Genomic DNA, 72,089 nt, shown 5'->3' with positions numbered 1-72,089 from the left:
TTTGGTTTTATGGGAATGGCAAAGAGGGTGGGAGGACATTTAAATGCTTAGTCCTGTTTTTTTTTCTGTTGTTGGTGAGTCTGGAGAGACAAGTCTCCAAGATGTGTAACTTCATCTCAGAGAGGAGTTGAAGGTGCTGCAAACTGGTGCAGGGTGAACCCACACACATATGGACTTTGTTACCATTTGTCTTTTGTTTTACATTCATGCCAGCAAGGCTGAGTTTAGTTTTGCTGAAGTCTGCAGTGCTTTATGCTGACATAATAAACCTGCAGACAAAACCGTTCCTGTGTCTACTTCCGACTGCAGCCGAGTGAGTCGTCTTGCCACACAATGTTAGACGATTCTGTGAGGCATCTGTGGGTTCAAAATACTCACTACAACTCTATGTGAGTTGCTTAAGCAGTGATAATTTCAAGATTACGATTTTTTTTTATTTATTGCAAAGGTTCATATATGGGAAAGGGAAGGTATTTGTATTAATAATTATTATTGAATCAATTATTTTCAATTCAAAATTAAATGTAATGCTTTAATAGTTATTTTTTTATTCATTTTTATTTCTGCCTCTGGGGGCTGCCATTTTCATTTAGGGGGTGTGTAATTATCCGAGCTGATGAGTTACACACCTCACTTACGGCAGCCATAAGCATATGAGACTGAAGTCGGCCGGCGACCGCATCTCTAACATTAGAGGCCGCTCTTCCTGCCTCTAGCTCTGACCTGTGCATGCTCCCTGGGCTGTCCAGGTCCCAGCTGTGGGAGGAGATCAGCCATCTTTGTGAATCCCACAGTGTATGCTGTGGGCTTCATTTTCCCCTGTCATCACACACACTAACCAGTGCATGCTATGACAGAAGCTGCTGGGGAGAGGAAGTGCTGAAGAGCTGAGGTCCCGGGGAAGATGAGTATCTGAGCGGCAGCTGTGATCACAGATCACAGCTCACCATCAACCTGTTCAGGGCACAGCAGGGAGATCATCCTTCTGCTGTGCCTTGAACACACTGAACAGGATGCAGCGCTGCGTGGGAGTGCCAAGAGGGTAAGAATATGTGCTTTTTTTATGTAGTGAATATATGGGGCCACATATACCATGATGGGGGTGATATACCAGGAGGATGGGGTTTAAATACCATGATAGGGGCAATATATACCAGGAGATGGAGCTTATATACCAGGAGGAGGGGGACACATAAATATCAGTTAGACAGGGAAATATAAATACCAGAAGGAGGGGGACGTATATACCAGGAGGATGGGGGCCATATATACCAGGAGGATAAGGGCCTTATATACCAGGGGAATGGGGGCTATATATACCAAGAGGATGGGGACTATATATACCAGGAAGAGGCAGACATATATGCCAGGAGCATGAAGGCCAAATATACCAGGAGGATGAGGGCCATATATACCAGGAGGATGGGGACCATATATACCAGGAGGATGGGGGCCATATATACAAGGAGGATGGGGACCATATATACCAGGAGACTGGGACCCATATTTACCAGGAGGATGGGGACTATATATATTACGATGCACTATATGGGGCCATTTACTGTGGGAGGCACATTATACTGTGGTGCAATATATGTGACCATTATACTGTGGGAAACTATATGATGCCATTATACTATGGGGAACTATATGATACCAGTATACTGTGGGGAATTATATGATGGCATTATAATGTGGGGAACTATATGACGCCATTATACTGTGGGTAACTATATGATGTCATTATACTGTGGGTCACTATATGGGGTCATTATACTGTGGAGCAGTATATGGGGCCAGTACACAGAGGTCACTGCTCATCACAGCCTCCGGGTCTCGTGGAGTGCAGCAGGACCCAAAGTGGCTGCTGCTACAACCTATGGAACCTCGTTCTCTGAACAAGGCTCCATAGCCTATGGATGTAGGATTCGGGGAACATCGTGGGATTGTCATGGACTATGGTGGACCTGCATATATATTTTTTCAAAAATAAATTGGTGAAAGTGTGGGGGAATCTTTATTCACATATAATTTACTTTTCTGTCTGTTATTTCTTTTATTAGTGGGTTAGTAATGGGGGTGTCTCATAGACAAAGTTGTCATCAACTCCAACTATCATTACCCAGATTGCCACCGCACCAAAGCAATTGGGAAAAGGCGGGCAAAGCGCCATCTAATGTAATGCACCAATTCTCGGGTGGCTGCTGGCTGGTATTTTTAGGCTGAGAAGGGCCCAATAACCAGGGACCTTTGCAACGTCATAATATCAGCCCGCAGCTGTCTTCTTTACATTGACTGGTTACCAAAAATTGGGGGGAAACCCAAGTCTGTTTTTTTTCATTTAATAGAGTAAACTCACCCTTTAATGCCACATAATTGCCTCTAAAGGGTGCCAGTTTATTATATGTAGTATGTATTATTGTGAAATTCTATATCTACTGGATGTTTCTTCTATTAGACCCCTGCTCCCATAGAAGTGGACATAGCAAGGATACACATTTCTAAGGGAGCAGTGGTGTAATGTGTGACACCGTTCTATCCACTTCTATGTGATCAATAGTGTAATATGTCACGCCACTCGGTCCACTTCTATGGAAGTAGTAATATAGTGGATGGAGCAGGGGTCACACATTACACCACTGCTCTCATAGAAGTGCATGGAGTGGGGTCACATTTTACATACATTTGATACTGTTTATCTAATACCATCCTGTGTTATACACTGCGTTGAGCTCAATATCTAATTCCATCATGTGAACCATTACATTGAGCCCAGTATCTAAGTGTAGCAAGGGTTTTGGTATGGGATGGTGAAACTTCTGAGTGGACACCTAACCAGGTAACCGTGATTACAACTATGGTGGTGCACCCTAATAGTAGAACCTCAGTAGATGACCAGGCTGTTACTAAAAATATAAAATACTCTACAGTGCTGGCCAAAAGTATTGGCACCCCTGCAATTCTGTCAGAAAATACTCAGTTTCTTTCTGAAAATGATTGCAATCACAAATTCTTTGGTATTATTCTCTTCATTTAATTTGCTTGCAAGGAAAAAGCACAAAAGAGAATGAAGCAAAAATCAAATCATTGATCATTTCACACAAAACTCCAAAAAAGGGCCGGACAAAAGTATTGGCACCCTCAGCCTAATACTTGGTTGCACAACCTTTAACCAAAATAACTGCGAACAACCGCTTCTGGTAACCATCAATGAGTTTCTTACAATGCTCTTCTGGAATTGTAGACCATTCTTCTTTGGCAAACTGCTCCAGGTCCTTGATATTTGAAGGGTGCCTTCTCCAAACTGCCATTTTGAGATCTCTCCACAGGTGTTCTATGGGATTCAGGTCTGGACTCATTGCTGGCCACCTTAGAAGTCTCCAGTGCTTTCTCTAAAAACATTTTATTGTGCTTTTGGAAGTGTGTTTTTGGTCATTGTCCTGCTGGAAGACCCATGACCTCTGAGGGAGAACCAGCTTTCTCACACTGGGCCCTAGATTATGCTGCAAAATTTGTTGGTAGTCTTCAGACTTCATAATGCCATGCACACGGTCAAGCAGTCCAGTGCCAGAGGCAGCAAAGCAACCGCAAAACATCAGGGAACCTCCGCCATGTTTGACTGTAGGGACCGTGTTCTTTTCTTTGAATGCCTCTTTTTTTTTCCCAGTACACTCTATGTTGATGCTTTTTCCCAAAAAGCTCTACTTTTGTCTCATCTGACCAGAGAACATTCTTCCAAAACGTTTTAGGCTTTCTCAGGTAAGTTTTGGCAAACTCCAGCCTGGCTTTTTTATGTCTCGGGGTAAGAAGTGGGGTCTTACTGGGTATCCTACCATACAGTCCCTTTTCATTCAGACGCCGACTGATAGTACGGGTTGACACTGTTGTATCCTCGGACTGCACGGCAGCTGGAACTTGTTTGGATGTTAGTCGAGGTTCTTTATCCACCATCCGCACAATCTTGCGTTGAAATCTCTCGTCAATTTTTCTTTTCCGTCCACATCAAGGGAGGTTAGCCACAGTGCCATTGGCTTTAAACTTCTTGATGACACTGCGCACAGAAGACACAGGAACATTCAGGTCTTTGGAGATGGACTTGTAGCCTTGAGATTGCTCATGCTTCCTCACAATTTGGTTTCTCAAGTCCTCAGACAGTTCTTTGGTCTTCTTTCTTTTCTCCATGCTCAATGTGGTACACACAAGGACACAGGACAGAGGTTGTGTCAACTTTAATCCATGTTAACTGGCTGCAAGTGTGATTTAGTAATTGCCAACACCTGTTAGGTGCCACAGGTAAGTTACAGGTGCTGTTAATTACATGAATTAGAGAAGCATCACATGATTTTTCAAAGGGTGCCAATACTTTTGTCCACTCCCTTTTTTAGGTTAGGTGTGGAATTATATCCAATTTGGCTTTAGGACAATTCTTTTTGTGTTTTTTTCATTGAAGACAAATTAAATGAAGATAATAATACCAAAGAATTTGTGATTGAAATCATTTTCAGGAAGAAACTGAGTATTATCTGACAGAATTGCAGGGGTGCCAACACTTTTGGCCAGCACTGTATATAGTATAATGCACTCCCTATAGGCCTCTATACAGTATAATGCACTTCCCATAGGCCTCCATATAGCATAATGCACTCCCTATAGGCCTCCACATAGTATAATGCACTCCCCATAGGACTCCATCCAGTATAATGCACACCCCATATGCCTCAATATAGTATAATGCACTCCCCATAGGCCTCCATATAGTATAATGTACTCCCCATAGGCCTCTATTTAGTATAATTCACTCCTCCTTGAAACCTCACTGCTCCAGTCTCTGTAGCGAATGCCCACACATCTCAGCACAGATGGCTCCATGTAGTGAAGACATTGCGCCTGCTGTCAGTATCTGAATCTATGACATCAGATGCAGAGGGGAATTGATGAGAACATCACGCTTACTAACTCATCATTGCTTTTAACTGAATCGGCAACCAGTCGATATAGTTGAATTTGCGATTACGGGCAGGGGGGCCCGGAGCTGGGCCCCTCCGGCCCATCCAACTCATAGGCCCCACATCGGCCGCATGGCAGATCATGTCTCCCTGCTCTGCTGCAGTTTAACTACATTGGCGCAAGCCGATACAGTTTACAGTAGCAAAGCTCCAGGTGAGCCCCTCAGAGCGTGGGACCCAGGGCAACCCCCACCTCTACTCCCCCTACTGGGTGTCACACATTTCACCACTTCTCACAAAGAAGTGGACCGAGTGGGGTCATATTTTACATATGTTTGATACAGCGTATCTAATACCATCCTGTGTGATACACTGCATTGAGCTCCATATCTAATTTCATCATGTGATCTACTACATTGAGCCCTGTATCTAATTCCAGCATATCTAATCGCCCACATGATACACTTCACGTATCTAACCCCAGCTTTTGAAACAGCGAGCAGCACAAAATCTGCGCTGCCGGCCATCCTTAGTGACACTGTACTTGTCAGTATCAATGGCAGTCACCAGCAAAATGGCTCCACACTGTGATCCTGAACTTCATTATTTCTTTTCTTTTTACAAACACCCAGAAGGGGAGGAGAGGAATGACATCACACACATGTGAGCAGACCCAGTCCACATTTACTGCAGTCGTAATGGGAGCTAGTTTTACACTAGGTTTTCATAGCAAATTTCAGCATCTGCTCCCCCTAGTGTTTAAAAGTGGAATTAGCAAACATTTTTTAATTATTTTTCATATTTTACTTCATTAAAAACAAATGATAATATTTTTTTAGGTATGATAATCCTTAAGATGTCACAAGTGCAGTTCATTATGTGGAAGCTCACTCAGCAATGCATGATAACTTTAGCCTTGTCGCTAATGCTTCAGCAGTGTGAGTGTCGCATCTTCCATTGGATCTGCTCCTGCAACATCTGCTTCTGTCACCAGGCAGTGCTGTATTCATACTATGGGCATCGCTGGTAATATTTGAAACTTTGGAACCAGAAGTCCTGGGTGGCGCAGCTTCTGTCAAGCCACTAAGATTAGGGTGAATGGAACCTGTAGCATCTTCTAGTATGGCAGAATGGGTGTGTTTGCTGTCCAGCTCACTGTTTCAGCCTATTGGAAAGCACCACACCCTACTAAAGCTCCCAGTATATTGCTGGAAGCTGCCAGATATATCCTTGTGCTCCTTTGGTTAAGTTCTGTGTCTCTGTTTTGACCTCCGCTTGTTTATTTCTGTTTCTTCTGCTTGATGATTTTGTACCTTCTCTTCCCTCTTAGTTTTGATCCAGCTCCTAGACCATTCTCTTGCCTGGGATTGCTCCTCTGGACAGCAGCCCTTTCATGGAAGCAATCCAGTAGAACTCCTTGTAAGACCAGATTCCTGTACAAGGGTTAATGGGTGAAGTCCAGGGCTCCTTTGGTAACCACCAGGCAGAATGGTTTACGACAATTCTATCTGATGTAGCCTTTTTGAGCCTGTGGCCTCTGACAGTCGATACAGTGAGAAATGGTGCTGGGCAAGTCTTTCGTTTGCGAACTGCGAAATGTTTGATTTTGCATGAGGCTGCTAATTTAAGGATATTTCACTCAAACTTGATCTTTTACAGATCCATCCTCTCCTCTCTGTGAGCCACTGATAATAGAAAACAAAAGATAAATTGTAGTATATAATATCTTTTTTTTTTTGCTCTAAACTGACAGCTCTGTTGTAGCCATATTTAGTAAAACTCAAAACAATGAACAATCAGAAGCTATATGTCAATCTTATTAAAAATTTGCTACAGAAAAAAAATAAAAGGCATATTGGCTACTTTTAAATATTAATCATGGTAAAGATCAAAGCCGCTCAGTGTTTAGAACTGTTGGCTTGCAGAGCTGGGGTCCTGGGTTCAAATCCCACAAAGGACAACATATTCAAGGAGTTTGTATGTTCACCCCGTGTTTGTGTGGGTTTCATTCAGGTACTCCGGTTTCCTCCCACACTTCATAGACATACTTATAGGGAATTTAGATTGTGAACCTTAATCTAACAGCAATGATAATGTCTGTAAAGCGCTGCGGAATATGATGGTGCTATATAAACAAGGAATAATAAATAAACAAGTCCTTCTTTGCCTCTTTATTATGAGCTGTTTGTCTGCAGTAAGTATTTCTGTTTGTATAGAGCCTGTATGAAGATACTGACAACTTATGGACCAATTTTTATGTTTGATGATACATAATCATAATGTAAACTAGAATTGAGCTAAAAGAATTGTAGGATTTCAAATCAGAGCTCTGCAAACCTCCTATTATCGGCTGGCATGATGGGATGTTTGCAAGACTCTGGTCTTGGATTAGCAACATTGCTACTAGACATGAGTCCTGAGAATCTTTTTGCTCAACTCTAATGTAAACCTAATGTTTTATATCTTAAAATATTCACAAGTAAGTGGTGCATTTTTACAGATATTTGGTAGAGACTTGAGTTTTCAGGTTGGGGTTGCACTTGGTTCTCTTCAGCTATTGACTTTTAACTCAAAAACCTACAAGGAAAAGGAAGTATAATGCTCAAAAGTAAATTCAAATGATTTTTCTTAAATTACAAAGAGAGTAAAAACATATATAAAAAATAGAGAGCTTTTACAGAGATACAGCTTCACTCAAGTATCCCAGGTCCAGCATATAATCAAGACAATAATTAGAAACAACCAATATTATATATGTATCTGAGAATTCAAAATGTGTATGCCATCAAATAAGTGGTAACAAGAGTTGTTACAGTGTAATGCAGTGTGCAATAGTATGAATCCTTGGACTATAAAAACTAAAACCAAGTGGCTATATAAAGGTAAGTATTTTACATCACATTGATTCTATATATTATATAAAATAGTAAAAAATGCAAATATCAGACAAACAAGGGAATTAAAATTACCAATTTGCACACACACAAAGTACATGGTAAAGTATAAGCAGCTGAAGGGATGAGGCAGTGCTGGGTAAGTAATCTGAGTGGAAGTAGAGGGACCCCGACGCGCATTTCACGTATAACTTTTTTCAGCCACCTCCCATTCCGGAAGAAGCTATACTTGAAATTCTCTTCAGGATTTTACTTTTGGGCATTATACTTTATTTTCCTTGTAGCTTTTTGTATTTATTAGAAGTGCCCTTTACCCTTTTGTCATGTATAGGAATGTGTAGACTTTTAACGCAGTTTAGCAACAGGACTTTTGGAACTAAATTCCAGTCTTGGGTCATATAACATTACTATTGGTACAAAATAGTTTCAAATTAGGTATATCCTGTTTATATCATTAAATAGGATAATCCATATACTGATTTCATCACTCAGTATATTGTTAGAAAACTGTTCCAAAATTTTACAGAACAAACCACAGCATCCCCTCCCACGGAAAGATGTATATGTACTTGATAAGTCATAAGTGTGTGCCATATGGGCAGCACAGTAGCTCAGTGGTTAGCACTGCAGCCTTGCAGCGCTGTGGTCCAGGGTTCAAATCCCAACAAGGACAACATCTGCAAGGAGTTTGGATGTTCTCCCCGTGTTTGCGTGGGTTTCCTGTAAGTAAGAAAGACATACTGATAGGGAATGTAGATTGTAAGCCCCAATGGGGACAGTGCCCATGATGTCTGTAAAGCTCTGTGGAATTAATGGCACTATATAAGTGAGTAAAATAAATATTTGTGCTTATAGGTCTTCCTATGAGTTCAGTAATGACTAGAATCTGATAAAATGTTAAATATATATAACAGTAGTATCTCATGATTTCTCAATTAATAAAAGATAACCTAACAATAGTAAAACAATGAGAAAATAAATGCCTGAAGAAATACAGTACACAAAAATACAATATTGTAAACAGCTCAAAGTTTTGAGAATTACCAGTATTTCAACATCCTCTCGCCCCTTATCTTTTCTCACACATTTTCTTTCTAGACCTGTGATGTACTGTTTAACAATTTCTTCATTCCCAGGAAACCTTTTTTATCCACAATTCCAAAACGCATGGGGCAGAATAATCGTAATTCTTGCCTACTAACACTACTGCATATTCTGCCTCAGATGTGGTTACTATTAGGCCAAGTATATTCGAGCAGGCTGAAGTCACATAGCTAACACTATTGTGAATGGAAAGGCCTTGCTACTGCAATGCTCTGTAAAACCTCTGATTAGGCTCCAATGTGCATTGATTGTAAAACACTTCTAGATCCAAATGCTATATAAAAAAGGTTTGTTTACTGTATTCCCGAAGAAAGATGAATGGATGTATTGGCTGCTTTTTTTATTTTGCTCATTTGTTACTATATTGTCTCAAGACTAAAAAAAAATAGATAAAATAATATTTGTATAGTGCATAACATAGCTCTATGTGTTATTGTGTCTAGAAGGGGTTAACTTTGAAACATTATTAAGTTTACTCCTTTTGTCAGATGTTTCATTTATCTGTCACCTAGCACACTGTGAAATGTACCCAAACATTAAACAGATCATTAGTTCTTCTTTTTATTATAGTGACCTTCAAATGCTAATGAAATCATTGTTAACTTGTTGTCTTTTAGAAGCTCTCCAGTTTTGGCTGTACACAACAGCGTCATTGGGGTTAATTAGACATGACAGTTTGACAAAAGGCGCATCAAGGTGTGAAATGCATGTTGCTAGGGGGTATCTTTCTGTAAAAAAAAAATGACGTAAAACGGAAGTCACACATTGTGACCTTTGCTGTGTAGTTTAGAACAGCTGGAGCTTCAGGCATAACCATCAATTGTGCGTTGTCCCTAAAACTGACACATCGTATTTAACATTGTTTGACTTAGAACAACACAGGCAGATTTACTATCTCTTTGTTTTCTTACATGTAGGTTGTGGGAGAACTTGTCTTGTCAAGAAACAGCACACCCCCATTGCTAGAGCTCATTTTATCTTACATCTCAGAATGCAAATACTGCTAAGTGATTCAAAAAGAATAACGTCATTGAATGAAGTCCTTCACATTTACATTTGCATTTTAAATTACCAGATTTAGGCAGATAATCTAATTCTCCCTAGGGACAAGATATAATTGTAGGATAACATGCTCATCTCTGTTTTGAAAGAATACATTTTTCCATTAGAGCCTCACACAATTTCCAGCTTTACTGTTAAACAACTCTTTTAAGTATACACATTTAGCAGTAAAAATGCTTATCATATACATAAATACATCTCGATGCATAATTCAGTTAATGGTTCTCTAAGGCTTAGTTCACATATGTCCAGAAATTATCTGTTAGAAAAGGATCCAGTATTTTTGCTTATTGGATCCCTTTCAAACTGATGAAAAAATGATGCTTGTAATTTAACAAAACAGATCCAGCAGTAATCAGTTTTTTTAGCAGGACACAAAAGTTGTTCAGATACAACTTATTGTCTGGCTAAAATAGTCAATTGATAATGGATCCATTTGTTGAATTATTGAAGCCAATGTGTAAGGATGAGTTTTAAAGTGCACCAGTTTTTCATCAGTTTGAAACTGATTCAGTATTTTTCTTTACTGGATCTGCTGTCTATGGATGAATACTGGACATGTGAGGTCAGGCTTACTAGTATTTGTAACATTCATTGTAAAGTTAGAACACGGAAAATATACACCTAATGTACTAAATATGACTATTAAAGCAAATAGCAGATATGGGGGGCCCCATCATTTTGAAGCCCATACTTATAGCTTGACAAGCTCTACAATGTTATTAGCATAGTTCAGTAGTTTAATGTTAAGTCTTGGTTTATCACAATGAGCAGATATTGATATGTTTCTTAACAATCAACTCTATGAGTAAAATACATCCAAATAATCAACCTCTCTTTAGAGTACAAAAATGTATAGTCTCTTCATTAGAAAAAGTTCTTGCCCCTTCTGAACAACTATACATGAAGCAGGCACCAAGGATGCTTCTGGTGTACATGCTGCCTGGTAAAAGGAGACTTTCTAACTTCAAATTCTAAGAGATTCCCCTCTACTCAATATGCTTCATATTGCAGTTATATTGCTTTGTTCACTTTCTTTATCTATGTTAGATCTTTATCTTTGACATCGTGTACCGAGACTGATTACTACAATGCAATGTTATGAGTTTTTTTCATCTATAATATATGTTTTATGTCTCTGTCATATTGCAGGTGTTCATTTTTGCACTAAGCACTTTATCAAATGAATTTATTTACCTTAAAGAATTATTGTCTTTGATATTAGTTAATAATGGAGTCCTCTTGTGTATGTGATATATTTTATGTGTTGGTAGAGACTCTTATTATTTCTTGGCCCCATTTGGTTGACTTTGAGTGGCATGAACTTAGTCTAGACAGACTAAGGATACTCCAGGATTGTAAAATATTATGCACTACTTGGATAAATCCAATACATTTCAAGACTGTTTATGTTTGCATTGTTTAGGAATTAAAGAATAATCAATATGCCCCATTGAAAAAATTCTGTATATCACTGACAACTAGTGATGAGCGAGCACTAAAATGCTCTGGTACTCGTTGTTCGAGTTGAGCAAATTGGAATGCTCGAGTGCTCGGACCAAGTAACGAGCCCAATGTAAGTCTATGGGAAACTCGAGCACTTTTCAGGCGGCTCCTCCAGCTGTCTGCAGAGGGTCTAAAAATTGCCAAAATCGATGGGAACAATGCTAAAATTACATAAGAACAGCATGGGGAAGACCACTGGAAGCATTTCTGACTCCCAGGTCACTTCTGTCAACAACGTTGTCAGAGGAATTACACCACTTTTACGGACACCAATAAAACATACCAAAACAAAACCAAAATGAATTCTCCTGTGAAATATGTTAAGGAACATCCTTTCCAAGGTAATGACTTGTATATAAGGCAAAATAAATAGCCAAAAACAAAAATGCTCCTCCACACCTTTGGCTATGTTCACACGTAGTGTTTTTAATGCGTTTTTGCACTTTTACATTGCTTTCAACCAAGACAAATGCATTCACTGTGAAATGTCATTTTAACATTTTACAACCTTATCTGGCCATGTGGTGTGTGACACATCGTCAGACACAACCTTTTTCATTTATGATGGCGGGACACTGAAAGTCACAAAAACTATTTTTATAGGGCCATCAGGTGGCCCTTACTATTCGAAAAGTTAAAGCAGTCGGCTATGCTTTGTTGTTCCCATTATTAACGAATGGGTCTGATATACTGTTAATGCGTATGCAGTGACTGCAACGGCAGCCCAAAATTTGGAGAAACTGCAATGCCCCTTGCAAGAGACGTAGAGGTTGGAGGGCCTCCTGAAAACAATGTTCTCATTATTAGGAAGTGTGTCTCCCATACTGTTTGCCTATGCATTGAAGCAACAGCTGCCAAAAATTTGGAGGAACCCCAATGCCCCTTGCAAGAGACGTAGAGGTCAGAGGGCCTCTGGAAAAATATGTTCCCATTATTTGGAAGTGTGTCTCCCATACTGTTTGCCTATGCAGTGAAGCAATGGCTGCAAAAATATGGAGGAACTCCAATGCCCCTTGCAAGAGATGTAGATATGTTGATATGGTACATATGGTGGTGATATGGTGGTGGAGAAGGAGGAGGACAAGAGTAAATAGACAAAATCAGGAAGCGTATACCCATGTCTGGGTGTGAAGGCAGAGGTGCATTGGAATAGAGTTAGACGTCCTCAAAAAAAAGACACTGTATTTGAGTTTAAGTTACCCTGCTATCATTCGATGGTGTTGAGAAGTCTGGCCCAATTCAGCCATTGTTCATTTTTATAAGAGTCAGCCTGTCAGCATTTTCAGTTGACAGGCGGATGCGTCTACCGGTTACAATTCCACCGGCGGCACTAAAAACCCGCTGTGACAAAACGTTAGCGGCAGAGTAGGTCAAGACCTCCAGCTTGGATACCCAATAATTATAAGGCACAGAGGAATCACAGAGGACATTGGTATGGACGGCAAGGTACTACCTCACCATCTTTTGAAACTATTCCTTCCTTGCGAGAATACCCCGCGCTTCAGGGCCTGTGCGATGGAAGGGTCTGAGAAAACTGTCCCAGAACTTTGACAGTGTTCCCCTGCCTCTGCTGGATGGGAGTTGTGTCTCTCTTGTTGTACTTCTTGGTTGTCCAATGAACTGTGACCTCTGCCGCTAGCGTTATCAGATGGGAATTTTTAAAATATTTCCGCAACGAGGGCCTTCTTGTACTGCCTCATTTAATTAGGCCTGTCCTGCAATGGAATAAGAGACAGAAAGTTCTCCTCATAGCAACCTAGAAGTGTCACCAACCAGTAATGACTGTCGCCCAAAATTTGGACAACGCGAGGGTCACGGGAAAGGCAGCCTAACATAAACTCAGCAATGTGTGCCAGACTGCAAAGAGGCAAGACTTCAGTGTCCTCACCAAGAGGACGACTGACCATTCTCTCCTCCTCATCCTCCTCTTCTTCTTCCTCCTCCCTGTCCTCAGGCCATCCATGCTGAACAGACGATATGACATTTGTGCTGGTAGTACCGTATACAGAGCAGGAAACTAGTTTCTGTTCTTCCTCCTCCTCTTCCTCATTGTCATCCAATCCACATTGGGATGAGATGAGGCTGGATTGTGTGTAATCACCCTGTATGGTTCTTTGCCCCATCTCATCGTGCTCCTCCTGCAATGCATCATTTTAAATTGTGAGCAGAGAGCATTTCAGAAGACAGAGAAGTGGGATAGTGACACTAATTATGGTGCCATCACCGCTCACCATCTTGGTGGAGTCCTCAAAGTTTTGGAAGATGGTACAAATGTCTGACATCCATGTCCACTCCTAAGGTTTTATGTGTGGAGTCTGTCCTGAATACCGACGGCCTTGTTGATGCTGTTAGTCAACAACTGTCCTCTTCTGCGCACAAATCCTTCCCAACATCTGCAATGTAAAGTTCCAACGCGTGGGGACATCGCAGATCAGTCGGTGAGCTGAAAGCTGTAAACGCTGCTGAAGCATGGCAAGGGCGGAGGAAGCTGTAGCTGACTTTCAAAAATGGGCACACAGGCGGCGTACTTTGACAAGCAGATCTGACAGCTCCGGGTAGGTTTGGAGAAACCGCTTAACCACAAGGTTAAACACACGGGCCAGGCATGGTACGTGTGAGAGCTTGCTTCGCCTCAGAGCTGCCACCAGGTTCTGGCCATTGTCACACATGACCATGCCTGGTGTCAGCCACAGATCTGCCTGCTCTTTCAGAGCTGTCCATAACTCTTCAGCGTTGTGAGGTTTGTCACCTAAGCATATTAGCTTCAGCACAGCCTGTTGCCTTTGTCCAAGGCAGTGCTGAAGTGCTTCCAGCTTGCGACTGATGTGGTTATTTCAGAGATGGAGGAGGAGGAGTACGATATGCAGGACCAAGGGCACGCAATCCTCAGCTTCGGGAGGACGTGTTCCGTCCCAAGGTCCGTCTTGGTCCCGGCTTTCACTATATTAACCCAATGTACCATAAGAATAATGTACCGTCCCTGCCCACAAGCACTTGTCCACATGTCTGTGGTTAAGTGGACTTTCCCAGTAACTGCGTTGATGAGGGCACGTCTAATGTTGTGAGATATGTGCTCATGTAATGCGGGGACGGCACACCTGAAGAAATAGTGGATGGGGACCAAGTACAGTGGGACAGCCGCCGCCATCAGGTTGCGGAAAGCTTCTGTCTACACGAGCCTAAAAGGCAACATTTCGAGCGCAAGCTTTTACAAAATGTGTGAATTTAATAGTGTGGCCTTTGGAGTGTTGGATGCGTATTTGCGCTTGCGCTCCAAGTACTGGGGTACGGACAACTGATCGCTGTGCTGGGACAAGGACGTGGACTTGCTTGCTGATGGTGCTAGTTGAGAGTGTGCAACGACAAGTGCAGGGTGGGAAGCATCTTGGTACTAGCCATGGACAGGGGATTGGCATGCAAGCACAATAGCGGAAGAAGCAGTGGTGTTACTCACAGACACTGTTTCCGTACCCTAGGGTTCGGCCCGCTTAGTTATGTACTTTGCTGCCATCTGCCTGATCCTGCTAGTGGTGGTCAGGCTGCTAGTTTTGCTACGCCAGCTGATGCTGGCCTGGAAGGTGGTGCAAATGGCGTTTTTGGGGTTATCTGCAGAGTCTTTAAAAAACATCCAGACTCGGGAAAACTTAACAGTTTTACTGGTAACTTCCGTCGTGTTGGCGTTATGAGAAATGCTTTCCTTGGCCACAACACTGCTTCTTCCTACCTGTTGTGGTACTACGCGTCCCTTCCCCTGTGTGATGCTGTCCTCGCTCTGTATATCTGCCTGCCAGGTTGGGTCAGTTACTGTATCATCCACCACCTCGTCTTCCACTTCTGCACCCTGTTCCTTCTCCTGACTTTCTGGCAATTGTGTCTCATCATCCAACTCTTGCGACAGTAATTGCACTTTCCCACCATTGCCTTCATGTGACCGTGGCTGCTCAAATATTTTGGCATCTCTACATGCGTTCTCCTCTTGACTCGCTTGAAGCTGGCCAGGTGAGAGACCCGAATCTACAAATAGAAAAGTGAACAGCTCTTCTTAGGGTTCACCCGTTGGATCAGTCGTCTCCGGGAACTCGGCATGGTGGGAGGAAGGAGGATCAGGGTGAGGAATATGCGGTCCAGACTCACGGCTACTGAGACTTGACCGTGTGGAAGAGAAGGTGGTAGTGGTGGTGGCAAAGTGACTGGAAGCATTATCTGCTATCCAACCAACAACCTTTAGACACTGCTTTCGGTTCAATAGTGGCTTACTGTGGTCCCCTAGTTATTGGGACAGGAAGGTTGAGCGAAAAAATGTGGGTGTTTGTTGTGGCACAATTGCAGCTAGCCCACCGCCACATCGTCGACTTCGGCCTCTTCATTCACCATCACCATCATGCCCACTTCCCCGTCCCTTGCCACGCACCTTGCCCATTTTAAATGAAGGACAATATTTTCCATGTTCACGAGAAATGGCTGATTTTGGAACGCAGTTATATATGATACTTCTGACAGAGAGCCACGATTTTAAATAGCTGGCCGTTAATTTACTAATATTATTCTACACAGAGACCTAGTGTAAATATCTTGACCGACACACTGCAACAAAATGAAAGTGGAAGAAATGGCTGATTTTGGAACACTCTTATAGGTGTTGTCTGACAGAGAACCATGGTTTTAGATAGCAGGCCTGTAATTTACTAATACTATTCTTCACAGACACCTAGTGAGAACAGCTTGACCGATACACTGCAACAGAATGGAAAAGAAGGCCAATATTTTCCACGTTCAGTTCAAATTTCTGGATTTTTATCGCTGAAATAAGGAACAGATCTGGCTTGATTCTGCAGTGCTAACAAGCAAATGGATCAGATAAATGGTGTACTCTGTATTGCTTTTTAAGCAAATAACCAGGATTAAGATAAAAAAATATTTGCCCTGGCCCCTGATATCTGGGGCTATGTTTACAAGTATCTGTTATTATTAGAGCAGCAGCAGACAGGACGTTCAATGGACCCCCTTGCGCTATATACACTGCAGTCTGCCACATACATTGCCAGCCTGCCTAACTCCTGCTATCACCACTGAATATATGTAGCTGGATTAGTCCTCAGAAGGACGGTTAGTTCAGACAGATATATACAGTATATATGTTGTGGAATACCTATACTAACTATAAACAAGCAAATCTCTCTCTGACTCAGCAGTAGTGTTGAGCCACCCCCGTAGTGTTCGAGTTCGGTTCGGTTCGTCGAACACCCGTGTGTTCGCCGAACTGTTCGTCGAACTGTTCGTCGAACACCTTCGAACACCGTTAAAACCAATGGCAGGCAAACAAAACACATAGAAACACATAGAAAACACCTTCAAAGGTGTCCAAAAGCTGACAAACTGCTCAGAAGACATAACTAACACATGAAAAAGTGACAAGTACATATAGTCATGCGAAAATAAAAGAGGTGGAGGAGTAAAAGGAGGGGGAGACACAGATATAGGCATGTCATGCCCTTCTAAAATCCAAAAAGTGAGAAGCCGACACGGCCAGTCCGCTCCTGCCCGTGCCACCTCCGTGTCGCCGGGTTTGTGCCAGAGCCGCGGTGAACCCTGACGGCCAGCCCCCCTCTCCCAATACTGGTGCCTGTCTGCTGGTGGGTCGAGCGAGCCCCCCTGTGGTGGAGGCAGCTCTAAGCTTTTTAATTTAAATTGTCTCTCTAATTTGAATGAATACACTTTAAATCCATTTACAAGGATCTATTGGAGGGCAAGTCTCATGCCAGCAGCCGCGGTAATTCCAGCTCCAGTAGCGTCCACTAAAGCTGCTGCTGTTAAAAAGCTTTTATAAGGATCGAGCTCGGCTGTCCACCGCAAGGCATCCTACTGCCAGTCCCAGCCCCTATGCCTTGGGGTGCCTCCTGATGCTCTTCACTAAGTATCCCATGGTCCCGAAGCATTTCCTTTGAAAAAATTAAGTGTCTAAACTACAGGTGGTGCAGCTTGCTTAACAGCCGGGATAATCCGCTGACTAGCAGACACTGCTACTAGGCACAAAGTATTTCCTGGGCTAGATGCAGTTAAAAATTTGTAATTAGATACTCTCGTTGGATGCTGAGAAAGCATTCCATAGAGTCTCCTGGCACGCCATATATGATTCTCTTAAAAAGCTTGGGGTAGGGGTCTAGGGGACCCTTTTATAGCCAAAATCACGGCCCTGTATCGCAATACGTCACCTAGGCTGAAGATAAATGGAACTGTAGCACCCTGAGGGCTCGGTTGCTACAGACGTATTGCAACTCACCCAGAGGTGTGATATCTCACTCTCAGGTAAGGATGGAGTGTGGATCAGGACCCGACACCTGCATGCATTACACCAAATTGCCGTGGGGCAGGGCGACCAATATGCCCCTGAGATGGGCACGACAGTCCCTGTCCCTGGCTGGAGTGGGGGGAGGGAACACTGAGGAAGGGGAACCCTGTAGTGCAGGAGCAGGGAGGAAGCAGTTCCTGGGTGCATTGAGAAGGGAGTATAAAAGGTGGGCACCATCTTAGTTCAGTGCAGAGAAGTCTGAGCAGAAGTGGCAGGGAGCAGGGGCTCTGCATGAGCTCTGCTCCGGAGGCGGGCCTAGTAACAGAGACCCAGGCCTGCAAGAGGGAGAAGGAAGGAAGAGGAGCGGAGAAGGCTCCAGGAACGAGGAATGAAGGGATCCCAGGGGTGCGGACGGGCGAGTCGCCACCGCACGCCCGAATCCACCTGCGTGGAGGGGTCAGGCCAAAGGGGGAGACCGGTCCCCGAACTAGTGGAGGCAGGAAACGACCCTCAGCTAGAAACCGGAGGCTCTGACATTTTATGTGGCACAGCAACTCGCTACACCCGCTAGGAAGGCACCACATAGGGTCAGGGAAACTGGCGCCAAGTTTACCAAGAGGAGGCCCGAGGCAGCCGGACAGAAGTGTTGGTAAGAAAGGCCAGACAAAGGACACACAAAGGGGGTCCTGTGAAGTGCTCCAAAGTTATCTGGGAGTTGTCTGAGCCCCTCACCTGGTGAGCACAGTACGACGTGGGCAGCCGTTACCTGCAGACATGGTCTGGATAATAAGAACTGTGAGTAAAGGCCCTGAACTGCATCACTGACTCCGTGTTGTTACTGCTGCTGCCCTGCACCATCACCCCCATCCTCCGCATACACTGCCCTGAGGCTATACTCCTCCCGTGGGGAGTTATGCTACGCTCTGCTGCACCCACAACACCAGCCTCAGCGGTCTGCCCTGTAGCGGCGGTTCACTCTGACCGCAATCCACGGGTGGCGTAGTCGGACATTTAAACATCAAAACCACATAAATAGTTCCGCCACTGGTTTGACCGCCCTGAGCCACGGAACCGGGTCGCCGCCACGAAGACTACAACCACCAGCATCCACCAAAAAGGGTCCGGCTCCGGGTGTCCCAAGGCCCAGGGGGTGCGTCAGAACATTTTCATCACCTTTCACAATCACCAATGGGACAAGGCAGTGATGTCCTCTGTCCCCTCTCTTATACATCCTAGTGACGGAGCACCTGCTCTCATCAATTCGCCATAACCCCAATATTAGGTGGATTGAGGTGGGAGGCACCGAGTACAAGTGCTCTCTATTTGCTGATGATGTCCTAGTATATATCACTCAATCACATATATCCATCCATGCTGTTATGGCTGAAATAGATCACTTTGTTACATGGTAAAATTTTAAAATCAATGCAGCGAAGTCTGAGGCCCTCGATGTCTCCCTCCCCAAATCCATATAGGATTCCATCCAGTCCAACTTTCCCTTTGCCTGGCCCTCACAGGATATCAAATACTTAGGAATTCCTATTCATAGAGACCTCTCCCATCTATGTTATCTTAATTTTGGGCCCTTTATTGAACAACTCCATACAGACCACGGTTGGCAAGTTAGAACTGTAAGATTCACTACGTGAACCACTGGTGTTTTGTGGAAAAGCACATGTACACTGCGTTCCAAATTATTATGCAAAAAGTGTTTAGGAGTGATAAGGGAAGAATTTGTTTGTTTGTCAGTTAAACTCATTGATGGTGATGTGTGTCAGGGCTCTTTATATCACTGTAAGCAATTGCAGACACCTGTGCTAATTAGTTTGGCAGGTGTGTCCAATGAAAGGCAAGACTACTTAAGAAGGCTCTCTCACATTATTAAGCAGCCTACATTTTCTGCCAAAATGGGAAAGAAAAAGGATGTGTCGGCTGCTGAGAAGCAACAAATTGTGGAGTGTTTAGGTCAAGGCATGACTACAATCAACATTGTGCGATGATCAGGATGAAGTGTCTTGGCAATCAAGAAGTATGTAGCTGATTCACAGTACACACGTGTGCGTGCTGGTAAGGGCAAATTGAGGACTCTTTCCTACAGGCAATTACGTCAGGTTGAAAGAGCAGCGGCAAAAAAGCCTTGTCATAGCAGCAGACAAGTTTTTGAAGCTGCTTGTGCCTCCAACGTCCCCCGAACAACAAGATGCAGGGTCCTTCAGAGGTTTGCAGCTGTGCATGCGCCATCCTGTCGACCTCCTCTATCCACTTCACACAAGCAGAAACGGCTCCAGTGGGCCAAACATTACATGAAGACTGATTTCAAAACTGTTTTGTTCACGGATGAGTGCCGTGCAGCGCTCGATGGTCCAGATGGATGGAGTGGAGGATGGCTGGTTGATGGACACCCCACGCAAACACGGCTACAGCGCCAACAAGGAGGAGGTGGAGTAATGTTTTGGGCTGGAATCATGGGGAGAGAGATTGTCGGCCCCTTTAGGATCCCTGAAGGCGCTAAAGATGAACTCCATAATGTATGTGGATTTTCTCAAACAGCACTTCCTGCCATGGTTCAAGAAGAAGAACCGTGTATTTCACAGCAAGATCATTTTTCTGCATGATAATGCACCATCTCATGCTGCACATAAAACATCTGCATCTCTGGCAGATATGGGCATAAAAGGGGACAAACTTATGGTGTGACCCCCATGCTCCCCTGACCTCTACCCCATTCAGAACCTTTGGAGCATGATTAAAAGGAGTGTCTATGATGGCGGGAGGCAGTTCACATCTAAGCAACAGCTCTGGGAGGGTATTCTGTCCTCATGCAAAACAATTGAAGCAGAAACCATCCAAAACCTGACAAATTCAATGGACGAGAGAGTTCAGAAGCTCCTTTCGAACAAGGGGTCCTATGTGAAAATGTAACATCACCTAGAATAAAGTTTTGAGTTGAAAACTGTTTGATTTCAGTTTCTAACAACCTGCTAATGCTTATAATTTCAAAAATGACCATTTTTTTGGTCTTTATTAAAATGAAAAGGTTGATCGAAAAGTTTGGGGGATCTAAGAGTGTGGCAACCCAGTAGTCATGATTACTTCGAATTCTGACAATATGAGGGTCATGCTGCAGGTAGTGCAGCAAGAAGGCACTTATGTGCCTTGCGCATCTCGGAGCCCCAAAATTATTTTCCGGGCTAGATGCAGCTAAAAATTATTTTTAATTTTAAATCTGGTGAAGCTTTAGTATAGATGGCCTAATAGGATCAGTGCTGCACACTGCTACAAAGCCCAAATTATTTTCCAGTCAAGATACAGATAAACATGATTAGTAATTTGAAAGCTTAAAACGGTTGGTAGGGTGATTTTAACCAATCATCAAGCTTTTACTCTCCCCAGGATGACACAGGGGTAGAAAAGTCGTTTCGGATCCATGATTTGTTCATCTTTATGAACGTGAGTCTGTCTACATTATCAGTGGAGAGCCGCGTGCGCTTATCTGTCAGCACACCACCAGCAGCGCTGAACACACGTTCAGACAGAACGCTGGCTGCGGGGCATGACAAGATCTCCAAGGCGTAAGTGGCTAGCTCCGGCCATTTATCCAGATTGGAAGCCCAAAAAGAGCAAGGGTCCAGTGACACAGTCGTGGCTTCAATGTTTACTTGGAGATACTCCTGTACCATCGTCTCTAGGCGTTGACTATGTGTCAGACTTCTTGTCTCCTGTGGCCTTGCAAAGGATGGGCTAAAAAAGTGGTGAAATGATTCCGCAAAATTGATGTTACCAGCAGATACTGTGGTTCTGTTACGGTTTGAGTGCTGAACACTTGACGGTCCCACGGTTGGCAAGTTGGAACTGTGAGATTCACTACGTGCACCACTGGTATTTTGTGGAAAAGCACATGTAAGATTCTGCAACAGTCTCTGCTGATACTCCTGCATGCGTGCATCCCTTTCTATGGCAGGAATAATTTCTGCAAATTTACTTTTGTACCGGGGATCTAACAGTGTGGCAATCCAGTAGTCAGGATTATTTCTAATTCTCACAATTCGAGGGTCATGTTGCAGGTAGTGCAGCAAGCAGGCACTCATGTGTGTTGCGCATCCAGGAGCACCAAGTCCCTGTTGTGTTGGTGGCGAGGTAACAATCATGCTTCCTTCCTCTGTCCTCTCCCCCCAACCTCGCACAACAGAAATGTGATCAAGGTCTCCCTCATCTGATGAGTCTTCCATCAGTTCGTCCTCCACTTCTTCCTGGGCTCCTGCACCTTCCTCACTAGTTTGGCTGCTACCATGCGCCCTGGTAAAACCATCTCCCCCACCCTCACATGCCTGCCGCCTTGGTGCTGCCGACCGTCTGGACCTTGCAGATGTTAGCCCTTCCGCATACAACTCCTCCTCCTCTACTTCCTCCACCTCCTCTTGTGCCACCACCTGACTCCGAATTCTGTTTAACATGTGCTCCAGCATGTAAATCACCGGAATAGTCATGCTGATAATGGCATCGTCAGCACTAAACATCTTCGTCGCCATTTCAAAACTGTGCAGAAGGGTGCATAGGTCCCTCATCTGAGACCACTCCTCCAGCGTGATTTGCCCCACCTCTGAATCTCGTTGGCCCAGGCTATACGTCAGAACGTATTGCACCAGGGCTTGTCGGTGCTGCCACAGTCGCTGCAACATGTGCAGAGTTGAATTCCACCGGGTAGGCACATCGCATTTTAGCCGGTGAAGTGGCAGGCCCAACGACTTCTGTAGAGATGTAAGTCGCTGAGCTGCGGGATGCGAATGGCGGAAGTGAGCACACAGCGACCGTGCCCTCTGCAGAAGGCCATCTAGTCTGGGATAGTGGGCTAAAAATTGCTGGACAACCAGGTTCAACACGTGAGCCATACAAGGCACGTGTGTGACATTGCCCCGGCGAAGGGCCGCACCCAGGTTTGCAGCATTGTCGCACACGGCCTTCCCTGGTTTCAGGTCCAGTGGAGACAACCATTCATGAAATTGGTTCTCCAGAGCTGACCACAACTCCTCAGCTGTGTGACTCACATTTCCCAGACATTTCAATGTAAAAACCGCCTGATGACGTTGAGCCCTACTGCCAGCATAGTAAGGAGGTGTGCAGGATCCCTTCTGCGCAGTTAGAAAGCTTGTGGCATGAACAGACAGGCTTTGGGTGCAGGTCGAAGACCGAGAGGAGGTTGAGGAGGCAGAAGCAGTGGAGGAACTTTGACATAAAGAGGATTGACGCACAACTCGTGGGGATGGCAAGACTTGGACAGCAGCCCCTTGTCCTGCTGTCACCATAGTTACCCAGTGCCCAGTCAGCGACATGTAACGCCCCTGTCCATGCCTACTCGTCCAAGTGTCTGTGGTGAAATGGACCCTGTCACACACAGAGTTTCTCAAAGAAGCGGTGATGTTATGTGCGACATGCTGGTGGAGCGCAGGCACACCTTTCTTTGAGAAGTAGTGCCGACTCGGCATCTGGTACTGGGGCACTGCGACGGACATAAGGTCTCGAAAATCCTCTGTGTCCACCAGGCGGAAAGGCAGCATTTCTGTAGCCAAGAGCTTGCAGATGGTGAAATTCAACCTCTTAGCTTTCTCATGGCTAGGAGGAAATGGTCTTTTACTTGTCCACATCTGAGGGACCGAGGGCTGGCTATTGTGCTTAGACGGGGTTGATAAGGGTGTCCCCGGCAAACTGCCGGTCTGTGAGGAAGATGCAGGCGGACATGTTAGGTTGCCTTGATCCAAAGGTGGTGCTATCGATGTCGGACAGCGCTCAACACCAGCTGGTGTTACCACCTCCAAAGAAAATGATGACCTGCCAATCACGCTGGCTGTTGCGGGTAAAGAGGTGGCAGATCTGCGCCCCAAAACAGGTGTGACTGCTGTCCCCCCAGTCACAGAGGATGAAGAGGCCGCGGATGCACAAGATATGGCAGACGGTGGTTGGCCCGGCCGGCTAGGCCGCATTGTAGCACACTGAGCTTCCCACTGCAACTTATGCTTCATGTCCATGTGCCGGTTCATGCATGAAGTACTCAAACTATGTATTTTTTGGCCTCTACTTAGCTTTTGCTGACAAATGTTACAGATAACACGAGTTGGGTCATCTTTATCGATCTGAAAAAATGCCCAGGCTATGCAAGGCTTAGCACCCATGCGACCTGAAGAGCCACCACGACTTGTGGTGAGAGGCAGAGTTGTGTTTGAGGATGCAGTTGTTGACGTGCTTCCAGTACTACGTCTCTGTCAAGGAAGGCGCAACCTGACCTCGTCGTCACTAGCATCTTCCTCCACCTCCTCTGCTGACCTCATCTCTTGGCTGACTGTGGGTTGACAGTAAGTGGGATCTCCGACCTCATCATCATCACCCTGTGCGTTATCACACCCGTCGTCCTCAGAGCCAACCTGTTCCTGCCCTGACAAAAAACTAAAGTTGTCGCTCCAATCAGGTATTTGAGTCTTATCATCGTCTTCCTCATTGTCTCCACCAACAGGAGTTACAGTTTGGGAATGAGGGTCTACATTATGGTCAGAACCTTCTGCGTCTGGTCCTGGATCCGACTCATAAAGATTCTGGGCATCAGTGCAGATCATTTCCTCGTCTGGATTCACAGAAGCGCTGGAGTCGACCTCTGATTCCCAGGCTATAGTATGAGTAAACAGCTCTGCAGACTCAACCATCTGTTCTACCTCATACTCAGACGGGCAGCTGGAGATTTGGGAGCTGTGAGGAAGCAAGTGCGATTTGGGTGACACCTTTGAGGACTGGAGTATTTGTGATGTTGAAGTTGATGTGGAGGAGAGCCCACTTAAAGGAGCAGTTGATATCCGTTGAAGCACCTGCTGTTTTTGTGCCTCATCTGGAATTTGTAGCGATTGGCGTGGCCGTAAGAAAGGGATCTTATCACATTGTCCGCTAAAAGAAGTAGACATTTTAGTTTGGCTGGAAGATGGTCTTTCTTCTGCAGATGTTACTGTTGCTTTAACACCTACCCCACGGACACAACCTTTTTTCCCCTTCCCAACACGCCTATTCCCCTTTCCACCAGCAGCAGGCCTTTTTCCACTCATTTTGGTGGTTAACTAATTCACAACTCTGGAGTTGTTTGCACAAAAAAACAATGGATGGTAACCGAGCAGAGTTGAGTGGCCAAACTGTGGTATTAGGCCAAAACTATTGGTTGGGTTAGATGGAGAAAAAAATTATTTTGAATTTGCAACCTGATGGAGGTCAGTATAGATGGATTAATAGAACAAGACCCACACACAGCTAGAAGCCCAATATTTTTTCAGAGGTAGATGCAGGAAAAAAATATATTCAGTTTGCAACCTGATGGAGGTCAGTATAGATGGACTAATACAACAAGTCCCACACACAGCTAGAAGCCCAATATTTTTTCAGAGGTAGATGCAGAAAAAAATATATTCAGTTTGCAACCTGATGGAGGTCAGTATAGATGGACTAATACAACAAGTCCCACACACAGCTAGAAGCCCAAATATTTTTTCAGAGGTACTGTAGATGCAGATAAAAATTAGTTTTAATTTGCAACCTGATGGAGGTCAGTATAGATGGACTAATAGAGAAAGTCCGACACACTACTAGAAGGCCAAATATTTTTTCAGAGCTAGATGCAGAAAAAGATTATATTCAGTTTGCAACCTGATGGAGGTCAGTATAGATGGATTAATAGAACAAGACCCACACACAGCTAGAAGCCCAATATTTTTTCAGAGGTAGATGCAGGAAAAAAATATATTCAGTTTGCAACCTGATGGAGGTCAGTATAGATGGACTAATACAACAAGTCCCACACACAGGTAGAAGCCCAAATATTTTTTCAGAGGTACTGTAGATGCCGATAAAAATTAGTTTTAATTTGCAACCTGATGGAGGTCAGTATAGATGGACTAATAGAATGATGCTATGCCCAAAAGATTTTACTTCACTAGGTGCAGTAAAAAAATTGGTATTCTATACACAGGTGGTATATCTTGCAACACAGATAGGCTACTCCACTGACTAACACACTCTGCAATAGGCCAAAAAGGATTAGCTTTGCTAGATTCAGCCAAATGCTGTGAAAAAAACTTACACAGCACTGGCACAGACCTGCCTGGCAAAAACTGATAGGAACTGATGTAACCTAGTCCTGAAAAGGACTCCAATTACAATTAGTCTTTACTCCCACAACCTATCTATTTAAGAGCACAGACCTCCCTGATAAAAGTCGTAGGAAATGCTGTAACCTAGTCCTTAAAAGGACTGCAATCACAACTATTCCCTACTCCCAAGCTATCTGTATATTTGTGCGAAAATTAGCTTGAAATTAACAAGGTATAGCGCACACAGCAACAGCGGTGCCGTCTAACACGCAGCTGCAGCAGTGAGAAAATGGTGGCGACGGGGAAAATGGCTTGGTCTTATAGGGCAAGGACATGTGACATACACTGCCAATGACACATGCCCTTGCTTGTGTGAAAAAAAGCACTTCGCTCCGTGTGTGCGCTGCTGATAGGCTGACAGATTGCACCTCCCCACTGCAAATGCGGGAAAGAGAAAAAAAAATGGAGATCTTCATTGTTCCTGCAGAGATCCATCCCCTGCCCCTCCCCCCACCCCGCTGTACACTTAAACTGCGTATTAACATTAATTTTCATCATTACTGAGAAAAAATCCAGTTATGATTTTGGTGCACGAACAGTTATCGAACATAACCTCGAACAGCCGAATTTTTCTCAAATTGTTCGTGTTCGCCGAACGGCTCGAACACCGCCCAAAACAGCTCGAATTTGAGATTGGCGAACAGTTCGAGTAGAACAACGCTCATCTCTACTCTGCAGCACCTCTCACTAATCTGCCTGTTTCAAGGGTAGACTGTGACAAGCATAGCGGCTCCAGGTCTTATATAGATCTGATGATGCTGCGCGGCCAGCCAATCACTGTAATGCCCACAACCAACATGGCTATGTCATTACAGTGCGTGGCAGGCAATCCCTGCGTGTTCATTGGCTCTCTAAAGAGTGCCAAACATGCAGGGAGGGGACCCTAGGTCCCGCCCGATCAACCCAAAAATACTCGCCGAGCTTGTCGAGCACCGTGATGCTCAGGTGAGTACAGAGCAGTGGCGAGCACGTTTGCTTATCACTGATAAACATAAGATGTAATAAAAGAAAAAAACACCAATCCTCCCTTTACTACCCACATCTCTGAACGCTCCACTTCTCACTGCCTGCCACCTGGACCTCAGGGGAATTCCAGTTGTGACCAGCATGTTTTAACATCACCGGAAATCCTATTCAAGAGTGAAGACACCAGAGATACACTGCTCAACAGCCTAAAGAAGAGGCCCTAAGGACTGGACGGTGGACAGTGAGGATCAATGTGGCCAGAGAGGTGAGATGTGAGAAGGGTATTTTTTATTTTACCTTTTGCTGGACTTTTATGGTTTAGCAAACTGACAATTTGCTTGTGTCATGCCGTTGACACGTAGTTTGTAAGCGCTTTCTTACTCACTGCATGCACCACTCTTCCCCTCCCAGTGTAAGACCATCGCACTGAGCTGCCTTGTGCAAATACTTCCAGCACTGCTACATCCTTCTGTTGCTGGAAAGGCTATTGATAGATACGGACAGACTCTGCAGGAATTTAAAACTACTGTGTTCTGCAGAGTTTTTCGTCACTGGCCTATCTCGTGCCAGGAGTGGATATACAGATGCTTCTCCCAAAAGTAGAATATCATCAAAAAGTTAATTTATTTCAGTTCTTCAATATAAATAGTGAAATTCATATATTATATATAGTAATTAAAAACAGAGCGATCTATTTCAAGTATTTATAACTGTTAATGTTGATGATTATGGCTTACAGCCAATGAAGACTCAAAAGTCATTATCTCAGTAGATTAGAATAATTAACAAAAAACACCTGCAAAGGCTTCCTACGTGTTTACAAAGGTCTCTTAGTCTGTTTCAGTAGGCTCCACAATCATGGGGAAGACTGCTGACTTGACAGATGTCCAGAAAGCTGTCATTGACACACTCCACAAGGAGGGTAAGCCACAAATGGTCTTTCCTAAAAAAGTTGGCTGTTCACAGAGTGCTGTATCCAAGCATATTAATGGAAAGTTGAGTGGAAGGAAAAAGTGTGGTAGAAAAAGGTGCACAAGCAACTGGGAGACCACCACAGCCTTGAAAGCATTGTTAAGAAAAGGCCATTAAAAAAAATGGGGGGAGATTCACATGGAGAGGACTACTGCTGGAGTCATTGCTTCAAGAGTCACCACACCCAGAAGTATCCAGGATATCGGCTAGAAGTGTCGCATTCTTTGTGTTAAGCCACTCATGACCAATAGACAATGCAAGAAGCGTCTTACCTGGGCCAAGGAGAAAAAGACCTGGACTGTTGCTTAGTGGTCCAACGGGTTGTTTTCAGATGAAAATAAATTTTGCATTTCATTTGTAAATTAAGGTCCAAGAGTCTGGAGGAAGAGTGGAGAGGCACACAATCCAAACAGCTTATGGTCTAGTCTTAAGTTTCCACCATGGGTGATGGTTTGGGGAGCTACAGTGGTGGCCAAAAGTATTGGCACCCCTGCAATTCTGTCAGATAATACTCAGTTTCTTCCTGAAAATGATTGCAATCACAAATTCTTTGGTATTATTATCTTCATTTAATTTGTCTTCAATGAAAAAACACAAAAAGAATTGTCCTAAAGCCAAATTGGATATAATTCCACACCAAACCTAAAAAAGGGGGTGGACAAAAGTATTGGTACTGTTTGAAAAATCATGTGATGCTTCTCTAATTCGTGTAATTAACAGCACCTGTAACTTACCCGTGGCACCTAACAGGTGTTGGCAATAACTAAATCACACTTGCAGCCAGTTTACATGGATTAAAGTTGACTCAACCTCTGTCCTGTGTCCTTGTGTGTACCACATTGAGCATGGAGAAAAGAAAGAAGACCAAAGAACTGTCTGAGGACTTGCGAAACCAAATTGTGAGGAAGCTCGACTAACATCCAAACAAGTTCAAGCTGCCCTGCAGTCCGAGGGTGCAACAGTGTCACCCCTTACTATCCGTCGGCGTCTGAATGAAAAGGGACTGTATGGTAGGATACCCAGGAAGACTGCACTACTTACCCCGAGACATAAAAAAGCCAGGTTGGAGTTTGCCAAAACTTACCTGAGAAAGCCTAAAACGTTTTGGAAGCATGTTCTCTGGTCAGATGAGACAAAAGTAGAGCTTTTTGGGAAAAAGCATCAACATAGAGTGTACAGGAAAAAAAAGAGGCATTCAAAGAAAAGAACACGGTCCCTACAGTGAAAAATGGCGGAGGTTCCCTGATGTTTTGGGGTTGCTTTGCTGCCTCTGGCACTGGACTGCTTGACCGTGTGCATGGCATTCTGAAGTCTGAAGACTACCAACAAATTTTGCAGCATAATGTAGGGCCCAGTGTGAGAAAGCTGGAGACTTCTAAGGTGGCCAGCAATGAGTCCAGACCTGAATCCCATAGAACACCTGTGGAGAGATCTCAAAATGGCAGTTTGGAGAAGGCACCCTTCAAATATCAGGGACCTGGAGCAGTTTGCCAAAGAAGAATGGTCTACAATTCCAACAGAGCATTGTAAGAAACTCATTGATGGTTACCGGAAGCGGTTGTTCGCAGTTATTTTGGATGAAGGTTGTGCAACCAAGTATTAGGCTGTGGGTGCCAATACTTTTGTCTGGCCCATTTTTGGAGTTTTGTGTGAAATGATCCATGATTTGATTTTTGCTTCATTCTCTTTTGTGTTTTTCCTTGCAAGCAAATTAAATTAAGATAATAATACCAAAGAATTTGTGATTGCAATCATTTTCAGGAAGAAACTGAGTATTATCTGACAGAATTGCAGGGGTGCCAATACTTTTGGCCACCACTGTATGTCATCGGCTTGTGTAGGTCTACTGTGTTTTTTCAAGAGCAAAAAAAAGCGCAGCGATCTACCAGGAAATTTTAGTGTACTTCATTTTTCCCTCTGCCGACAAGCTTTTTGGAGATGGTAATTTCATTCTCCAGCAGGACTTGGCACCTGTCCACACTGCCAAAAGTACCAATACCTAGTTTAAAAACTACAGAATCACTGTGTTTGATTGGCCAATAAACTCGCCTGACCTTAACTCCATAGAGAATCTATGGGGTATTGTCAAGAGGAAGATGAGAGGCACCAGACCCAACAATGCAGAGGAGCTGAAGGCTGTTATCAAAGCAACCTTGGCTTCCATAACACCTCAGCAGTGCCACAGGCTGATCGCCTCCATGCCACACTGCATTGATGCAGTAATTGATGCAGAAGGAGCCCCGACCAAGTATTGAGTGCATTTACTGAGCATACATTTCACTAGGCCAACATTTCAGATTTTAAAATAATTTTTCAAGCTGTTGTTATAAAGTATTCTAATTTAAAGAGATAATGACTTTTGTGTTTTCATTGGCTGTAAGCCTTAATCATCAATATTAACAGAAATAATCACTTGAAATAGATCGCTCTGTTGTAATGACTCTATATAATATGAGTTTCACTTTTTGTGTTGAAGAACTGAAATAAATTAACTTTTTGATGATATTCTAATTTTGTGAGAAGCACCAGTATTTAGCAGCTCCTCCCTGCTCACCTTGCTTCAACTTAAATCCTTGCTGCAGTTCATCACTAGTTCAAATGTCTATGTGCATTTCTGGTTTGACTCTAATGTTATTGATCTGACCTGTTTACTAGTTTAGTCTGATCTCTCCACTCCTGACCGCAGGCTTTGTATTTTAAACCTGTGTGGCCTGCCCCATCCTCCGACTGTCTGACCTCATCCCTGTTCTCACCCTCTTAGCCTCATATTTGTGCCTTTGAACCGGTGGTCAGCTGCTACAGGACAGGAGACTGCCCTGGAGTGGCACCTGGTGACTAGCCTAACGGTCCAAGTCTATCGTCACCATCAGAGGCTTTAGTAAATACCAGGTAGCCACTTAGTTACACCCCTCCTGGGTAAGCTCAGTCAGTGGTGTAGTGGGTCCACACCCATCGCCCTAACAGCTTAGAGAGAGTTACAAAAAAATCCATATTTAGGAGAATACTGATTTTTGTAAAATTTGACTAGAATTCAATTCTCATCAAATACCATATTTTTCGGATTATAAGACGCACTTTTTTCCTCCAAAATTTTGGAGGAAAGTAGGGGATGCATCTTATAGTCCGAAACTTCTATTCTATACTCTCTTGTTGCTGTGAGTGGTGGGGCTATGGGAGGGCAGCAGCGGTGCAGTAGCGGGGTACAGGAGGCAGCAGCGGCTACTGCAGCCTACACTGTCCCCACTGCTTAAGAAAACAATTATTCAGTGCTCCCCACGCCCATGGGCGTGGGGACCACTGAATATTCATTGTCCTTAATCACAGGCATACAGTGTAGCTGCAGCGCTGCTCCTGCAGCTCTCGGCAGTCATTTGTGCCCGCTACTGAAGAGCATGAATATTCACCCCCTCTCCACGCCCATTGGAGTGGAGAAGGAGTGAATATTCATGCTCTTTAGTAGCGGGCACACGCAACCAGTGTGCACCCGCTATCAAGGAGCATGCAGTCACTTCTCCCCACACACACGGTCCAAGCATGGGGAGCTGTGACTCTTCCGGCACAGCATCTCCCTGTGTGAGCGCGCATGTCAGTTACGTCATGTGCGGCTCACACAGGGAGATCTGTGCTGGCTGTAGAGGAGGAGACAGCGCTGGAGGAGAGAAGAAGAAAGGTGAGTAGGAGTGTTTATTTTTTTGTGTAATGGAGATGGTGGTGCCAGGCATACCAGGATGTGGGGGTGCCAAGCATACTATTACGTGGGGGTGCCAGGCATACTAGGATGTGGGGGTGCCAGGCATACCAGGATGTGGGGGTGTCAGGCATACCAGGTTGTGGGGCTGCCAGGCATACCAGGATGTGGGGGTGCCAGGCATTCCAGGATGTGGGGGTGTCAGGCATACCAGGATGTGGGGCTGCCAGGCATACCAGGATGTGGGGCTGCCAGGCATACCAGGATGTGGGTGTGCCATGCATACCATGATGAGGAGGGGCATGCATACCAGGATGAGGGGTGGCCTTTCATTCCAGGATGAGGAGTGCCAAGCATGTCAGGATGAGGGATGCGAAGCATACCAGGATGAGGGGTGCCAAGCATACCAGGTTGAGGTGGGCCTTGCATACCAGGATGAAGGGGGCCTTGCATACTAGGATGAGGTGTGCCAAGCATACCAGGATGAGGGGTGCCAAGCATACCAGGATGAGGGGGGCCTTCCATACCAGGATGAGGAGTGCCAAGCATACCAGGATGAGGGGTGCCAAGGATACCAGGATGAGGGGTGCCATGCATACCAGAATGGGGGCTATTAGAACAGAATTAGGGGATATTACCCCTATAACAGTGTCAGCAGCAGACCCTCTCCCCCTTAAAAGGGCATCATGACCATATTTTTTGCTTACATTTTTTTCCCCTATTATCCTCCTCTAAAACTCAGGTGCGTCTTATGGTCCGGTGCGTCTTATAGGCCGAAAAATACGGTAAATCTGCTCATTCCTAATAAAGATATATCTTTATTTTTATGTGTACTGCAGTGCTTCTCTCGTAGGAATTTCAGCTATTATATTATGCAATGTTAAGTAACATTAAAGTCATATTTTCTGAGGTGCCTCATGGTAATGAACAAGACTTGCCTACAAGTCGTGTTACATATGCCTGTAGACTGCAAAATACAGGTAATTTGAAGGTCTTGGGAGCTAATTACCTCTGTATTTAGCTTCATAATTCCAAGAGAACATTGAGATGTTCATGAAAAATATCAGTTTCATTCTTGGCAGAAACTTTGCTAACTAATAGAAATTGGCAGATAAAAATTGTGAGCAGATTTTATGCAATACCCAAAAGAAACTTTATATTGTATTTCTGTAATAATGTGTGAAGAGATGAAAGCTTAATGTGTGTGTACAGGTGACTCAAATGAAGTTTAACTCTTCTCTGCCTTTCTTTTGAGAAAGGACTCATCTTTCTGTTTTTCATAGTGTGTGAATATTTATAATATATTTTCTTCCATTCCAGCTATCTGCTTTACGGAGACTGATGGCATAATTAGTTTACAAGCAGAGATGAACTTTTATGGGTGATGAGAAGACATGCTTTTAGTGATGAGTGAACAAGCTCGGGGATACTCGGGGATTGCCAGCTAGTCACTGTAATGCCATAGCCATCTTGGTAGTGACAATACTGTGATTGACTGGCCGCATTACCTCATAAGAGGTTATAAAATGACTGGCGCTGCCACTCTCGGCACACTGACGCTATTGCACAGCAAAGAGACAGTTGTTATTCGAGGAAGAGAGTAAATATCCAGGCATTTGTGTGCACAGTTTCATGAATCAGAGTCCTTTAGTGATGATACTGTTGCTGATGCTGAATAGAGATGATTGAACCTTTTGATGTTCAGGTTCATCGACTAAACCCGAACATCAAAAAAATGTTCGTGTTCAGGCACCCAAACCCGAACACAAACTCGAACAGGGCCCTGAACATACCTGGTTTCCTGCACTGTCATCTGCATGACAGCACAGAAAACAGGGGCTGTGATAGGCGGTAACATCGCTACCGCCTGTCACAGAGCTGCGGGAACATGCTGTCAGTTGTCAGTGTGATCCCGCAGTTGTGACAGTGACTAGCAGTTAAAAGCTTATGTGGCATCCTGGTACCCATTCTACTACTGCTAAATGAGACAGTTGTAGTGTTGTATTAGATTTGTTCTATTGTGTGTTCTGAGTTAGGGGATATAATACATTGCATTGTCAATTGTACTTCCTTTCATTGTAAATTGTACTTTCCTGCCATCTGCTGGCCAATGTGTGTATATGAAGTAATGATTATTCTCCTCACAACAAGTGGTGGCCATAGCAACGGCAGGGAGAAGTCTCCCGGCCCAGGACTCTGACTCTGACTGAACGCTGATACAGACCAGTTGTGGGTGGTTCCTGCTGCCTCAGGAAGTTTGAGGAGAGACCTTATTCTCTCAGAGAAGAGGTTTTCAATGCCAGTCTATGCTGAGGGGACATTTACCTCACATAATCTTCTTCACAAAAAGAGTGATGTGTCTTCTAGTCAGGAGAGAGAAAGCTGTAATGGACTCTCCTGCTCTCTGTTTATCCTGATCACTTCTAGCCAGTACCAGATCCACGTGGCTGCTATGCCACCAACTTTGTTTAAACCTACCCCCTACAAGAGGGAACGGTGGGATAAAAACATGTGAGTACATCCACACTTTAGAGTGTTTTCCAAAGAGAGCCAATCTGTGAAGGTCCCTCCATCAGTTTAATATTTCCTGGACTGTGCATAGCATTTCCTGTACAAGCAAGTAAAGAGTAGTGTTGAGCCACCCCCGTAGTGTTCGAGTTCGGTTCGGTTCGTCGAACACCCGTGTGTTCGCCGAACTGTTCGTCGAACTGTTCGTCGAACACCTTCGAACACCATTAAAAAAAATGGCAGGCAAACAAAAACACATAGAAACACATAGAAAACACCTTCAAAGGTGTCCAAAAGCTGACAAACTGCTCAGAAGACACAACTAACACATGGAAAAGTGACAAGTACATATAGTCATGCGAAAAGAAAAGAGGTGGAGGAGTAAAAGGAGGGGGAGACACAAATATAGGCATGTCATGCCCTTTTAAAATCCAAAAAGTGAGAAGCCGACACGTTCAGTCCTCTCCTGCCCGTGCCACCTCCGTGTCGCCGGGTTTGTGCCAGAGCCGCGGTGAACCCTGACGGCCAGCCCCCCTCTCAGAATACTGGTGCCTGTCCGCTGGTGGGTCGAGCGAGCCCCCCTGTGGTGGAGGCAGCTCTAAGCTTTTTAATTTAAATTGTCTCTCTAATTTGAATGAATACATTTTAAATCCATTTACAAGGATCTATTGGAGGGCAAGTCTCATGCCAGCAGCCGCGTAATTCCAGCTCCAGTAGCGTCCACTAAAGCTGCTGCAGTTAAAAAGCTTTTATAAGGATCGAGTTCGGCTGTCCACCGCAAGGCATCCTACTGCCAGTCCCAGCCCCTATGCCTTGGGGTGCCTCCTGATGCTCTTCACTGAGTATCCCGTGGTCCTGAAGCATTTCCTTTGAAAAAATTAAGTGTCCAAACTACAGGTGGTGTAGCTTGCTTAACAGCCGGGATAATCCGCTGACTAGCAGACACTGCTACTAGGCACAAACTATTTCCTGGGCTAGATGCAGTTAAAAATTTGTAATTAGATACTCTCGTTGGATGCTGAGAAAGCATTCCATAGAGTCTCTTGGCACGCCATATATGATTCTCTTAAAAAACTTGGGGTAGGGGTCTAGGGGACCCTTTTATAGCCAAAATCACGGCTCTGTATCACAATACGTCACCTAGGCTGAAGATGAATGGAACTGTAGCACCCTGAGGGCTCGGTTGCTACAGAGGTGTTGCACCTCACCCAGAGGTGTGATATCTCACTCTCAGGTAAGGATGGAGTGTGGATCAGGACCCGACACCTGCATGCATTACACCACATTGCCGTGGGGCAGGGCGACCAAAATGCCTCTGAGATGGGCACGACAGTCCCTGTCCCTGGCTGGAGTGGGGGGAGGGAACACTGAGGAAGGGGAAACCTGTAGTGCAGGAGCAGGGAGGAAGCAGTTCCTGGGTGCATTGAGAAGGGAGTATAAAAGGTGGGCACCATCTTAGTTCAGTGCAGAGAAGTCTGAGCAGAAGTGGCAGGGAGCAGGGGCTCTGCATGAGCTCTGCTCCGGAGGCGGGCCTAGTAACAGAGGCCCAGGCCTGGAAGAGGGAGAAGGAAGGAAGAGGAGTGGAGAAGGCTCCAGGAACGAGGAATGAAGGGATCCCAGGGGTGCGGATGGGCGAGTCGCCACCGCACGCCCGAATCCACCTGCGTGGAGGGGTCAGGCCAAAGGGGGAGACCGGTCCCCAAAACTAGTGGAGGCAGGAAATGACCCTCAGCTGGAAACCGGAGGCTCTGACATTTTATGTGGCGCAGCCCCTCGCTACACCCGCTAGGAAGGCACCACATAGGGTCAGGGAAACTGTCGCCAAGTTTACCAAGCGGAGGCCCGAGGCAGCCTGACAGAAGGGTTGGTAAGAAAGGCCAGACAAAGGACACACAAAGGGGGTCCTGTGAAGCGCTCCAAAGTTATCTGGGAGTTGTCTGAGCCCCTCACCTGGTGAGCACAGTACGACGTGGGCAGCCGTTACCTGCAGACGTGGTCTGGATAATAAGAACTGTGAGTAAAGGCCCTGGACTGCATCACTGACTCCATGTCGTTACTGCTGCTGCCCTGCACCATCACCCCCATCCTCCGCATACACTGCCCTGAGGCTATACTCCTCCCGTGGGGAGTTATGCTACGCTCTGCTGCACCCACAACACCAGCCTCAGCGGTCTGCCCTGCAGCGGCGGTTCACTCTGACCGCAATCCACGGGTGGCGTAGTCGGACATTTAAACATCAAAACCACATAAATAGTTCCGCCACTGGTTTGACCACCCTGAGCCACGGAACCGGGTCGCCGCCACCAAGACTACAACCACCAGCATCCACCAAAAAGGGTCCGGCTCCGGGTGTCCCAAGACCCAGGGGGTGCATCAGAACATTTTCATCACCTTTCACAATCACCAATGGGACAAGGCAGGGATGTCCTCTGTCCCCTCTCTTATACATCCTAGTGACGGAGCACCTGCTCTCATCAATTCGCCATAACCCCAATATTAGGTGGATTGAGGTGGGAGGCACCGAGTACAAGTGCTCTCTATTTGCTGATGAAGTCCTAGTATATATCACTCAATCACATATATCCATCCATGCTGTTATGGCTGAAATAGATCACTTTGTTACATGGTCAAATTTTAAAATCAATGCAGCGAAGTCTGAGGCCCTCGATGTCTCCCTCCCAAATCCATATAGGATTCCATCCAGTCCAACTTTCCCTTTGCCTGGCCCTCACAGGGTATCAAATACTTAGGAATTCCTATTCATAGAGACCTCTCCCATCTATGTTATCTTAATTTTGGGCCCTTTATTGAACAACTCCATACAGACCACGGTTGGCAAGTTAGAACTGTAAGATTCACTACGTGAACCACTGGTGTTTTGTGGAAAAGCACATGTACACTGTGTTCCAAATTATTATGCAAAAAATGTTTAGGAGTGATAAGGGAAGAATTTGTTTGTTTGTCAGTTAAACTCATTGATGGTGATGTGTGTCAGGGCTCTTTATATCACTGTAAGCAATTGCAGACACCTGTGCTAATTAGTTTGGCAGGTGTGTCCAATGAAAGGCAAGACTACTTAAGAAGGCTGTCTCACATTATTAAGCAGCCTACATTTTCTGCCAAAATGGGAAAGAAAAAGGATGTGTCGGCTGCTGAGAAGCAACAAATTGTGGAGTGTTTAGGTCAAGGCATGACTACAATCAACATTGTGCGATGATCAGGATGAAGTGTCTTGGCAATCAAGAAGTATGTAGCTGATTCACAGTACACACGTGTGCGTGCTGATAAGGGCAAATTGAGGACTCTTTCCTACAGGCAATTACGTCAGGTTAAAAGAGCAGCGGCAAAAAAGCCTTGTCATAGCAGCAGACAAGTTTTTGAAGCTGCTGGTGCCTCCAACGTCCCATGAACAACAAGATGCAGGGTCCTTCAGAGGTTTGCAGCTGTGCATACGCCATCCTGTCGACCTCCTCTATCCACTTCACACAAGCAGAAACGGCTCCAGTGGGCTAAACATTACATGAAGACTGATTTCAAAACTGTTTTGTTCACGGATGAGTGCCGTGCAGCGCTCGATGGTCCAGATGGATGGAGTGGAGGATGGCTGGTTGATGGACACCCCACGCAAACACGGCTACAGCGCCAACAAGGAGGAGGTGGAGTAATGTTTTGGGCTGGAATCATGGGGAGAGAGATTGTCGGCCCCTTTAGGATCCCTGAAGGCGCTAAAGATGAACTCCATAATGTATGTGGATTTTCTCAAACAGCACTTCCTGCCATGGTTCAAGAAGAAGAACTGTGTATTTCACAGCAAGATCATTTTTTTGCATGATAATGCACCATCTCATGCTGCACATAAAACATCTGCATCTCTGGCTGATATGGGCATAAAAGGGGACAAACTTATGGTGTGACCCCCATGCTCCCCTGACCTCTACCCCATTCAGAACATCTCTGGCTGATATGGGCATAAAAGGGGACAAACTTATGGTGTGACCCCCATGCTCCCCTGACCTCTACCCCATTCAGAACCTCTGGAGCATCATCAAAAGGAGTGTCTATGATGGCGGGAGGCAGTTCACATCTAAGCAACACCTCTGGGAGGGTATTCTGTCCTCATGCAAAACAATTGAAGCAGAAACCATCCAAAACCTGACAAATTCAATGGACGAGAGAGTTCAGAAGCTCCTTTCGAACAAGGGGTCCTATGTGAAAATGTAACATCACCTAGAATAAAGTTTTGAGTTGAAAACTGTTTGATTTCAGTTTCTAATAACCTGCTAATGCTTATAATTTCAAAAATGACCATTTTTTTGGTCTTTATTAAAATGAAAAGGTTGATCGAAAAGTTTGGGGGATCTAAGAGTGTGGCAACCCAGTAGTCATGATTACTTTGAATTCTGACAATATGAGGGTCATGTTGCAGGTAGTGCAGCAAGAAGGCACTTATGTGTCTTGCGCATCTCGGAGCCCCAAAATTATTTTCCGGGCTAGATGCAGCTAAAAATTATTATTAATTTTAAATCTGGTGGAGCATAGTATAGATGGCCTAATATTATCAGTGCTGCACACTGCTACAAAGCCCAAATTATTTTCCAGCCAAGATACAGATAAACATGATGAGTAATTTTAAATCTGGTGGAGCTTATTATAGATGGCCTAATAGAATCAGTGCTGCACACTGCTACAAAGCCCAAATTATTTTCCAGCCAAGATACAGATAAACATGATTAGTAATTTGAAAGCTTAAAACGGTTGGTAGGGTGATTTTAACCAATCATCAAGCTTTTACTCTCCCCAGGATGACACAGGGGTAGAAAAGTCATTTCGGATCCATGATTTGTTCATCTTTATGAACGTGAGTCTGTCTACATTATCAGTGGAGAGCCGCGTGCGCTTATCTGTCAGCACACCACCAGCAGCGCTGAACACACGTTCAGACAGAACGCTGGCTGCGGGGCATGACAAGATCTCCAAGGCGTAAGTGGCTAGCTCCGGCCATTTATCCAGATTGGAAGCCCAAAAAGAGCAAGGGTCCAGTGACACAGTCATGGCTTCAATGTTTACTTGGAGATACTCCTGTACCATCGTCTCTAGGCGTTGACTATGTGTCAGACTTCTTGTCTCCTGTGGCCTTGCAAAGGATGGGCTAAAAAAGTGGTGAAATGATTCCGCAAAATTGATGTTACCAGCAGATACTGTGGTTCTGTTACGGTTTGAGTGCTGAACACTTGACGGTCCCACGGTTGGCAAGTTGGAACTGTGAGATTCACTACGTGCACCACTGGTGTTTTGTGGAAAAGCACATGTAAGATTCTGCAACAGTCTCTGCTGATACTCCTGCATCCGTGCATCCCTTTCTATGGCAGGAATAATTTAGGCAAATTTACTTTTGTACCGGGGATCTAACAGTGTGGCAACCCAGTAGTCAGGATTATTTCTAATTCTCAAAATTCGAGGGTCATGTTGCAGATAGTGCAGCAAGAAGGCACTCATGTGTGTTGCGCATCCAGGAGCACCAAGTCCCTGTTGTGTTGGTGGCGAGGTAACAATCATGCTTCCTTCCTCTGTCCTTTCCCCCCAACCTCGCACAACAGAAATGTGATCAAGGTCTCCCTCATCTGATGAGTCTTCCATCAGTTCGTCCTCCACTTCTTCCTGGGCTCCTGCACCTTCCTCACTAGTTTGGCTGCTACCATGCGCCCTGGTAAAACCATCTCCCCCACCCTCACATGCCTGCCACCTTGGTGCTGCCGACCGTCTGGACCTTGCAGATGTTAGCCCTTCCGCATACAACTCCTCCTCCTCTACTTCCTCCACCTCCTCTTGTGCCACCACCTGACTCCGAATTCTGTTTAACATGTGCTCCAGCATGTAAATCACCGGAATAATCATGCTGATAATGGCATCGTCAGCACTAAACATCTTCGTCGCCATTTCAAAACTGTGCAGAAGGGTGCATAGGTCCCTGATCTGAGACCACTCCTCCAGCGTGATTTGCCCCACCTCTGGATCTCCTTGGCCCAGGCTATACGTCAGAACGTATTGCACCAGGGCTTGTCGGTGCTGCCACAGTCGCTGCAACATGTGCAGAGTTGAATTCCACCGGGTAGGCACATCGCATTTTAGCCGGTGAAGTGGCAGGCCCAACGACTTCTGTAGAGATGTAAGTCGCTGAGCTGCGGGATGCGAACGGCGGAAGTGAGCACACAGCGACCGTGCCCTCTGCAGAAGGCCATCTAGTCTGGGATAGTGGGCTAAAAATTGCTGGACAACCAGGTTCAACACGTGAGCCATACAAGGCACGTGTGTGACATTGCCCCGGCGAAGGGCCGCACCCAGATTTGCAGCATTGTCGCACACGGCCTTCCCTGGTTTCAGGTCCAGTGGAGACAACCATTCATGAAATTGGTTCTCCAGAGCTGACCACAACTCCTCAGCTGTGTGACTCACATTTCCCAGACATTTCAAAGTAAAAACCGCCTGATGACGTTGAGCCCTACTGCCAGCATAGTAAGGAGGTGTGCAGGATCCCGTCTGCGCAGTTAGAAAGCTTGTGGCATGACCAGACAGGCTTTGGGTGCAGGTGGAAGACCGAGAGGAGGTTGAGGAGGCAGAAGCAGTGGAGGAACTTTGACATAAAGAGGATTGACGCACAACTCGTGGGGATGGCAAGACTTGGACAGCAGCCCCTTGTCCTGCTGTCACCATAGTTACCCAGTGCCCAGTCAGCGACATGTAACGCCCCTGTCCATGCCTACTCGTCCAAGTATCTGTGGTGAAATGCACCCTGTCACACACAGAGTTTCTCAAAGTAGCGGTGATGTTGTGTGCGACATGCTGGTGGAGCGCAGGCACACCTTTCTTTGAGAAGTAGTGCCGACTGGGCATCTGGTACTGGGGCACTGCGACGGACATAAGGTCTCGAAAATCCTCTGTGTCCACCAGGCGGAAAGGCAGCATTTCTGTAGCCAAGAGCTTGCAGATGGTGAAATTCAACCTCTTAGCTTTCTCATGGCTAGGAGAAAATGGTCTTTTACTTGTCCACATCTGAGGGACCGAGGGCTGGCTATTGTGCTTAGACGGGGTTGATAAGGGTGTCCCCGGCAAACTGCCGGTCAGTGAGGAAGATGCAGGCGGACATGTTAGGTTGCCTTGATCCAAAGGTGATGCTATCAATGTCGGACAGCGCTCAACACCAGCTGGTGTTACCACCTCCAAAGAAAATGATGACCTGCCAATCACGCTGGCTGTTGCGGGTAAAGAGGTGGCAGGTCTGCGCCCCAAAACAGGTGTGACTGCTGTCCCCCCAGTCACAGAGGATGAAGAGGCCGCGGATGCACAAGATATGGCAGACGGTGGTTGGCCCGGCCGGCTAGGCCGCATTGTAGCACACTGAGCTTCCCACTGCAACTTATGCTTCATGTCCATGTGCCGGTTCATGCATGAAGTACTCAAACTATGTATTTTTTGGCCTCTACTTAGCTTTTGCTGACAAATGTTACAGATAACACGAGTTGGGTCATCTTTATCGATCTGAAAAAATGCCCAGGCTATGCAAGGCTTAGCACTAGAGATGAGCGGTGTTCGACTAGAACTGTTCGCCAATCTCAAATTCGAGCTGTTTTGGGCGGTGTTCGAGTTGTTCGACGAACCCGAACGATTTGCAAAAAATTCGGCTGTTCGAGGTTATGTTCGATAACTGTTCGTGCACCAAAAGCGTGTCCTGCCTGTCTGGCGCTATTTAGAGCACCAATCATGCAGGGATTGTCTGCCACTCACTGTAATGCCACAGCCATGGTGGTTGTGGCATTACAGTGATTGCCCAAATCGATGGGAACAGTGCCAACAGTGAAACATGAAAAGCCGGCAATTCAGCAGCGGCATACACCTGTACCCGACAATTTAGAACCGAAAGAATAGAGCTTCACACATAGATTAGATAGATATAAACATGTCAGCCACATATATACGAAGTACAGTGAAAGTGCTGCTTACTGTACTTGTCATTTAGCGTAAAGGATTTATCAAAAAAAATAATAGTGTTTTCATGCACCGTCTCTTTAAAAAAGCCGGCCGGCAATTCAGCAGCGGTACCCGACAATTTAGAATAGAAGGAATAGAGAATCACACATAGATTAGATAGATAGAAACATGTCAGTCACATATATAAGAAGTGCAGTGACAGTGTTGATTACTGTACTTGTCATTTAGTGTAAAGGATTTATTTAAAAAAATAATAGTGTTTTCATGCACTGTCTCTTTAAAAAAGCCGGCCGGCAATTCAGCAGCGGTACCCGACAATTTATAACAGACAGAATAGAGCATCATACATAGATTAGATAGATAGAAACATGTCAGCCACATATATACGAAGTACAGTGACAGTGTTGCTTACTGTACTTGTCATTTAGCGTAAAGGATTTATCAAAAAAAATAATAGTGTTTTCATGCACCGTCTCTTTAAAAAAGCCGGCCGGCAATTCAGCAGCGGTACCCGACAATTTATAACAGACAGAATAGAGCTTCACACATAGATTAGATAGATAGAAACATGTCAGTCACATATATATGAAGTACAGTGATAGTGTTGGTTACTGTACTTGTCATTTAGTATTAAAATAAAGGATTTATTATTAAAAAAATTGGCGTGGGGTTCCCCTTAATTTTAGGCTCTAGCGGAGGTTAAGCAGACGGCTGGGGCAGATGTTTGAAGCCTGGGAAGGGGGTAATACCCACGGAGCTTCCCAGGCTACTAATATCAGCCCCCAGCTGAATACATAGCCTTTACTAGCTATTAAAATGGGGGACCCCCCCCAAAAAAATGACGTGGGGTCCCCCCTAATTTAATAGCTAGCAAAGGCTAGGCAGACAGCTGGGGGCTGATATTAATAGCCCAGGAAGGGAGCCATGAATATTGGCCCCCTCCCAGGCTAGAAACACCAGCCGTCAGCCGCCCCAGAAATGGCGCATTCATAGGATGCGCCAATTCTGGCACTTAGCCTCGCTCTTCCACGCTGCCCTGGTGCGGTGGCAGGGGGGAATAGGGTTGGGGTTGATGTCAGCTTATAATGCCAGCTGACATCAAGCCCAGGTTAGTAATGGAGAGGCGTCTATAAGACACCCCCATTACTAACCCCATAGTCAAAGTTAAAAAAAACACAAACACCCAGAATAAAGTCCTTTAATTGAAATAAAGACACAATCCTTTATTGTTCTAAATTAAACCATACTTACCGTCACGCCCATTCCAGCTGAAGCCAACGATCTCCTGCAATAAAAGAAAAATAATAAAGCAACCTCATCCTTACCTTTCCATGGTTCCCACGACAGCTTCAGCTCTGCTACATCGAGATGACAGGCTGGACCGCAGCAGAACGCTGCCATCCAGCCTCTCATCCCGCAGACACTGAGAAGCGCAGGCTTGCTTGCGCTGCTCAGCGTCTCTCTGTGACGACATCCAGATGAGCCGAGTTCATGTCCAATGAACTCGGCTCACCTCATGCAAGTCACTGACAGCGTGGAACATTCTCAAGCTGAAGCGGTGAGTGCAGGAGAATTCTCCCACGCTGTCAGTGACGTGCATAAGGTGAGCTCATGTCCAATGAACTCAGCTCACCTCCTGCACGTCACTGACAGCGTGGGAGAATTCTCCTGCACTCAGCGCTTCAGCGTGAGAATTCTCCCGCTGAAGCGCTGAGTGCAGGAGAATTTTCCCACGCTGTCAGTGACGTGCATAAGGTGAGCTCATGTCCAATGAACTCAGCTCACCTCCTGCACGTCACTGACAGCGTGGGAGAATTCTCCTGCACTCAGCGCTTCAGTGTGAGAATTCTCCCACGCTGAAGCGCTGAGTGCAGGAGAATTTTCCCACGCTGTCAGTGACGTGCATGAGGTGAGCCGAGTTCATTGGACATTAACTCGGCTCATCTGGATGCCCTCACAGAGAGACACTGTGGAGCGCAAGCAAGCCTGCGCTTCTCAGTGTCTGCGGGATGACAGGCTGGATGGCAGCGTTCTGCTGCGGTCCAGCCTGTCATCTCGATGTAGCAGAGCTGAAGCTGTCATGGGAACCATGGAAAGGTAAGGATGATGTTGCTTTATTATTTTTCTTTTATTTCAGGAGATCGTTGGCTTCAGCTGGAATGGGCGTGATGGTAAGTATGGTTTAATTTAGAACAATAAAGAATTGTGTGTTTATTTCAATTAAAGGACTTTTTTCTGGGTGTTGTGTTTTTTTTAAATACTTTACTAGAAATTCATGGTGGTCATGTCTAATATTGGCGTGACCCCATGAATTTCGGGCTTAGGGCCAGCTGATAGTGCCAAGCTGGCCCTAACCCCTTTATTACCCAGTGAGCCACCGCATCAGGGCCCTGGATGAGTTGGGTACAGCGCCAGAAGATGGCGCTTCTATGAACGCGCCATTTTCCGGGGTGGCTGCGGACTGCAATTTGCAGCGGGGGTGGCCCAGAAAGCTTGGGGCTCCCTGCGCTGCGGATTCCAGCCCCCAGCTGCCTAGTTGTACCTGGCTGGACACAAAAACAGGGCGAAGCCCCACGTCAATTTTCTTTAAATTATTTCATGAAATAATTAAGAAAAAAAGGGCTTCCCTATATTGTTGTGTCCGGCCAGGTACAAATAGGCAGCTGGTGGTTGGGGGCAGCCCGTTCCTGCCTGCTGTACCTGGCTGGACACAAATATAGTGCGAAGCCCCACGTCAATTTTTTTTAAATTATTTCATGAATTTCCTGAAATAATTTAAAAAAATTGAAGTGGGGCTTCGCACTATATTTGTGTCCAGCCAGGTACAGCAGGCAGGAACGGGCTGCCCCCATCCACCAACTGCCTATTTGTACCTGGCCGGACACAACAATATAGGGAAGGCCTTTTTTTCTTAATTATTTCATGAATTTCATGAAATAATTAAAAAAAAAGTACGTGGGGCTTCGCCCTATTTTTGTGTCCAGCCAGGTACAACTAGGCAGCTGGGGGCTGGAATCTGCAGCGCAGGGAGGCCCAAGCTTTCTGGGCCCCCCCCCGCTACAAATTGCAGTCCGCAGCCACCCCGGAAAATGGCGCGTTCATAGAAGCGCCATCTTCTGGCGCTGTACCCAACTCATCCAGGGCCCTGGTGCGGTGGCTCACTGGGTAATAAAGGGGTTAGGGCCAGCTTGGTATTATCAGCTGGCCCCAAGCCCAAAATTCATGGGGTCACGCCAGTATTAGACATGACCGCCATGAATTTCTAGTAAAGTATTTAAAAAAAACACTACACCCAGAATAAAGTCCTTTAATTGAAATAAAGACACAATTCTTTATTGTTCTAAATTAAACCATACTTACCATCACACCCATTCCAGCTGAAGCCAACGATCTCCTGCAATAAAAGAAAAATAATAAACCAACCTCATCCTTACCTTTCCATGGTTCCCACGACAGCTTCAGCTCTGCTACATCGAGATGACTGGCTGGACCGCAGCAGAACGCTGCCATCCAGTCTGTCATCCCGCAGACACTGAGAAGCGCAGGCATGCTTGCGCTCCTCACTGTCTCGCTGTGACGGCATCCAGATGAGCCGAGGTCATGTCCAATGAACTCGGCTCACCTCATGCACGTCACTGACAGCGTGGGAAAATTCTCACGCTGAAGTGCTGAGTGCAGGAGAATTCTCCCACGCTGTCAGTGATGTGCATGAGGTGAGCTCATGTCCAATGAACTCAGCTCACCTCCTGCACGTCACTGACAGCGTGGGAAAATTCTCCTGCAATCAGCGCTTCAGCGTGAGAATTTTCCCACGCTGTCAGTGACGTGCATGAGGTGAGCCGAGTTCATTGGACATGAACTCGGCTCATCTGGATGTCATCACAGAGAGACGCTGAGCAGCGCAAGCAAGCCTGCGCTTCTCAGTGTCTGCGGGATGACAGGCTGGATGGCAGCGTTCTGCTGCGGTCCAGCCTGTCATCTCGATGTAGCAGAGCTGAAGCTGTCGTGGGAACCATGGAAAGGTAAGGATGAGGTTGCTTTATTATTTTTCTTTTATTGCAGGAGATCGTTGGCTTCAGCTGGAATGGGTGTGATGGTAAGTATGGTTTAATTTAGAACAATAAAGGATTGTGTCTTTATTTCAATTAAAGGACTTTATTCTGGGTGTTTGTGTTTTTTTTAACTTTGACTATGGGGTTAGTAATGGGGTGTCTTATAGACGCCTCTCCATTACTAACCTGGGCTTGATGTCAGCTGGCATTATAAGCTGACATCAACCCCAACCCTATTACCCCCTGCCACCGCACCAGGGCAGCGTGGAAGAGCGAGGCTAAGTGCCAGAATTGGCGCATCCTATGAATGCGCCATTTCTGGGGCGGCTGACGGCTGGTGTTTCTAGCCTGGGAGGGGGCCAATATTCATGGCTCCCTTCCTGGGCTATTAATATCAGCCCCCAGCTGTCTGCCTAGCCTTTGCTAGCTATTAAATTAGGGGGGACCCCACGTCATTTTTTTTGGGGGGTCCCCCATTTTAATAGCTAGTAAAGGCTATGTATTCAGCTGGGGGCTGATATTAGTAGCCTGGGAAGCTCCGTGGGTATTACCCCCTTCCCAGGCTTCAAACATCTGCCCCAGCCGTCTGCTTAACCTCCGCTAGAGCCTAAAATTAAGGGGAACCCCACGCCAATTTTTTTAATAATAAATCCTTTATTTTAATACTAAATGACAAGTACAGTAACCAACACTATCACTGTACTTCATATATATGTGACTGACATGTTTCTATCTATCTAATCTATGTGTGATGCTCTATCCTTCTGTTCTAAATTGTCGGGTACCGCTGCTGAATTGCCGGCCGGCTTTTTTAAAGAGACAGTGCATGAAAACACTATTATTTTTTTAAATAAATCCTTTACACTAAATGACAAGTACAGTAATCAACACTGTCACTGCACTTCTTATATATGTGACTGACATGTTTCTATCTATCTAATCTATGTGTGATTCTCTATTCCTTCTATTCTAAATTGTCGGGTACAGATGCTGAATTGCCGGCCGGCTTTTTTAAAGAGACGGTGCATGAAAACACTAATATTTTTTTTAATAAATCCTTTACACTAAATGACAAGTGCAGTAACCAACACTGTCACTGTGCTTCTTATATGTGTGACTGACATGTTTCTATCTATCTAATCTATGTGTGATGCTCTATTCCTTCTTGTCTAAATTGTCGGGTACCGGTGTATGCCGCTGCTGAATTTGCCGGCCGGCTTTTTTAAAGAGAGTGTCTTCTGAGCAGTTTGTCAGCTTTTGGACACCTTTGCAGGTGTTTTCTATATGTTTCTATGTGTTTTTGTTTGCCTGCCATTGGTTTTAACGGTGTTCGACGGTGTTCTAAGGTGTTCGACGAACAGTTCGACGAACAGTTCCTCGAACATCCCGGTGTTCGATGAACCGAACTGAACCCGAACACTACGGGGTGGCTCAACACTACTTAGCACCCATGCGACCTGAAGAGCCACCACGACTTGTGGTGAGAGGCAGAGTTTTGGTTGAGGATGCAGTTGTTGACGTGCTTCCAGTACTACAGTACAGACCAAAAGTTTGGACACACCTTCTTATTTAAAGATTTTTCTGTATTTTCATGACTATGAAAATTGTACATTCACACTGAAGTCATCAAAACTATGAATTAACACATGTGGAATTATATACTTAACAAAAAAGTGTGAAACAACTGAAAATATGTCTTATATTCTAGGCTCTTCAAAGTAGCCACCTTTTGCTTTGATGACTGCTTTGCACACTCTTAGCATTCTCTTGATGAGCTTCACCGGAAATGGTTTTCACTTCACAGGTGAGCCCTGTCAGGTTTAATAAGTGGGATTTCTTGCCTTATAAATGGGGTTGGGACCACCAGTTGTGTTGTGCAGAAGTCTGGTGGATACACAGCTGATAGTCCTACTGGATAGACTGTTAGAATTTGTATTATGGCAAGAAAAAAGCAGCTAAGTAAAGAAAAATGAGTGGCCATCATTACTTTAAGAAATAAAGGTCAGTCAGTGCGAAAAATTGAGAAAACTTTGAAAGTGTCCCCAAGTGCAGTTGCAAAAACCATCAAGCGCTACAAAGAAACTGGCTCACATGAGGACCGCCCCAGGAAAGGAAGACCAAGAGTCACCTCTGCTTCTGAGGATAAGTTTATCCGAGTCACCAGCCTCAGAAATCGCAGGTTAACAGCAGCTCAGATTAGAGACCAGGTCAATGCCACACAGAGTTCTAGCAGCAGACACATCTCTACAACAACTGTTAAGAGGAGACTTTGTGCAGCAGGCCTTCATGGTAAAATAGCTGCTAGGAAACCACTGCTAAGGACTGGCAACAAGCAGAAGACACTTGTTTGAGCTAAAGAACACAAGGAATGGACATTAGACCAATGGAAATCTGTGCTTTCGTCTGATGAGTCCAAATTTGAGATCTTTGGTTCCAACCACCGAGTCTTTGTGTGACGCAGAAAAGGTGAACAGATAGACTCTACATGCCTGGTTCCCACTGTGAAGCATGGAGGAGGAGGTGTGATGGTGTGGGGGTGCTTTGCTGGTGACACTGTAGGGGATTTATTCAAAATTGAAGGCATACTGAACCAGCATGACTACCACAGCATCTTGCAGCGGCATGCTATTCCATCCGGTTGGCGTTTAGTTGGACCATCATTTATTTTTCCACAGGACAGTGACCCCAAACACACCTCCAGGCCGTGTAAGGGCTATTTGACCAAGAAGGAGAGTGATGGGGTGCTACGCCAGATGACCTGGCCTCCACAGTCACCAGACCTGAACCCAATCGAGATGGTTTGGGGTGAGCTGGACCGCAGAGTGAAGGCAAAAAGGCCAACAAGTGCTAAGCATCTCTGGGAACTCCTTCAAGATTGTTGGAAGACCATTTCCGGTGACTACCTCTTGAAGCTCATCAAGAGAATGCCAAGAGTGTGCAAAGCAGCCATCAAAGCAAGAGGTGGCTACTTTGAAGAACCTAGAATATAAGACATATTTTCAGTTGTTTCACACTTTTTTGCTAAGTATATAATTCCACATGTGTTAATTCATAGTTTTGATGCCTTCAGTGTGAATGTACAATTTTCATAGTCATGAAAATACAGAAAAATCTTTAAATGAGAAGGTGTGTCCAAACTTTTGGTCTGTACTGTACGTCTCTGTCCAGGAAGGCGCAACCTGACCTCGTCGTCACTAGCATCTTCCTCCACCTCCTCTGCTGACCTCATCTCTTGGCTGACTGTGGGTTGACAGTAAGTGGGCTCTCCAACCTCATCATCATCACCCTGTGCGTTATCACACCCGTCGTCCTCAGAGCCAACCTGTTCCTGCCCTGACAAAAAACTAAAGTTGTCGCTCCAATCAGGTATTTGAGTCTCATCATCGTCTTCCTCATTGTCTCCACCAACAGGAGTTACAGTTTGGGAATGAGGGTCTACATTATGGTCAGAACCTTCTGCATCTGGTCCTGGATCCGACTCATAAAGATTCTGGGCATCAGTGCAGAACATTTCCTCGTCTGGATTCACAGAAGCGCTGGAGTCGACCTCTGATTCCCAGGCTATAGTATGAGTAAACAGCTCTGCAGACTCAACCATCTGTTCTACCTCATACTCAGACGGGCAGCTGGAGATTTGGGAGCTGTGAGGAAGCAAGTGCGATTGGGTTGACACCTTTGAGGACTGGAGTATTTGTGATGTTGAAGTTGATGTGGAGGAGAGCCCACTTAAAGGAGCACTTGATATCCATTGAAGCACCTGCTGTTTTTGTGCCTCATGTGGAATTTGTAGCGATTGGCGTGGCCGTAAGAAAGGGATCTTATCACATTCTCCGCTAAAAGAAGTAGACATTTTAGTTTGGCTGGAAGATGGTCTTTCTTCTGCAGATGTTACTGTTGCTTTAACACCTACCCCACGGACACAACCTTTTTTCCCCTTCCCAACACGCCTATTCCCCTTTCCACCAGCAGCAGGCCTTTTTCGACTCATTTTGGTGGTTAACTAATTCACAACTCTGGAGTTGTTTGCACAAAAAAACAATGGATGGGAACCGAGCAGAGCTGAGTGGCCAAACTTTGGTATTAGGCCAAAACTATTGGCTGGGTTAGATGGAGAAAAAAATTATATTCGATTTGCAACCTGATGGAGGTCAGTATAGATGGACTAATAGAACAAGTCCCACACACAGCTAGAAGCCCAAATATTTTTTCAGAGGTAGATGCAGAAAAAAAATATATTCAGTTTGCAACCTGATGGAGGTCAGTATAGATGGACTAATAGAGAAAGTCCCACACACTGCTAGAAGGCCAAATATTTTTTCAGAGCTGGATGCAGACAAAAAATTATTTTGAATTTGCAACCTGACGGAGGTCAGTATAGGTGGACTAATAGAACAAGTCCCACACACTGCTAGAAGGCCAAATATTTTTTCAGAGCTAGATGCAGAAAAAAATTATATTCAGTTTGCAACCTGATGGAGGTCAGTATAGATGGACTAATAGAACAAGTCCCACACACAGCTAGAAGCCCAAATATTTTTTCAGAGGTAGATGCAGAAAAAAATTATATTCAGTTTGCAACCTGATGGAGGTCTGTATAGATGGATTAATAGAACAAGTCCCACACACAGCTAGAAGCCCAATATTTTTTCAGAGGTAGATGCAGATAAAAAATATTTTTAATTTGCAACCTGATGGAGGTCAGTATAGATGGACTAATAGAGAAAGTCCCACACACTGCTAGAAGGCCAAATATTTTTTCAGAGCTAGATGCAGATAAAAATTATTTTTAATTTGCAACCTGATGGAGGTCAGTATTGATGGACTAATAGAGAAAGTCCCACACACTGCTAGAAGGCCAAATATTTTTTCAGAGGTAGATGCAGATAAAAATTATTTTTAATTTGCAACCTGATGGAGGTCAGTATAGATGGACTAATAGAGAAAGTCCCACACACTGCTAGAAGGCCAAATATTTTTTCAGAGCTAGATGCAGATAAATATTATTTTTAATTTGCAACCTGATGGAGGTCAGTATAGATGGACTAATAGAGAAAGTCCCACACACTGCTAGAAGGCCAACTATTTTTTCAGAGCTAGATGCAGAAAAAAATTATATTCAATTTGCAACCTGATGGAGGTCTGTATAGATGGATTAATAGAACAAGTCCCACACAAGTAGAAGCCCAATATTTTTTCAGAGGTAGATGCAGAAAAAAAATATATTCAGTTTGCAACCTGATGGAGGTCTGTATAGATGGATTAATAGAACAAGTCACACACACAGCTAGAAGCCCAATATTTTTTCAGAGGTAGATGCAGAAAAAAAATATATTCAGTTTGCAACCTGATGGAGGTCAGTATAGATGGACTAATAGAGAAAGTCCCACACACTGTTAGAAGGCCAAATATTTTTTCAGAGCTAGATGCAGAAAAAAATTATATTCAGTTTGCAACCTGATGGAGGTCAGTATAGATGGACTAATAGAGAAAGTCCCACACACTGCTAGAAGGCCAAATATTTTTTCAGATCTAGATGCAGATAAAAATTATTTTTAATTTGCAACCTGATGGAGATCAGTATAGATGGACTAATAGAGAAAGTCCCCCACACTGCTAGAAGGCCAAATATTTTTCAGAGCTAGATGCAGAAAAAAATTATATTCAGTTTGCAACCTGATGGAGGTCAGTATAGATGGACTAATAGAACAAGTCCCACACACTGCTAGAAGCCCAAATATTTTTTCAGAGCTAGATGCAGAAAAAAATTATATTCAATTTGCAAACTGATGGAGGTCAGTATAGATGGACTAATAGAATGATGCTATGCCCAAAAGATTTTACTTCACTAGGTGCAGTAAAAAAATTGGTATTCTATACACAGGTGGTATATCTTGCAACACATATAGGCTACTCCACTAACTAACACACTCTGCAATAGGCCAAAAAGGATTAGCTTTGCTAGATTCAGCCAAATGCTGTGAAAAAAACTTGCACAGCACTGGCACAGACCTGCCTGGCAAAATCTGATAGGAACTGATGTAACCTAGTCCTGAAAAGGACTGCAATTACAATTAGTCTTTACTCCCACAATCTATCTATTTAAGAGCACAGACCTGCCTGATAAAAGTCGTAGGAAATGCTGTAACCTAGTCCTTAAAAGGACTGCAATCACAACTATTCCCTACTCCCAAGCTATCTGTAGATTTGTGCGAAAATTGGCTTGAAATTAACAAGGTATAGCGCACACAGCAACAGCGGTGCCTTCTAACACGCAGCTGCAGCAGTGAGAAAATGGTGGCGATGGGGAAAATGGCTTGGTCTTATAGGGCAAGGACATGTGACATACACTGCCAATGACACATGCCCTTGCTTTTGTGAAAAACAGCAGTTCGCTCCGTGTGTGCACTGCTGATAGGCTGACAGACTGCCCCTCCCCACTGCAAATGCGGGAAAGAGAAAAAAAGATGGAGATCTTCATTATTCCTGCAGAGATCCATCCCCTGCCCCTCCCCCCACCCCGCTGTACACTCAAACTGCATATTAACATTAATTTTCATCATTACTGAGAAAAAATCCAGTTATGATTTTGGTGCACGAACAGTTATCGAACATAACCTCGAACAGCCGAATTTTTCTCAAATCGTTCGTGTTCGCCGAACGGCTCGAACACCACCCAAAACAGCTCGAATTTGAGATTGGCGAACAGTTCGAGGAGAACAACGCTCATCTCTAGTAAAGAGAACTCTGCTCCAGCCGCCCTGGACAATAACAATGCTTGTCTCATGAGGAGAAAACCATAACTTCTGTATGCACAATATATTGTCAACTTTGCCTGTAAGAGAGACTGTACCCCCTGTTACCTCATTCAGTAAAATTGTTATGTTTACAAGTTCACCTGCGTGTCTGGCTGCTTGAGATTGCACAAACATCACGGGCACTCCAAAACCTGCACCCAGACACCACCACTACAGGAGTGCCCCCGGGGGGTCCTATACCATCCACAAATGCCACCTCCTGCTTTTGAAATTGTTGTGGACATGAGGGAAACGTTGAGTGGTCCAGTGACCCACTTCAGCTACCGTGACATCATTATCTGCTCCAGTGATACTGCACACCCCAGCTGGCCCTTCTGCAACATTTGGCACCTCCCCAGTGGTCCACCATAAGTTGTGGCATCATGATCAGGATTCATCTGTATGCCTTTATCAGAGACTCTGTCCGATTGTGAGCAGTCACCTCAGTATCTACATCATGAGTGAACCTAGCAGCAACAGCCAAGCTGGTGCCAACAGCCCTGCTGTGCTCATCACGTTCAACATGCTGTTCCCTGTCCCATTTTATCCTGGGACACCCTGGTTGCCAGGCTACAAGGGGGAGCCGCACACCTTCAGGAACTTCCGTGACAAGTTGCTGGCTCTCTTTCTGTTTTACCCCCTCTCTCCAGAACAGCAAGTGCAGATCCTGCTTGGCCAGCTTGAGGGTGCTGCTTCCAGGAAAGTTCGATCCTGGCCCCCAACAGAGAAGAAAATGCCTGAGCAAATCCTTGCGAAATTGAAGGATGCCTTTGAGGTTACATCCATCTCTGAGGTCAAGATGAAATTCTTTGCAAGACGACAACAACCAGGTGAGACTCTACGGGACTATGCTCTCTCTCTTCAAGAAGCTTTCTTCGCTGTTCTACAGGTTGACCCCTGTGAAAGTGTGGACTCTGACAAAATCTTGATAGACAGCTTCATAGAGGGGACCCGCTCTGAACTGTCGCAGAGCCAACTCTCCATGTTCGCTGCACAACATCCCAGCTTCACCTTTGCAGACTTCAAGACCCTAGCCATCCGTGACCTTAGCAATGAATATCTACAGGGAAACTATGTCCCCTTTGCTCCATTAGCTCCTGCTGCCCCTCCATCTTTCCAGATGACATCGCCAGGTACCATGCAAGCTACACAAGCTGACAAGCTGTGCAGACTCCTGCTATGGACTCCAAGGCATCCCTTGAAGCCCATGTAGATGACATTGCCAGAGGACTCGAACAAGTCTCTCAGCAGATTAAAAATCTGAAAATTTCACCTTTGCACTCCAGGGAGCAAGCCCAGGACAGAACTCTCTCTCCTGAGCCTCCATCAAGAACTCTACCTCCAGGCAAAGCTGCTCGCCATAAGAGACCTTTCTGTCAGCACTCCCACAGATATGGACACACCGAGGCCCAGTGCTATCAGTTAAATGGGCCACCCCCAAGGCTGAGGACCACCCCTCGGGAAGAAGAAGAAAAGGTACTAAGGTAATTTAGTTCTCCAACCCCTGTTGAATATTAGTTTAGTTCTCCTTGTTCTGGTGTGTATTTATTTCTTTCTCCAATCAATCCATGCCCAACCCCAGGGGTTAACATCTGGTGACGAGGGTTTGGATTCTTCTCGGACTCTACTTCGTCCGGGTCCAGATCAACTGAAAAAAATTTTGGACATCGCTACACATGCTTTCCTCCTCTTGAGTCTGTGAAGCTTTGGATCAGACCTCTGATGCCCCGCAATAGAATGTATGAACAGCTCTGCAGACTCGCCCATCTGTGCTTCCCCACAGTCAGTTGGCAAGTTGGAGAGTTGTGACATGGGTGAAAACAAGGGTATTTGGGGTGGCACCTCTGAGGACTGTACTGTGTGTGTGATGTAAAGTTGGAGGAAGAGGAGCAGAGGCCACTTGATGCAGCTCTTGTCATCTACTGGAGCACATGTTCTTCCTGCCCCTCATCTACAAAGATGTACTGCCAAAGAAAGGGAGAGAAGTATAGTAACTGAAGTTTTCAAAATTCTGCACAATTGCTCACTGCAGCAAAACAAACATACTTCTCATCTCTCATATCATGTGTCTCACAACCTTAAACAGCTATTTAGTACTTTCAAGTCCCTCCTCTGTCCACCAGCTCCCCCTCCCTCTCCTCTCCTCTTCTCTCATCTCAGCTGAAGATTTAGCCTCATTTTTCAAACAGAAGATTGACAACATATGGCAAAGCTTTTGCTTAAAGTCCCAACAGTCCCTTCTCATAACGACTCAACTCTCCTCCTCCAAAACCAGCTTCTCCACCATCACGGAAGATCATCTTTACTCTCCAAATCACATTTCACCACCTGTGAACTTGACCTAATACCATCCCACCTCATTCAAAGCCATACCACAATCTTCATCCCAAGCCTAACCCTCCTCTTCTACATGTCACTAACAACTGGCATCTTCCCATCATGATTAAAACATACCTCGATCACACCCATCCTCCAAAAGCCTTCCTTGACCTATCCTATGTTTAGCTATTAACCCATCTCACTTCTCCCCTGTGCCTCCAAACTACTGGATCAACACATCTATTTTGTACTGTCCTCCCACCTATCCTCCTGCTCCCTCTTTGACAGCTTACAATCAGGCTTCCAACCTCATCATTCCACTGAAACTTCCCTGACTAAAGTCACCAACGACCTACTAACTGCCAAATCCAAGGCAGACTACTCTGTCTTCCTCCTCCTAGACCTGTCATCTGCCTTTGACACAGTAGACCATACACTCTTACTACTGACTCTCATCTCTCGGCATCACAAACTTTGCCCTGTCTTTGATCTTTTAATATCTAACCGACAGGAAATTCAGTGTCTCCCACTCACACACCACCTCCAAATGTCTCCCCTTATGTGTCAGTGTCCCCTAAGGTTCAGTTGTAGGACCCAGGCTCTTCTCCATCTACACCTTCAGCCTGGGACAGCTCATGGTCTCATGGCTTTCAGTATCACTTCTATGCTAATGACACACAGATCTACCTCTCTGGACCTGATATCACCTCCTTACTAACCAGAATCCCAATGTGTGTCATGTAGTTCATCTTTCTTCTCTGCTAGATTTGCAAAAATTAACATGGATAAAACAGAATGCATCATCTTTCCACCATCTCATTTACCCCCAAACTGACCTATCTATCAAACTTAATGGCTGCCCACTCTCCCCAGTCCTGCAAGCTTGACTCTGATCTGTCCTTCAAATGTCACATCCAAGCCCTTTCTACTTGCTGCTGACTCAAACTCCAAAGTATCTCGGGGATCCACACATTCCTCAACCATGAATGTAGAAAAACACCAGTGCACACCGTCATCATCTCCTGCCTCGACTACTACAAGCTCCTGCTCTGTGGCCTCCCTTATAGAACTCTCGCACCCGTCCAATCTATCCTAAACTGTGCTGGCCGATTAATCCACCTGTCATCCCGCTATTCCAAGGCTTCTCGCAATCCCTGCCCTGGCTCCCTGTTGCCCGAGACTCCAGTTGAAAGCCTAACTTTGGCATACCAAGCCATCAAAAACCTGTCTCCTCCATACATGTGTGACCTAGTCTCCCTGTACTAGCTACCTGCACGCAACTTCCCATCCTTCCAAGATTTCCTTCTCTACTTCCCATTTATCTCTTCTTGTCACAATCGCATACAAGATTTGTGCTGTGCATCTCCGCTACTGTGTAACTCTGTACCCCAACACATCAGACTCTCGCCTACCATGTAAATCTTGTAAAGGAAGCTGAAGACCCACTTCTTGTGACAAACATACAATCTGCGGTAAGCCTCTCTCCAGCATTCCGCTGCACGACTAACTGTACCTTGACCTACTGTATCCTCACCCATCTCTTGTAGATTGCTTGTGCACCCTCGTGGGCAGAGTCCTCTCTCCTCTTGTACCAGTCGATGAGTCCCCGACGGAGGATACTTTTCACATGTAAAGCGCCACGGAATAAATTTCGCTGTAATAGTATTAATAACTATAGTACTTGTACTCTGGGTCAATTGATGGCACTTTCCAGGTGTCTACCCCTAATTTGATGTGTTTCGGCAGCTTTTCGGACCATTTTAAGATGTTCTGTCTGCCTTTTTTTGTCCCCCTTTGAAAATTATGGCGTTCGGTAACGTTTAACGAACATTCGACGAATAAATCGGCAAATATTGCAAATTATACGATTGTAATCTGAATCGAATATTGAAACATTTGCTCTTCTCTACTCCTTACTAACCAGAATCCCACAATGTGTGTCCGCTATTTCATATTTCTTCTCTGCTAGATTTGTAAAACTTTACATTGATAAAACCGAATTCTTCATCTTTCCACCATCTCATTCATCCCCCCAACTGACCTATCTATCAAAGTCAATGGCTGCCCACTTTCCTCAGTTTCGCAAGCTTGACTCTGATCTGTCCTTCAAACGTCAGATCCAAGCCCTTTCTACTTGCTGCCGACTCCAACTCCAAAATATCTCCGGAATCCACACATTCCTCAACCATGTATCTACAAAATCATCAGTGCACACCCTCATCATCTCCCGCCTGGACTACTGTAAGCTCTTGCACTGTGACCTCCCTTCTACTACTCTAGCACCCCTCCAATCTATCCTAAACTGTATTGGCAGACTAATCTACTTGTCACCACACTATTCATTGGCTTCTCCCCTCTGTCAATGCCTGCGCTGGCTCCCTGTCACCCAGAGACTCCAGTTGAAAAGCCTAAATTTCACATACCAAGCCATCGAAAACCTTTCTCCTCTATACATCTGTGACCTAGTCTTCCTCTACTTACCTGCGCGCAACCTCCCATCCTTTCAAGATCTCGTTCTCTACTTCCCTCTTATCTATTCTTGCAACAATCGCATACAAGTTTTATCCTGTGCATCTACCCTACTGTGGAACTCTGTAGCCCAACACATCAGACTGTTGCCTACCGTGGAAACCTTGAAAAGGAAGCTGAAGAAGATCCACTTCTTCAGACAAGCATACAATCTGCAGTAACACTCGCTCCACCACACTACTGCACAAACAGCTGTACCCTGACCAAATGTATCCTCACTCATCCCTTGAAGTTTGTTTGTGCGCCCTCACGGGAAGGGTCTTCTTTTTCCTTGTACCAGTCGGTGACCCCTTTTCACATGTAAAGCGCCACGGCGCTACAATAATAAATATTGTTGAGCGAGCATGCTCGACACTGCTCGGTACTCGCCCGAGTTTCTCACTACTCGGGATGCTCGGCGAGCACCGAGCATTTTTGGGTTAATCGGGCGGGAGCTCGGGTCTCCGCCCTGCATGTCTGGCGATCTTTACATAGTCAATGAACATGCAGGGATTGCCAGCCAGTCACTGTAATGCCGCAGCCATGTTGGTTGTGGGCATTACAGTGATTGGCTGGCCGCACAGCGTCACCTCAAGTATTTAAAACCAGGCGCCGCTGACAGTGTAGGGAGAGTGCTGCTGAACTAAGGAGAGATTTATACTGCAAAATAGGTAGTGTAGGGTCTCTAAAGCCTGCAAAATCAAACAAACAGTCCTTCTGTGGACTAATATCCATCTCAGATACCAGGCAGGCAGGCAGACTGTATAGGATACGCAGTGGTTATACCAACAAACACTGCATTACAGTCCTGTGTGCTGCTCAAATTGCTAGACTTAGCCCCAGGTCTCAGGGGCCAGGAAAAATTCTTTTTTTTTCATCTAAATCCTCTATTTTTTTCCCCTCAGTCAGACTGTACAAATACTGGTCTTATTAACCTTTTGGTATTCCACCCCCCCAAAAAAAAATTAAGTGTGTCTGTGAGTGTTTAGACACAAATATATCTGTTTAAAAAAATCTGGTATACTCCATGAAATTAGAACTGTGGTTTTCCTCATCCACGGTTCAAATCTGGGTGTTATCCACCTTTTTGCCTTTTTTCCATAAAAAAAAACCGTTTGAGTGTCTCGGTGACTGTTCAGACGCAAATATATCTGTTTAAAAGATTCTGGTGTAGGCCAGGGAACTAGAACTGTGGTTTTCCACTACCACGGTTCTAATCTTCTTTTTATTACACTTTTGCCATTGATAGTGCGAGTGTAAGCTAATTTACTTAATTTACAATGGTGCGTGCAGAGGACAGGGCTATGGCCAAGGTGAAAATGTGCCACAACCAACAGCCACATCTTCTCGCTTCCAGTTCTTGACCGAATTACTAGGGAAGCACACAACAACACCACTATTGCCAACTGATCAGTGTGAACAGGTTTTCCTCTTTCACGGTTCAAATCTGGGTGTAATCCACCTTTTTGACTTTTTTACATAAAAAAAAAACAGTTTGAGTGTCTCGCTGACTGTTCAGACACAAATATATCTGTTTAAAAGATTCTGGTGTAGGCCAGAGAAATAAAACTGTGGTTTTCTTCTTCCACGGTTCAAATCTGGGTGTAATCCACCTTTTTGCCTTTTTTACATTAAAAAAAACAGTTTGATTGTCTCGCTGACTGTTCAGACACAAATATATCTGTTTAAAAGATTCTGGTATAGGCCAGAGAAATAGAACTGTGGTTTTCCACTTCCACGGTTCTAATCTTCTTTTTATTACTCTTTTGCCATTGATAGTGCGGGTGTAAGCTATTTTACTTAATTTACAATGGTGCGTGCAGAGGACAGGGCTGTGGCCAAGGTGAAAATGTGCCACAACCAACAGCCACATCTTCTCGCTTCCTGTTCTTGAGCGAATTACTAGGGAAGCACACAACAACACCACTATTGCCAACTGATCAGTGTGAACAGGTTATTAATTGGATAGCAGATATTACTTCCAGTCACCTGGGCACCACCGCCTCCGGTCTGTCTTCCACACCGTCAAGTCTTAGTAGCCGTGAGTCTCAACCGCATACTCCTCTTCACCCTGATGCTCCATCCTCCCACCATATTTGGGCCCCTCGCCTTCTCCGCTAGAAGTGGTGGAAGAGGAGATCCCATGTAGCGATAGCCAAATATTTGAACAGCAACGGCCAAAGGAAGGCGACGCTGGGAATTTGTCACAAGAGGTGGACGATGACGAGACACAATTGCCACGAAGTGAGGAGGAGGAATGTGGTGCGGAAGTGGAAGAGGAGGAGGTGGTGGATGATCTAGTAACTGACCCAATGTGGCAGGAGGACACGCAGAGCGAGGCCAGCAGCACACAGGGGGAGGGAGGCAGAGTACCCCAACAGGCAGGAAGAAGCAGTGAGGTGACCGCAGAAAGAAGGCGGGCAACCGTTCCCCGTAACACCAACACGAGGGACGTTGCCAGTAGTGTTGAGCGAGTGATAAAATTCTCGGGTGCTCGAAGCTCGGGCCGAGCTCACCGTGATAATCGAGTGCTCGACCCGAGCTATGAGCCCAATGTTAGTCCATGGGAGATCCGAGCATTTTTGAGGCGGCACCCCCGGCATTCTGTATAAAGCGTACAAAGTGCCCAAAACGATAGTGACAGTGCTCAAATGACATGGCACCAGCATGGGGATCGCCCCAGGAAGCATTTCTGCCCCCCAGGTCACTGCTGTCAACAACGTGGTCAGAGGAATAAAGACTCTTTTACGGGCTCACAATAAAACGTTCAAAAACAAAACTGAAACTGTTTTCCTGTGAAATATGTAAAGGAACATCCTTTCCAGGGTAAAGACTTGTGTATAAGGTAAAGTAAATAACCAAAAACAAAAATACTCCTCTGCACCTTGGGCTATGTTTACAAGTAGCATTTTTTATGCGTTTTTGCACTTTTGTATTGCTTTCAACCGTGACAAATGCATTCACTGGGAAATGTCATTTTAACATTTTACAACCTTATCTGGCCATGTGCTGTGTGACACATGCATACAGTGCTGAAAAGACATGGGAACAGCATGGGGAAGACCCCTGGAAGCATCTCTGACACCCAGGTCACTGCCTAAAAGTGTGCCCATCAGAAGTGATCCTTGCCGCATCAGAAGATGCAGACTTGCAACTATCCCCGTGCAAGTCCTTGTCTATCTGGGATGGATATTAGTCCTCAGAAGGACTGTTTGTTTGATTTTGCAGGCTTTAGAGACTCTACACTACCTATTTCGCAGTATAAATCTCTCCCTAGCTCAGCTGCACTCTCCCTACACTGTCAGATCCGGAGCAACAGTGTCCAAGATGGCTGCGCCCTGTTTTAAATACTCAAGGTGACTCTGTGCGGCCAGCCAATCACTGTAATGCCCACAACCAACATGGCTGCGGCATTACAGTGACTGACTGGCAATCCCTGCATATTCATTGGCATTATAAAGAGCACCAAACATGCAGGGCGGAGACCCGAGCTCCCGCCCGAGTAACCCGAAAATGCTCGATGCGCGCCGAACATCCCAAGTAGTGAGATGCTCGGGCGAGTACCGAGTAGTGTCCAGCATGCTCGCTCAACACTAATAGAAACATGTCAGTCACATATATAATAAGTACCGTGACAGTGTTGCTTACTGTACTTTTCATTTAGTGTTAAAATAAAGGATTTATTAAAAAAAAAATTAGCGTAGGGTTCCCCATAATTTTAGTCTCTAGCGGAGGTTAAGCAAATGACTGGGGCAGATGTTTGAAGCCTGGGAAGGGGGTAATATACACGGAGCTTCCCAGGCTACTAATATCAGCCCCAGCTGAATACCTAGCCTTTACTAACTATTAAAATGGGGGACCCAAAAAAAAAATGACATCGGGTCCCCTCTATTTTAATAGCTAGCAATGGCTAGGCAGGCAGCTGGGGGCTGATATTATTAGCCCAAGAAGGGTGCCATGAATATTGGCCCCCTACCAGGCTAGAAACACCAGCCATCAGCCTACTCAGAAACGGCGCATCCTATGGATGCGCCAATTCTGGCACTTAGCCTCCCTCTTCCAACTGCCCTGCAGCGGTGGCAGTGGGGTAATAGGGTTGGGGTTGTGTCAGCTTATAATGCCAGCTGACATCAAGCCCAGGTTAGTAATGGAGAGGTGTCTATATGACACCCCCATTACTAACCCCATATTGAAAGTTAAAAAAAACACAAACACCAAGAATAAAGTCCTTTAACCCCTTTACAACCCAAGGTGGTTTGCACGTTAATGACAAGGCCAATTTTTACAATTCTGACCACTGTCACTTTATGAGGTAATTACTCTAGAATGCTTCAATAGATCTCCCTGATTCTGAGATTCTTTTTTCGTGACATATTGTACTTCATGATTGTGGTAAAATTTCTTCGATATCACTTGTGTTTATTTGTGAAAAAAATGGAAATTTGGCGAAAATTTTGAAAATGTTGCAATTTTTATGCCATTAAATCAGAGAGATATGTCATACAAAATAGTTAATAAATAACATTTCCCACATGTTTACTTTACATCAGCACAATTTTGGAACCAAAATTTTTATTTATTAGGGAGCTATAAGGGTTAAAATTTGACCAGCGATTTCTCATTTTTCCAACAAAATTTACAAAACCATTTCTTTAGGGACCACATCATATTTGAAGTCACTTTGAGGGGTCTTCATGACAGAAAATACCCAAAAGTGACATCATTCTAAAAACTGCACCCCTCAAGGTGCTCAAAACCACATTCACGAACTTTATTAACCCTTCAGGTGCTTCACAGGAATTTTTGGAATGTGGAAGAAAAAAATAATATTTAACTTTTTTCACAAAAATGTTACTTTAGACCCAATTTTTTTTATTTTTGCAGGGGTAACATGAAAAAAGGAGCCCAAACTTTGTTGTGCAATTTCCCCTGGGCTAGCAGATACCCCATATGTGGGGAAAAACCACTGTTTGGGCGCACGGCAGGGTTCGGAAGGGAAGGAGCGCCATTTGACTTTTTGAATGTAAAATTTGCTTGAATAATTAGCTGACGCCATGGTGCATTTGGGGAGCCCCTGATGTGCCTAAACAGTGGAAACCACCCACAAGTGACACCATTCTGGAAACTAGACTCCTCAGGGAACTTATCTAGATGTGTGGTGAGCACCTTGAACCCCCCAGGTGCTTCACAGAAGTTTATAACATTGAGCCGTAAAAATAAAATGTAACATTTTTCCCACAAAAATGTTTTTCAGCTCCCAATTTTGCATTTTCATAAGGGTAACAGGAGAAATTGCACCAGGCAGTTTGTTTTGAAATTTCTCCTGAGTAAGCAGATAACCCATATGTGGGGGAAAAGCACTACTTGGCGCAGGGCAGGGTTTGGAAGGGAAGGAGCGCCATTTGACTTTTTGATTGTAAAATTTGCTTGAATAATGAGCGGATGCCATGTTGCGTTTGGAGAACCCATAATGTGCCTAAACAGTGGAAACCACCCACAAGTGACACCATTCTGGAAACTAGACTCCTCAGGGAACTTATCTAGATGTGTGGTGAGCACCTTGAACCCCCAGGTGCTTCACAGAAGTTTATAACATTGAGCCGTAAAAATAAAATTTTCACATTTTTCCCACAAAAATGTTTTTCAGCCCCCAATTTTGCATTTTCATAAGGGTAACAGGAGAAATTGCACCATGCAATTTGTTGTGCAATTTCTCCTGAATAAGCAGATACCCCATATGTTGGGGAAAACCACTGCTTGGGCACACGGCAGGGTTCGGAAGGGAAGGAGCGCCATTTGACTTTTTGAATATAAAATTTGCTTGAAAAATCAGCGGATGTGCCCCTGATGTGCCTAAACAGTGGAACCCCCCCCCCACAAGTGACACCATTTTGGAAACTAGACCCCTCAGGAAACTTATCTAGATGTGTGGTGAGCATCCTGAACCCCCAAGTCCTTTACAGAAGTTTATAACATGGAGCCAATTTTTACACAAAAATTATGTTTTAGCCCCAATTTTTTTATTTTCACAAAGGTAAGAGGAGAAAATGGACCCCAAAAACTTTTGTGCAATTTCTCCTGAGTACACCAATACCCCATATGTGGGGAAAATACAGTGTTTGGGCGCACGGCAGAGTTCTGAAGGGAAGGAGCACTGTTTGACTTTTTGAACGCAAAATTGGCTGGAATCGAGAGTGGACGCCATGTCGTGTTTGGAGAGCGCCTGATGTGCCTAAATAATGGAAACCCCCCACAAGTGACCTCATTTTGGAAACTACACTCCTCAAGGATTTTATCAAGGGGTATAGTGAACATTTTGAACCCAGAGGTACGACACAGAATTTCATAACATTAGGTCATCATATTGAATAAGTTGTCATTATTTTTGAGCACTAGTGCTCGCTACTTGAGTTTGCATTGGGTACTCAGGTATGCACCATGTATCAAGAGTGCTTGAGTGACATGCTCGAGTCCCCGCCCGCATGTTTCACGGTTATTAGAAACCCCAAAAAAAACATGCGGGGATTGCTCGTGCATGGCAGGCAATCCCCACAAGGTTTTTTTTGGCCGCGAAGCATATGGCACGAACCATGTAACTCGAGCACCCACGATACTCAGCATTCCCGAGCACCCGATACAAACTCAAATAGCGATCACTTGCGCTCAACACTATTTGCAATATTGTCATCTTTATTTTACTTTTGAAAAAAATCCCAACCCTAACCCTAGCCCTAACCCCAACCCTGACCCCAACCCCAACCCTAACCCTAACACAACCCTAGCCTAACCCTAGCCCAACCCTAACCCTATCCCAACCCTAACCCTAGCCCAACCCTTGCCCAACCCTAACCCCAACCCTAACCCTAGCACAACCCTAACCCTAGCACAACCCTAACCAAAGAGTTTATTTTTTACGCCGTTCCTCGTGTGGTATAAGTGATTAGACGATCTATTTTTCCGTTCGGTGCGACTACAGAGATTCGAGAATCATATCGGGTTTTTATGATTGACAGTTGTCACACACTAAAAGACGCATTTTTTTGTAAAATCTAGTTTTTTGCATCGCCATATTTTGAGAGCTATAATTTTTCAATATTTTGGCTGACAGAGTCAAGCTTGTTTTTTGCTGGATGAGTTGTCGCTTTTATTGGTGCCATCTTCAGGCACGTGACATTTTTTGATCGCTTTCTATTCCGATTTTTGGGAGGCAGAATAAACAAAAACCAACAACTCAGGAATAGTTTTTTTAAAAAAAATTTTTTATTCTGCTCCACATGTGGTAAAATTGATAAGGTAGCTTTATTCTTCTGGTTTACAGCGGTACCACATTTATATCGTTTTTCTATGTTTTGGCACTTTTACATAATAAAAGCAATTTTATAGAAAAAAATATTTTTTTGCATCGCTTTATTCTGAGAGCTATAACTTTTTTATTTTTCGGCTGATGGAGCTGTATCATGGCTTATTTTTTGCGGGATGAGATGATGTTTTCTGTGGTACCATTTTTATTTATATTCGTCTTTTTGATCGCGTGTTAGTCCATTTTTTGTGATGATAAAGAATTGTTTTTTGCTTAATTTTTTTTTTTTTTTTTTTACCATGTTTACTGAAGGGGTTAACTAGTGGGACAGTTTTATAGGTCTTGTCGTTCCGGACGCGGCAATACCAAATATGTGTACTTTTATTGTTTGTTTTTTTCATAATAATATTTATTGATGGGTACATTATATTTTTATTTTTGGTGGATTATTTTATTTATTTTCTTTTAAAATTTTTACAATTTTTTTTAATTTTTTTTCACTTTCTGACAGTTTTATTTATTTTTATACTTTGTCCCACTATGGGACTTTCACTTTTTTTATTGTGATCGCCTGCACAGCACAGGAATGGAGCACCATACCTGTGCTATGCAGGCGGTCAGCGATGCACAGGGAGAAGATAGTTTGGTCATGCACTGCGCATGACCAAAAAATCTTTCTGCTGTCTGGTGACCCGGATGTTGTCATGACGACATCGGGTTGTCATGGGAACAACCGGGAAGCCGCGGCATACAGCGCTGAAGGCCCGAAGAGGAGGTGAGTATTGCGATCACCTCCCCTTAGCCACTGCAATGCTGCGATCGACTTCGATGTCAGTTGCTGGCCTCTGATAGACCGGCGGCTGGCATTGGTATTGCTGTGCAGAGAGCCAGTCTCTGCATGGCAATACACTGCACTACAGCGCTGATGTCGGCGGCTCCTGGACCGGGCCGCGATCATCAAGGGGTCTATGTGCCTGCGGGCCACAGGTGCAGAAAGGACGCCGAGGGAATGGAGGACAGGTGAGAATAATCTTTTTTTTTTTTTTCTGTCATGCTTATGTGAAATACAGGACAGGGGACCTGTGCGCAGTAGTGGGGGGGGCACTGTGCACAGTATGGGGGGGGAAATTGTGCGGAGTATTGGGTGTTTGACCTGTGCGCAGTATTGGGTGGGGGACCTGTGCGCAGTATGGGGGCACTGTGCGCAGTATGGGGGGAGGGAACTTGTGCGCATTATTGGGTGGCTGACCTGTGCGCAGTATTGGGTGGGTGACCTGCGCGCAGTATTGGGTGGGTGACCTGCATGCAGTATTGGGTGGGTGACCTGTGCGCTGTATTGGGTGGGTGACCTGTGTGCTGTATTGGGTGGATGACCTGTGCGCAGTATTGGGTGTGTGACCTGTGCGCAGTATGAGGGGGCACTGTGCGCAGTATGGGGGGGAGGGAACTTGTGCGCAGTATTGGGTGGGTGACCAGTGTGCAGTATTGGGTGGGTAACCTGCGCGCAGTATTGGGTGGGTGACCTGCACGCAGTATTGGGTGGGTGACCTGTGTGCTGTATTGGGTGGGTGACCTGTGCGCTGTATTGGGTGGGTGACCTGTGCGCAGTTATGGGTGGGTGACCTGTGCGCAGTATTGGGGGGTTGACCTGTGCGCAGTATTGGGTGGGTGACCTGTGCGCAGTATTGGGTGGGTGACGTGTGCGCTGTATTGGGTGGGTGACCGGTGCGCTGTATTGAATAGGAAACAAAATGGTACCACTAAAAGTGTCACTTTGTCCTGCAAATAATGCGGCCCCCCAAATTAAATGTTTTTCCATGTGCGGCCCATATAACCAGCTGAGTTTGAGACCCCGGGTGTAGGGAAAGTGCTGCTGAGCTAGGGAGAGATTTATACTGTGAAATAGGTAGTGTAGGGTCTCTAAAGCCTGCAAAATCAAACAAACAGTCCTTCTGAGGACTAATATCCATCCCAGAAAGACAAGAACTTGCATAGGGATAGTTGCAAGTCTGCATCTTCTGATACAGCAAGGATCAGTTCTGATGGGCACACTTTTAGGCAGTGACCTGGGTGTCAGAGATGCTTCCAGTGTCTTCTCCATGCTGTTCCCATGTCTTTTCAGCACTGTATGCATGTGTCACATAGCACATGGCCAGATAAGGTTGTAAAATGTTAAAATGACATTTCCCGGTGAATGCATTTGTCACGGTTGAAAGCAATACAAAAGTGCAAAAACGCATAAAAAATGCTACTTGTGAACATAGCCCAAGGTGTGGAGGAGTATTTTTGTTTTTGGTTATTTATTTTACCTTATACACAAGTCTTTACCCTGGAAAGGTTGTTCCTTAACATATTTCACAGGAAAGCAGTTTGTTTAGTTTTCGAACGTTTTATTGTGAGCCCGTAAAAGTGGCTTAATACCTCTGAGCACGTTGTTGACAGCAGTGACCTGGGGGTCAGAAATGCTTCCTGAGGCGATCCCCATGCTGTCCCCATGTCATTTGAGTACTGTCACTATCATTTTGGGCACTTTTTAGGCTTTCTACAGACTGCCGGGGGTGCCGCCGCAAAAATGCTTGAGTCTCCCATGGACTAACATTGGGCTGATTGCTCGGGTCGAGCACTCGAGTATCACGGTGAGCTCAGCCCGAGCTTCGAGCAACCGAGCATTTTAGTGCTCTCTGAACGCTAATAATAAATACTAATTATACTGCTTGCACTCTGGGTAAATTGATGGCACTTTCCTGGTGTCTGACCCTATTTTGATGTGTTTGGCATCTTTGGGCCCATTTGAAAGTGTTGTGTATGTGTTGACTTTAGCCCCCCATTGAATCCTCGGCAATGTTCGGCGAATGTTCGATGAATAAATCGATTCTTGATCAAGTTTGCACACACTGCAGGCAGCGATTTTGGCCCACTCCTCCATACAGATCTTCTCCAGGTCTTTCACCTTTCGGGGCTGTTGCTGGGAAATATTGAGTTTCAGCTCCCTCCAAAGATTTTCTATTGGATTTAGGTCTGGAGACTGGCTAGGACTCTCCAAGACCTTAAAATGCTTCTTAAAATGCTCCTTACGGAGCCACTACTCAGTTGCCCTGGCTGTTTGTTCCAGATCATTGTCATGCTAGAAGACCCAGCCACAACCCATCTGCAATGCTTTTACTGAGTGAAGGAGGTTGTCGGCCAAAACAAACAAAACCCTTTATATCCTCCCTTCAATAAAGTGTAGTCATCCTGTCCCCTTTGCAGAAAAGCACCCCCAAGTATGATATTTTCCCCACAATGCTTCGTGGTTGGGATGGTATTCTTGGGGTTGTATCCATCCTTTCTTTTCCTCGAAACATGGCGATTGTAGTTAACACCCAAAAGTTCTATTTTGGTCTCATCTAACCATGTGGCCTTCTCCCATGCCTCCTCTGGATCACCCGTGCCTATATATGTGCTGACGTGAGCAGGGGGACCATGTAGGATTTTAAACCATAACGACTTAGTGTGTTACTAATGGTAATATTTAAGACCATGGTCCCAGCACTCTTCAGGTCATTGAACAGGTCCTCCAGTGAAATTCTGGGCTGATTCCTAACCTTTCTCAGAATCATCCTTACTCCATGAGGAGAGATTTTGCATGGAGCCAAAGACCGAGAAAGATTGACAATCATCTAGTGTTTCTTCCATTTTCTAAATTGTCTCTTCAGAGAGGAAGAGAACTAGAACTTTAGTGCCACCTATAGGAAGTAGCAATCCTAAAAGTCAATATTGACCCTTTAACGAGCCTTTTCTTAGGATAAAAGCCAGAACCAGAGACTCAATTTGCAGACAATGTGTTTTGGCGTACTGCCCCTCTTCAGTGCAAAGTGTGGTGTGAGTTCTGGTTTGGCTGTGTGAGAAGCGTCAGACCGCTATCTAAGTGGTAACATTTCTCCTTGCGGAGAGTGACATGTTAAGCATGTCAAGGTGAGGAGACTTTTTAAGGAGTAAATTAAGGAGACAGTTAAGGAGTCAGTTAAGGAGACAATTTGCATATTTCCCAGAGGAGCATTGAGGCTTAGGAAGTCTCCTCACCTTGATATGCTTAACATGTCCCTCTCCGCAAGGAGAAATGTTGCCCCTTAGATTACATTTTCTAATAATTGTGCCAACACTTGTTGCCTTCTCAACAAGCTGCTTGCCTATTGTCCTGTATCCCATCCCAGCCTTCTGCCGGTCTACAATTTTGTCCCTGGTGTCCTTAGACAACTTGTTGATCTTGGCCATGGTGGAGAGTTTGGAGTGTTATTGATTGTGTGTGGACAGGTGCAATTAAAACAGGTAATGAGTGCAGATTAGTAGGGTTTATTAAAGAAGAACTTACTGCTCCATGAGAGCCAGAATTCTTACTGGTTGGTAAGTGATCAAATACTTATTTCATGCAATAAAATGCAATTTAATTAGATAATTAAATAATTAAAAAAATCATTCTTTGCTGATGGGAAAACTTCAAATTAGGCAGTGCATCAAATACTTACAGTATTTTCCCCACTGTATGTATGTATATATATATATATATATATATATATATATATATATACAGTATATATACGCTGCTCAAGAAAATAAATGGAACACTTAAACAAAGGAATATAACTCCAAGTGAATCAAACTTCTGTGAAATCAAACTGTCCACTTAGGAAGCAACACTGATTGACAATCAATTTCACATGCTGTTATGCAAATGGAATAGACAATAGATGGAAATTATTGTAAGTTATCAAGACACCCTCAATAAAGGAGTGTTTCTGCAGGTGGGGACCACAGACCACATCTCAGTACCAATGCTTTCTGGCTGATGTTTTGGTCAGTTTTGAATGTTGGTTGTGCTTTTACACTCGTGGTAGCATGAGACGGACTCTACAACCCACAGAAGTTGCTCAGGCAGTGCAGCTCATCCAGGATGGCACATCAATGCGAGCTGTGGCAAGAAGGTTGGCTGGGTCTGTCAGCGTAGTGTCCAGAGGCTGGAGGTGCTACCAGGAGACAGTACACCAGGAGACCTAGAGGGGGCCGGAGGAGGGCAACAACCCAGCAGCAGGACCGCTACCTCTGCCTTTGTGCAAGGAGGACCAGGAGGAGCACTGCAAGAGCCCTGAAAAATTACCTCCAACATGCCACAAATGTGCTTGTGTCTGCACAAACGGTTAGAAATCGACTCCATGAGGGTGGTATGAGGGCCCGACATCCACAGATGGGGGTTGTGCTCACAGCCCAACACTGTGCAGGATGCTTGGCATTTGCCACAGAACACCAGGATGGGCAAAGTCGCCACTGGAGCCCTTTGCTCTTCACAGATGAAAGCAGGTTTACACTGAACACATGTGACAGACGTGACAGAGTCTGGAGACGCCATGGAGAGTGATCTGTTGCCTGCAACATCCTTCAGCATGACCAGTTTGGCAGTGGGTCAGTAATGGTGTGCGGTGGTATTTCTTTGGATGGCCGCACAGCCCTCCATGTGCTCACCAGTGGTAGCCTGACTGCCATTAGGTACCGAGATGAGATCCTCAGACCCCTTGTGAGACCATATGCTGGTGCGGTTGGTTGGCCCTGGGTTCCTCCTAATGCAGGACAATGCCAGACCTCATGTGGCTGGAGTGTGTCAGCAGTTCCTGCAAGAATTGAAGCTATGGACTGACCCGCCCGTTCCCCAGATTTGAATCCGATTGAGCACATCTGGGACATCATGCCTCGCTCCATCCACCACGTTGCACCACAGACTGTCCAGGAGTTGGCGGATGCTTTAGTCCAGGTCTGGGAGGAGATCCCACAGGAGACCATCCTCAACCTCATCGGGAGCATGCCCAGGCATTGTAGGGAGGTCATACAGGCACATGGAGGCCACACACAATACTGAGCCTCATTTTGACTTGTTTTAAGGACATTACATCAAAGTTGGATCAGCCTGTAGTGTGTTTTTCCACTTTAATTTTGGGGGTGACTTCAAATCCAGGCCTCCATTGGTTAATAAATTTGATTTCCATTGATGAGTTTTGCGTGGTTTTGTTGTCAGCACATTCAACTTTGTACAGAACAAAGTATTCAATGAGAATATTTCATTCATTCAGATCTACGATGTGTTATTTGAGTGTTCTCTTTATTTTTTGAGCAGTGTATATTATGTAAACATAACATTTTGAAATTAAATAAAGTAACTATGTAAGAAGTCTGCTGAAACTCATGATGACAATCCTTCAAAATCATTGATATTAATATATAAAGGAGAGAAAGTTAATGTGTGGCAGGGTTTTAAATCTGACATACTGAATTTAATTTAAGCCAGTTCCCAAGAGTTATCTAATGAATTTTAGTGGTTGAACTTTGTGTCAAAGTTGATATACATTGAAAACACTCTTTGAATTCTTGCCAGTCCCTAAGCATGATCTCAGTTGCTTTTAGCACACCAACCATTTATTATTTTTACTTACCTGCTGCTGTCAAGACTCAATTCAAAGTAGCTAGGGAGAAACTGGATATCTCACAGTACAGTTACAGTACTGAATGTTTGGTAAAAAATGCAACGAATATTTAGAGTTAGAAACCACTTTTTTTAACTTGCATTGTTTGCAATTTGTATAAAAATGTAGATAATGATTCACATTTTCTAAGACTGGATTCACACCTAAAGTTTTTGTGCTAAAGCATAAAAAAGAAAGGATATGTGTTACATCCCTGGCCATGCTGGCATGGCTTACCATCACCCACCATGTAAGACTGCCAATTTACCTCTCAGTCCAGGCTGCACACTTTGCTCCATTACTTGCTGTGTGCATGTCTCTTGTCTGATTGCTTAGGGCAGCGGCCCTGTTACTTCCTTTACAGTCCTAATGAGTCCCCAGCCTATTGCTGTGAGTCACTGGATACTTAAACCCCCTCCACCCAGTAGGAGGGGCCTGAGCTACACTTTCTTTCAGTGTGTTCTGTGCAACTGAGTTGCCAGGTCCTGTCCTGTATCTTGTCGGTTTCCGCCACCCAGGGGGCTGAGTAC

Source organism: Phyllobates terribilis, unplaced genomic scaffold, assembly GCF_046119375.1.
Source record: "Phyllobates terribilis strain yellow unplaced genomic scaffold, ASM4611937v1 Scaffold_5__5_contigs__length_657084704, whole genome shotgun sequence".
Taxonomy (NCBI): Eukaryota; Metazoa; Chordata; class Amphibia; order Anura; family Dendrobatidae; genus Phyllobates; species Phyllobates terribilis.
Note: the sequence above shows the minus strand (reverse complement) of the source record.